The sequence below is a fragment of the Hyla sarda genome, chromosome 6, assembly GCF_029499605.1.
Source record: "Hyla sarda isolate aHylSar1 chromosome 6, aHylSar1.hap1, whole genome shotgun sequence".
NCBI classification, from domain to species: Eukaryota; Metazoa; Chordata; class Amphibia; order Anura; family Hylidae; genus Hyla; species Hyla sarda.
The window spans coordinates 220456475-220528563 of NC_079194.1; the positions used below are offsets into that span (position 1 = coordinate 220456475).

General features: G+C 45.3%; 2 protein-coding genes across 3 annotated transcripts in view; one reads left to right on the forward strand and one right to left on the reverse strand.

Moving 5' to 3' along the window:
• Positions 1–36697: 36697 nt before the first annotated feature.
• On the forward strand, positions 36698–50195 carry PTPMT1 (protein tyrosine phosphatase mitochondrial 1). Its single transcript, XM_056528416.1, has 4 exons — positions 36698–36919; positions 47381–47461; positions 49357–49548; positions 49852–50195. The coding sequence occupies exons 1-4, from the start codon at positions 36767–36769 to the stop codon at positions 49993–49995; spliced, it is 570 nt and encodes a 189-aa protein (XP_056384391.1). The 5' UTR covers positions 36698–36766; the 3' UTR covers positions 49996–50195.
• Positions 50196–69819: 19624 nt separating this feature from the next.
• KBTBD4 (kelch repeat and BTB domain containing 4) overlaps positions 69820–72089 on the reverse strand; it is a 24989-nt gene continuing 22719 nt past the window's right edge. For both annotated transcript variants that reach the window (XM_056526555.1, XM_056526556.1), the window contains exon 4: positions 69820–72089. This exon is cut by the window's right edge and continues 1858 nt beyond it. The gene's annotated coding sequence lies outside the window, so the exon portion shown is untranslated.

The window sequence follows — 72089 nt, forward strand, 5'->3', positions numbered from 1 at the left end:
ATAGATCTGGCCGGGAGAAAAGCGGCCACCCGCATCTATACATTATACAAGAGGATCACAGCGGGTGTCAGGAGTGGCACTCGCTGCAATCTGTCTATTAATGCAAGTACTACAGCTCCCAGCATGGGGCAGAGTGTGCTCCATGTTGGGAGCAGTAGAACCTGCAGTTAAAGGGGTATTTCAGGAAAAACTTTTTATATATATATATATATATATATATATATATATATATATATATATCAACTGGCTCCAGAAAGTTAAACAGATTTGTAAATTACTTCTATTAAAAAATCTTAATCCTTTCAGTACTTATGAGCTTCTGAAGTTAAGGTTGTTCTTTTCTGTCTAAGTGCTCTCTGATGACACCTGTCTCGGGAAACGCCCTGTTTAGAAGAGGTTTGCTATGGGGATTTGCTTCTAAACTGGGCGTTTCCCGAGACAGGTGTCATCAGAGAGGACTAAGACAGAAAAGAACAACCTTAACTTCAGAAGCTCATAAGTACTGAAAGGATTACGATTTTTTAATAGAAGTAATTTACCAATCTGTTTAACTTTCTGGAGCCAGTTGATATATATAAAAAAGTTTTTTCCTGGAATACCCCTTTATGGACTGATCACAGCGGGTGTCACTCCTGACACCAGCTGCAATCATCCTTCATCCCTGAGCTGCGGAGCGGATTTCTCCTGCTCTCGCATCTCTGTTCTGTACTCTGGCCACTCACTCATTCATATTTCCCTCTGAGAACAGTGATTGGCTGCAACCATCCGGCCAATCACCACTCTGGGCGGAAAATATGAATGAGTGATGTGAATTTCTATTCACATCACTGGCCAGACGGAGTATAGTGCAGAGATGCGAGTGCTGTATAGAGCCGCTCCGCATCTCTGCTATATTATGGACGATTGCATCGGGTGTCAGGAGTGACACTGGGACGGTCTATTAGTACAGGAACTACTACTCACATCATGGAACAGTGTGTTCCATGCTGGGAGTAGTAGTACTACCGGGGGGGAAAAAAGTGAAAAAAAACACTTACTACATTTTTATTATTGTCGGCTACATTTTTAGTGCCCTGTTAGTGCCCTGTCTGATCACTGTTTAAAAATGTATTAAAATGTAGTTATAATAAATATACATTTTGTCCAATAAATTTTTTCCATCACTACTGCATCCTTTTTTTTTTTTAACAAGAAATAAAAAATGCCAAAGGGGCCAAAAAATGCAATTTTCACTCAAATGCAAAAATGCCAGAAAAAACGTCAGACGCAAGAAATTGCACTGGCGTTTTTTCACACATAAAAAACGCAGGAAACAAAACCAAGGGGAAACTTAGCCTAAAGGGGTACTATGGATGAAAAAGAAAGCTTTTAAATCAACTGGTGCCAGACAATTTTACAGATTTACAAATCTTAAGCCTACTAGTGCTTGTCAGCTGCTGTATGCTCCAGAAAAAGTTGTGTAGTTCTTTCCATTCTGACCACAGTGCTCTCTGACACCTCTATCTGTTCCAAAAACTGTCTAAGGCTGGGTTCACATCACGTTTTTGCCATACTGTTTTCAATCCGTTTTTCTAAAGAAAACCGTGTGGCAAAAAAACGGATGGAACAGTATGGGAAAAAGTAAACCGTATGCATTTTAAACCGTATACTGTTTTTAAAATTGCATACGGTCCCGTCCGTTTTTAATTTAAAAAAAACATACGTTTCAGAAAATGTTGTCCATTTTTCATGGGAGGGGTCTTTAGTGGGGACTTTAGGATGCAAATGTGCATGTGCAAAGTAAAAACTGTATGCGGTTTCCCATATGGAACCTTATACATGTGCGTTTCCCATTGACGTCGATGTTAAAAAAAAAAAACGTATGCGGTTGCAGTACAGTTTTTAAACCGAAGACAAAACCGTGGTCAACAACGGTTTTGAGTACGGGAGAAAACCGTATTGCAAGCAAACCGTACGCAACCGGATGCATACGGTTTTCAATTATTTGTCTATGTATACGGTTTTCAATACGGTTCCATACGTTTTCAATAATGAAAGCGTATACGGGAAACATACTTGAAAAACATGGTGTGAACCCACCCTAAAAGCAGGAGCAAATCCCCATAGCAAACCTCTTATGCTCTGTAACACTGACAGGTGTACTGCACTGCAGTACTGATGTACTGTAGTATAGTTGAGCAGATATCAGAAGATCGCAGGTTCAAGTCTCCTAAGGGGACAAAAAATACAATGTTTTAGAAAAATTAAAATAAATAAGGTGTAAAAAATTTTTTTTTTTTTAAAAACACCCTTTCCCAATAAAGCTCAATATTAGTAAAAAAATTGAAATATATAAAAAAAAAATACATATTAGGTATCGCCGCGTCCATCACAACTATACTATAAAACTATTTTGTTATTTATACTGTATCGTAAAAAGAAGAAATCAAGCCAGAATTTCTGAATCACTTAGATAAATTAAAGCACCCCAAAGTTATCAGCACTTAAATTGAGACATGTCAAATTAAGGGGTTAATTACAATTAATTCTGTTGGTAATATTTGACTTTGTAGAGTGCAATATATATGATTTTTTTTCTACATTTAAGAAGTGTTGTCCGCCATGTACTCAAAACAGACACAGGGGCGGATCCAGAGTGGAGTCTCGGGAGGGGCACTATTAGAGTATTTTGTGTTGGCGGACAGAAAATAAGATGTTGCTCACGGAACTTACAATATTATTAAATGTATCATACAGTCCTAACCTTGTTTAAGACTTTTTGGCCATGCTCACATGTCAGAATAATAATCAAATATACCAATTGCCACAGAATGGGAAAGCGCTAAAGAGGTTTTTACCATTTAAAACTACAGCTTCCAGTATGACCTAAGCAGTGGTGAGGGGATGCTGGGAGTTGTTGTTTCACCCATCATAACTGCAGAACTTACAAGTGACTCCAGCTCTGAAGGGACATAGTGAGGAGAATACAGAATGATATCAGTGATTACAGGTGAAGTCTTCTCTATAGTGAGGAGAATACACAATGATATCAGTGACTACAGGTGACGTCTTCTCTATAGTGAAGAGAATACAGAATATCAGTGACTACAGGTGACGTCTTCTCTATAGTCTTTCCTTATCTAATTCAGATGTACAGACCACCGGGACTTGTTCCAGCTAAATCTCCACTCAGCAGAACTTGATTCCCAGATAGCTCCTCACTATGTCAGCGGATTCAGATCCTCTATATGAAAACAATAATTATTATAATACTGCCAAACACTGTATTCTTCGAATATATTACTGGCACACACCCTCTGAATATAATTCTGACACACTGTACCTCCTGAATATACAACACACTGTACCCTCTGAATATAATACCGCCACACACCGTACCCTCTGAATATAATACTACCACACACTGTGCCCTCTAAATATAATACTACCACACACTGTGCCCTCTGTATATAATACTACCACACACTGTGCCCTCTGAATATAATACCAGCACACACTGTGGCCTCTAAATTTAATACTACCAAACACTGCACTCTCTGAATATAATACTATCACACATATTATATATGAGAGGCGCATGATGGGGGTATTATATGTGAGGGGCACAGCACAGGGGGCATTATATGTGTGGGGCACAGCACAGGGGGCATTATATGTGTGGGGCACAGCACAGGGGGCATTATAGGTGTGGGGCACAGCACAGAGGGCATTATATGTGTGGGGCACAGCACAGGGGACATTATATCATATAATGCCTCCTGTGCTGTGCCCCACACCTATAATGCCCCCTGTGCTGTGCCCCACACATATAATGCCCCCTGTGCTGTGCCCCCCACACATATAATTTATATGTGTTGGGCATAGCACAGGGGGCATTATATGTGAGGGGCACAGCACAGGGGGCATTATATGTGAGGGGCACAGCACAGGGGGCCCCCCTGTCTTGTGCTCTTCACATATAATGCCCCCAGTGCTTTGCCCTGCAGCACCCTCACATTAAAAATTCCCCTTTCTCTTCCCCCTCCCCCTCCTCCTGTACGATATAGTGCCCTTAACAGTGGCACATATTCTGTCCCCCTAATCCCCTGGGCCCTTAGCATACTCTTTAGTACTTACAGTATGCGGGCCGCGGGGACGGGATCTCCGGGCGCCGACGCGATGAAATGACGTCATTGCGCCGGCCTGCAGTGGATCGAGTCCCCGGAGCTCACACGAAGGTTAGTGAATGGTGGAGCGGGAGCTTACAGCTTCAGCTCCACCATGCTAGGGGGCGGGGGGCAGCAATCTCGGGGGGGCAATTGGTCGACCACGTTTTTGCCTGCAGTTGGGAAACCGCATACGGTCGAAAAAGCAGTCGACCGGAGGCTGCGGTTCACTCTGGTCGGCTCATAGACATACATTAACTACGGTTCCCGAATACGGCTGAGTGCTGGCGCCGCGATTAAGCCCCGCCCACCCCTCCTCCCAGCCGTATACGGGAACCGTAGTTCAAATCGTAGTGTGAACCCAGCCTAATAAATCTCACATATCAATACTGAAGATATTTGCGTTGGTGCTCGGAATACAGGTAAAACAGTCTATGAATATACACACTGGACATACTGCACTCACTGCATTAGAGCTTTCCATATATCCATGAGAATTAAAGGGGTACTCCGGTGGAAAACATTTTTATTTATTTTTTTAAATCAACTTGTGCCAGAAAGTTAAACAGATTTGTAAATGACTTCTATTTAAAAATATTAATCCTTTACTTGTTCCAGTTCTTATCTGCTGCTGTATACTACAGAGGAAATTCTTTTCTTTTTGAATTTCTTTTCGGTCTGACCACAGTGCTCTCTGCTGACACCTCTGTCCATGTCAGGAACTTTCCAGAGCAGGAAAGGTTTGCTATGGGGATTTGCTCCTGCTCTGGACAGTTCCAGACATGGACAGAGGTGTCAGCAGAGAGCACTGTGTTCAGACAGAAAAGAAATTCAAAAAGAAAGGAACTTCCTGTGGAGCATACAGCAGCTGATAAGTACTGGAAGGACTAAGATTTTTAAACAGAAGTAATTTACAAATCTGTATAACTTTCTGGCACCAATTGATTTAAAAAATAAAATGTTTTTCACTGGAGTACCCCTTTTAACCGATACACAGCTGGAAACTACGGATGGTGTGGCGCTCAGAAGGCAATAGTCAGTGGTCTTCTCAAGCAGTCGCCTTCTCAACACCACACTGTCCGTAGTCACCAGCTGTATACCTATTTAAAGGGGTACTCCGCCCCTGGCATCTTATCCCTTATCCAAAGGATAGGGGATAAGATGTTAGATCGCCGCGGTCCCGCTGCTGGGGACCCAGGGGGTCGCCGCTGTGGCACCCCGCCATCATTACTGCACAGAGCGAGTTCGCTCTGTGCGTAATGACGGGCGATACAGGGGCCGGAGCAGCGTGACGTCATGGCTCCGCCCCTCATGACATCACGGCCCGTCCCCTTAATGCAAGTCTATGGCAGGGGGCGTGACGAACGCCACGCCCCCTCCCATACACTTGTATTGACGGGGCGGGCCGTGACGTCACGAGGGGCGGAGCCGTGACGTAACGATGCTCCGGCCCCTGTATTGCCCGTCATTACGTGCAGAGCAATCTCGCTCTGCGCAGTAATGATAGCGGGGTGCTGCAGCAGCGATCCCCGGGGTCCCCAGCAGCGGGACCCCGGTGATCTGACATCTTATTCCCTATCCTTTGGATAGGGGATAAGATGTCTAGGGGCGGAGTACCCCTTTAATTCTCGTTGATTTATGGAGAGTTCTAATGCGGTGACATTTGACAGTTTCTTTTTACCCTTTTTTTTTACTTTGGTTTTCGTGAACATGCACCAAATTTATCATTTGGTGCAAGTTGTTAGTAATTTTGGCTCAAATGTTGAAATCAGCTGTTCCCAGCGCCTTTTACACAGAAGTTACCACCACAGAGGACGCGTATTTTACCCTGTAGAGCAGCCATTTTGGAGTCCCTCCTGCAGTATTTCAGCAAGCGACGTGAGTTATTTTCTTTTGTGGGGTTTATAGCCACCATGTGAAATGGATTTTATTTTCAACTTGGGTAGTTTTTTTTGTTACTTTAGTGCAGTGGTCTTCAACCTGCGGACCTCCAGATGTTGCAAAACTACAATTCCCAGCATGCCCGGACAGCCGTTGGCTGTCCGGGCATGCTGGGAGTTGTAGTTTTGCAACATCTGGATGTCCACAGGTTGGAGACCACTGCTTTAGTGCTTACCTTTCCTGAACCTGTGTGGCCATTTCCAATGCTGGCTCAACGGAGGGTGAAGGTTCCTCAGAGACAACTATGTCGCAGCCCTGCGCAGTATTGCGCAGCCCTGGAGGCGTCGCTGCTTTCACAAATTTTTTTTTTTTATGTATTTTGACGCCTTTACATTTTCTGACATTGGTAAGTGTGCTTTCCATGTGCAAAATTTCTTGGCAATTTGGGAGTTGTGCCAAAAAAAACGTGATTTGCGCCAAAATGATGAATTATGAATTACTGACTAAAGTTGAAATCACACACAGGACCGTGTGATTTTGAGAAAGTTGTAAAAATGACAGTGGAGAAGATGCGCCAAACTTTGGCGCAAAAAGACACTGCGCCAAAGTATTGCGCCAAAGTTACGTGGAAAAAAAAACACAAATCCTTTGATAAATACCCCCCTATATCTTTATAACGGAAGGCGGGCAGTACTCTCTTTGCGTCCAGAAACGTAGCATGTGTAGGATGTGATATGGGGGGATGTGATCTTCCTACCACCCACCAGAGTTATTTTAATGCTGTTTACGGTACACATGCAATCTCATCATCAGACCGGTACGGATGCGTTTTTTTTTCCTTACATTACACCTCAGACCTTTGTGTCTTTTCTTCTGCACTTGCTGCATTTTGTAGGTAAATCATATTGCTGTCTCTGGCTGTGCACATAATAATCTGCCAGAGAATGGAGCTTTGTCATTGAATCCGTGAATAGAGCTTCAGATGTACAAATTCTCCTGTTGCCATGGAAACCCGAGAGCTGAAAACTAAAATGGCTACTTAATATAGAGAAGCAATTTAGCTTTCAAACTACTTTAGTAGAAAACCACGCAGATCGCTCTAGCTCTTCTTCTGTCAGAGTTTACTAGATGTGCTCAGGAGTATTCTCTCACAGCGACCTTAAGTGCCTTTTAAGCTTTATTGATCGGAGGTGTTTTTATTATTTTTTGTTTTTGTTTGCTATTACGTCTAGTGCCAGCAATGATGATTAGAATGATCCATGTATAACAAATCATATTTTAGAAAATTACACCATTACGTAGGAAAATATGATGTTTTATCTGTGTGCCATATATGACACCACGCCATTTTTTATTTTTTTCTAATAAGCATTACCAACTCTGAGGGATTGTGGGTGGAAAGTTGCAATAAGGCAACATGTTTAATAATTCTATTTTTTCTATTTTTAAAAATATTAAAGTGTACCTGCCAGATCCAACAAAAAAAAAAAACCATGTAACTCAAGACCTAATTCTGACCATGTGCATCTAATTTTTATGCCTCTATCACCTATATTTATTATAATAATACCTCTGATGCTGCTGCAGGACTGGTTGGTGTCCCAGTAGGTATGGGGACCCCTAGTGGGTCGTTATTCAGGGGCTGTTTACTTTATTAATGTTAGGATTCGGCTAGCTGGATGTGGATCCTCTGTGTCAGCGAGGGATAGGCGTGGACCGTGTCGGTGGACCGGTTCTAGGGTTGCTACTGGTTTTCACCAGAGCCCGCCGCAAAGCGGGATGGTCTTGTTGCGGCGGTAGCAACCAGGTCGTATCCACCGGCAACGGCTCAAGCTCGCTGACTGCTGAGAAGGCGTGGGACAGAAGGACTAAGCAGAGGCGAGGTCAGACGTAGCAGAAGGTCGGGGCAGGCGGCAAGGTTCGTAGTCAATGAGGATAGCAGAAGATCTGGAACACAGGCTTTGGACAACACTAACGCTTTTTCTGGCACAAGGCAACAAGATCCGGCAAAGAAGTGCTGGGGAAGTGAGTTAATATGGACAGGGAGCAGGTGGAAGCTAATTAGACTGATTGGGCCAGGCACCAATCACTGGTGCACTGGCCCTTTAAATGTTAGAGAGCTGGCGCGCGCGCGCCCTAGAGAGCGGAGCCGCGCGCGCCAGAACATGACAGCCGGGGACCGGGACGGGTAAGTGGCTTGGGATGCGATTCGCGAGCGGGTGCGTCCCACTATGCGAATCGCATCCACATCGCGAATGTCAGTGCAGTGCTCCCGGTCAGCGGGTCTGACCGGGGTGCTGCAGAGAAGGAGAACGCCGCGAGCGCTCCTGGGAGGAGCAAGGACCCGGAGTGCTCGGCGTAACAATTAAATATCTATATAAAAAAAAAAAATAATTAAACAACCATACTACAAAAGGTCTTTAATTTTCATTAGTAACAACATATAAAATGTTTTTGGATCTGACAGTGCCCATTTAATCTTTTTTTGAGCAGAGTAGTTTTTTGTTTTGTTAATGATTTCTATCACCTGTTTATATTGTTTAGTGTTTTGTGAGTGAATGAATGAATGAATGAGGTAGAGATAAGAAGACAGTATTATCTGTTCCGACATCATGAACAGGGAGAGACAGGGACTCAGTACTATCTGTGCCAACTTAATTTACTCTTAGACAAGAAGACCGCAGAATCTCTCTACAAATCATTAATGATGTCGAACGAACTTACAGTAAATGCGGCCGAACCCCAACCTGACGGTTTGACCATTGATTGCTTCAGTCTGCACTGTTTTCAAAGTGCTCTTGTTGCCTGGAAAAATCCAGGATGACAGTCTGAGGTCTCCTAGGACTGTATCCATCTTTTCCAGGCACCCAGAGCACTAGAAAGCAGCAGACTAAAACAATTTATGGGCGAACCACCAGGCTCAGGTTTGGCCACATTTACTGTAAGTATGCATGTGAGTACAGCATCCGGGCATCTCGGGCGCTCCCAGAGACAGTGCATGGAGCGCATGTGAACCCCACTGCTCCATGCCTGGGGGAGAATTGGGGCACTGTTCTGGAGATGGCGGGGGATCCCAGAAGTCAGGCCCCACAATCAGACACATCCCCTATCCAGGTTTTTAAGAACTGGAATAGTCCTTTAGGGCAGGTCACACAGGGTGCATCTACAGTGTATTTCAAGCTGCAGATGCACCAATGGCAGACACAGAGGGACTGCAGAGTAAGCTCTCGATCACAGCTCTGTGTGTGTCCACTCATTGTAGCAGATTTCACACTGTAGAAATCAGCCGTTACAAGCAGACACACAGAGCTACCTGGCCACTGCCGGGAGGTCGCTCTGCAGTCCACTGCCATCGGTGCAACCCCAGCGTGGTTGTGCCCCGTGTGACTCTGCCATTAGGGTCTATTCACACGTACAGTATCCTGCCTATATTTGATTAGAAGGAGGCAGCGGGCCTAAATGACAGCATTGACTTGGATATGTTTTTCTGAAATTGCTTAGTTGTTTTTTTAAATGTATGTGTATTTTGTATTATGTACCTGTTGTTACCTGTGTTGGATCCTGTCCCGCTATACCTCCCCTTCGGCTAAGGTCCGGGTGAATGGCATCCTCTCTTCGGACTTTCCCATAAGTAATGGCACGTATCAGGGGTGCCCACTATCACCTCTTATTTTCATCCTCACTTTAGTACCGTTACGCTGCCTGATCAGAGCGAATGTGGGTATTACGGGCATTTCACTCCGGGGGATAACACATGAAGTTGCGGCTTATGCTGATGATCTGCTTTTTTTTCTTTGCCAACCCTTCCGTCTCCCTCCCTGGTTGCTGCAGGAATTTGAGCAGTTTTCTCGCCTTTCCAACTTTAAGATTAATCTTTCGAAGTCGGAGGCACTGAATATTTCACTCCCGTGGTCCTCTCGTGCGAATCCTCTTTTTGATTTAGCTGGTTGCCTCACTCGCTGAAATAGATGGGAGTCCTGCTGTAGGCCGACTTGTCCCAACTATTCAGGTTGAACTTCTCCCCATTGCTTACTTTACTTCAGACCCGCTGCACAACATGGTCTCGTAGCACGCTCACCTGGTTCAGCAGATGTGCGATTTTCAAGATGATGTTCCTCCCACAACTACCTTTTTCAATGCCTCCCTGTCTGGATTCCCAGAGCTACCCTGTGTCGCCCGAAGTCAGAGGGGGGAGTTGGGCTTCCTGACCTCAAGCTTTATTATATATTTGCTATGCTCAGAGTGGTTGATTGGTGCCATCATGCCTCTTTGAAACCCTGGGTGAGCATCGAGCAGTCCTCCACCCCCTACTTTCTCTTGGGCCTCCCATGGTGCTCTCCAAATGGGATCCCAGCATTACGTACACACCCCACTATTGGTCCAACCATCTCCAGATACAGTTGCATGTTATCTCCAAGTGTTCCTCCATGACCCCTGTCCTGGGTAACCTGGCTTTTGCTCAGTGTAGAGGATCCAGTGTTCTGTGCCTCGATTAGATCTGGGTTGTTCAGGGTGTCCACGTTCCGCTCCTCTCAGGGATAGCTGTTGCACTCTGATTTATTAGCTGTCGGATCCGTGATCCCTAGCTGGAGGACCGCCGAGCTTGGCCACTACCTTTCTTCCCTCCCTGCGGCTACCTCCTTTGTGGCTGACAGATCGCCATTTGAATAGATTTGTACAGCTATAGGGTCCTTATGGCACCTGCTGTCCTTGACATATTTTTATTTTTTAAACATATTTTTATTGATTTTCAAGTAACTGAAAGTAACTTCGCCCAGCGAAGAGGGGAATCCCACACAGGAGAACACCACACAAGGACAACACCATAAACAATTCCATTCACACACACATAACCAGCCATACCTCACGAGCTCCTCAGCACCCATATAGCCACATTAAGTCGGGGAGGCACCCCGAGCAGGAGGATCCGCAGAGACATCTAGCAACATCCAGTCAAATTTTTTCGGACATTTCCTACTGACATAAAGAGAGTGATATAATGGGACATATTTATTTACCAGAGCTATCCATCGAGCCAGAGGGGGTAAGGACACATACTTCCAGGCCATCACCACAACTTTGCAAGCACAAAACAAGAGGAAGCGGACCAATATACGTCTATAGGAGCCCTTCTCCAACACATTGATAACCCCCAGCAGGCACACCTCTGGCGTAAAAACAAAGGGGAAGACTAAGTGATCCGATAAGAAAGTCATCACCTCCCTCCAGAATGGCGTAACACAAGAGCAAGTCCAAACCGCACGTAAAAAGGTCCCTCTCTCTCTCCCACATCTAAAACAGACCTCCGACCCAGAGACCCCCATCCGATGCAGTCTAACAGGGGTATAGTACAAACGAAGGATAAACCTGGATTGAATGAGCATATCCCGGGTGCTAACCACCGTAGGGTGATACGCTTTGGCAACCTCCCTCCACATATCCTCAGACATATAGGAATATTCTCAACCCATTTCACCTGTGCCACAGCAAACGGATCCGGACCTACTGATTACAAGAGGGGATAACTCTGTGTAAAGTGGCTTAGCCAAGTCGGCGGTCCCCAGGAGCAACTCCAGATCAGTAAAAACAGGGGTGACCTCCAGGGAGCCAAACTGCACAGAGACCGCATGTCGCAACTAAAGATAATGGAAATGGGCATCCTGAGGAACATTGAAACGTTCTCTAAGCTCAGCAAAGGAAGGAAAGACACAGTCATCACCAAACAAGTGCATGGCAAATTTGACTCCCCGGGAGCTCCAAAATCCAGCTGCCTCCAACCCCTGTAGGTGTTCCAAATGTGGATTACCCCACAGGGGTGCCCTTGGAGAGACAACCGGCTGAGGAAAGCGACTGGTAACCACCGACCAGACCGCAGCCACCGTCTTAATAGGGGCGGCAAAGATAGAGAGGGAACATACCTGTATAAAGTATTTGTCAGCATCTCATATGAACCCAGGAGAGCCCCCGCCAAAGCCGTACAAGTATTAGAAAGGTCCAGGTTGAGCCACCAGGCTGCTTACACCAGCTGTGAAGCTACAAATTAGTTATGCATATTAGGGGCAGCCAGTCGTTCCCCCCCCCCCCCCCCAGCTGCTTAGGCGCCTGGAGAAGAGCTTGCCCCAACCTCAGAGGTTCATTCTGCCAGTAGAAGGATCTCAGAGCCCGGTTAAGTTTAACAAAAAAACTCTTGGGAGGAATAATAGGGGATAAATTAAACAGATAAAGAAACTTGGGGAGATAGATCATCTTGAATATATTAATCCTACCAGCCAAGGACAAAGGCAAGGAGTCCCACGCCTGTAAGCGAGTGAGTGTAGTGTCGAGAAGGGGATCTAAATTAAGGGCCATAAACTCATAGTTGCTAGGGGACACCTCCACCCCCAAATAACGAAAGCGGGTCACCGCCTGTAACCCATTAGGAAGGACAGAGGGCAAAATCCCTTTACAGGACAAGGGCATTAGAGACGACTTAGCCCAATCAAGCCGCAGACCCGAGACCTCCCCAAATCTCTCCAACAGGCAGAACAGAGCGCTCAATGAGTCCCCAGTGTCATCTAAGTATACTAAGGTGTCATCATCATATAGAGATACCTTCTCAGTCAGGGAACCCCTAGTGACCCCCCCCAATCATAGCAGAGGAGCGAACAGACGCAGCCAGGGGCTCCATAGCTAAAGCAAACAAAAAAGGTGACAGGGGGCACCCTTGCCTAGTGCCCCTACCCAAGGGGAACGGCTTGGAGATCTCCAAATTAGTACGCACTCGGGCCCTGGGGGAATCATACAACAGAGGAACCCATTTCCCCAAAACAGGTCCGAAGCGGAGAATATGCTTCAGGCCCCAAATATAGTGCCACTCAATGGAATCAAAGGCCTTATAGATATCAAGGCTAACCACATAACCAGGGGAGACACTCTCCTCCGCTGTGGAGATGTTGAGCTGAAGCCTTTTAACATTTACATCAGTCACCCTCCCCGGCATGAACCCAGTCTGGTCAGGGTGAACTATAGAAGAAATGACTCCCGGAGTCTGTTTGCTAGGACCTTTGCTAAAAATTTTATATCCACATTAAGGAGTGAAATAGGGTGATAAGAGTCAGATCAGATCTTTCCCGGCTTAGGCAGCACCACAGTCAGAGCCTCCCTCATAGAGTCAGGCAAGGCCCCAGACTCAAAGGCCCCGTATACAAATTAAGGAGGATGGGGATGAGCTTCTCCTCATTCAGCCTATACCAGACCCCCACCAAGCCATCTAGTCCCGGAGTCTTCCCAGAGGGCAAGTCTTTAAAAACCCTGGAGATTTATTCAGCTGTAAGTGGGTCGTACAGTCCCGAGGACTGAAGTGAGGTCAGCGGGACAAGGGGAAGCCCTCTCAGAAAGGACAGGATCATCTCAGGGGTCAAAGAGCTATAGAAGGAAAGAAATACCCCATTATTGACTGAGGGGTCAGAGCTAAGGGACCCGTCTCCAGCACGAACACAGGGTATGGAAGCCACAGGGCGGCCTTCCCGAGACAGATAAGCCAGGGGTCTACCATTTTTATCCCCAGATTCAAATATAGCTGCCTCCCTCGCCGCCAATTTCAAGTGGACCCTATCCTTCTGGACAATTAAAAGCGACCTTTGTGCCCTAGCCCACTCCCTCTCAGCCTCCGGAGTAGGGTCCCTCACCACCGCTGCCTCAAGAACCCCTATTTCTGACTGTAGCGCCCGCTCCTGGGCCCCCAATAGCGCCCTCCTGCCTACAACCCCTGCCATAAATGCACCCCTAACCGTGGCTTTATAGGTGTCCCACTGGATGACAACATCCGGATGGGAGGCATTATGGACCCAGTAGTCAGAGTGAGCAGTCTCCAAGGCAGAAGAGATTTCATCCTCCTGAAGCCACCCAGGATGCATTCTCCACAAACGAGAGGAAGGCTTAGGACCTAGGGACAAGGAGACTATTAGGGCGGAGTGATCTGAGATCCCTCTACTAGTATAGCACACCTCACTCACCGCCTGCAACAGGTCAGCCGAAGCAAGGGGGAGATCGATTCGGGAGAAGGTCCTATGCACCGAGAAGTAATAGGAGAAGACGGAGTCATCCGGGTATTTCCATCTCCAGAGGTCAGTATGATCCAACCCCAGACACCAAGAAGCTAGTGCAGAGGATCCGGGGTCCGCAGCACCGGTGCGATCGCGCCGGGGATCAGGAACTACATTGAAGTCTCCTATAAAAAGAACAGGGTCAGCAGGGAAGGAAGTCAACTTATCTACAATCAATTCTAAGAGGGTCACATGAAAGGGAGGAGACACATACAATGAGACTAAGGTAAAACAAAAGGAGGACAACTCACAATGCAAGATCACATACCTACCAAAGTGGTCAAAGGAAACCTGAGAGATTAGTAAAGGGAGGGACTTAGAGACAAGGACGGAAACCCCTCTAGCCAGAGACGAATAGGACGAGTGATAACCCTTCGCAACCCACGCCCTCTTCAGAGCCAGGACCTTTTGACCCGTGAGGTGAGTTTCCTGCAAACAGACTATATGCGGGGAATGTCGCTTGACAAAGTCTAAGCACAACGGACTCTTAAACTTGGAATTGAGGCCATGGACACTCCAGCTTAAAATCTTAAGGGACCCCATCATTAAGCCGGAAAAAAACACTAACTAGGCCTACCCTAGCAGACAAGGATCCAGCAACTAGAGGAGCTCCCACGCACACCACAGACACCCAGACAACACAGACAGACAAGACAGACAGTACACAACCAAACAGCAAAAACAGATGAAAACAGGAGAACATCCCCAAAAAATTAAAAATAAAAACAATCCCTGTCTAACACTAACTAAACCAGTGCAGACCTGTACCCCAAACTAGAAATACGTAGCAGGTGAGTGCAAAAGCTCCACGCAATCCACCAACCACCTCCTCCCGCCCACCCCAGTAACAACTAACAGAACCCCCTGATCCACTATCCAGTGAATTCCTAAAGAGAAGCACGAACCTCAGACAACTACCACTCACACCCTAGCTGCTAGCTTAACTAACTAAAAGGGTCAGCAGTCCATCAGGAACATCAGTCCGGCAGCTGAGGACATATTTCTTGTTGATTTCCGCCCCTGGCGAACCACCTTCCGCCGTCCTGACTAAGTGGGAATCTGATTTGCAGCTCTCCTGGACCCCTGAGCAATGGTCCCATATTTTCTATTTAGTTCACCACTCCTCCATCAGCTCACCTTTTCAGGAAGCCAGTTACAAAATATCATCCAGATGGTATAGAGTACCTGCCCGGCTTCATGCTATCTGTCCACAAGCGGACCCCATGTGCTAGCGATGTGGCTCCTCAGAGGGTACGTTTCTTCAAACCTTCTTGTCCTGCCCATCTCTTTCCTCCTTCTGGGATGGCGTGTCTTCAACTATCTGTCAGGTCACGGGATTGACATTGACCATGACTCCTGCTCTCTTACTCCTGCATCACTGCCATATAACCACAAAAGTTTATAAACGGTTCTTGCTCCGGTTCCTGGTCATGGCTGCCAGGGCCTGTATACCTCTCTTCTGGAAACATACTGACCCACCCGTCTTTATCTCTTTGGGTGTCCAAAGTGAACAATCTAATGCAAATAGAAGACATTACTTAGTCTCTGGCCACCTCTTCGGGCAGGTTCAGATGCACGTGGTTCCCCTGGATGCAATTTCAGGAAACCACTACCTATGCAGCACTCCTTCGTCCCCATCCCCTTCGTGACTGCAGTCACCCCATGGTTGGGAATGCCAGATGACTCTGCATCCTCTGGAATATTGCACCTGACCTGACCCCCCCCCCCCTCCTCCTCCTATTTCCCTACCCCTGCTTTTGCTTCCTCCCACCTCCCCCCCATCCTGCCCCCCTCTCCGTCGTGTTCCTTACCCTCCTTCCTCTCTCCTTCTGTCTTCGTCTGCGTTTCCCCATGTTAATCTCTCTGTTTTTTTTTATTTATTTCTTTTGTGTGTGTTCTTTTGGTATTTTTCTGTTTGAAAAGTGCCGTGGTGGGAGTCGACACTGAAGGCCTGTGCCTTCTTCATTGTTCTTTGGAAGTTGTGCCACATTACCTTTTACTGCTTTACTGTTAACTACGGTTTTACATCACTTTATTCGCCTTCTGTACCTGTTTGTAGTTTGTTACTATTTATCTGCACTTCCTATGATGTACCTGTATTATGTCTGTATGTTGAGGAGCTGGGCTCTAGTTATTGGCTCCCTCCAGGGTTTTTCACATAAATAAAGAAAAATTACTAATAAAAAAAAAAAAAAAAGAAGTGTTGTATTTAGTGGGAGAGTCTACTTGGATATGGGAGGATCTGTTGAAGCGCTAAGCAGCGTGAAACAATTGTTACCTATCAAGCTGAGCAAACTGGTGTCGGAGCACGATGCTGTATGTTTATCTGCACTGAGAAAAAAAAACTGTGAGAAAGAGACTGTGGTGAGTGCCATTTATGTCTTTTCTACTTGAAGTTTGGATTATCATTGAACTGTACCTCTGGAAATTGAGCACCTTAAAGGGGTACTCAGGTGGAAAACTTTTTTTTTTTTTAAATCAACTTGTGCCAGAAATCCTTACAGTACTTATTAGCTGCTGAAAACTACATAGGAAATTATTTTCTTTTTGGAACACAGAGCTGTCTGCTGATATCATGACCACAGTGTTCTCTGCTGACATCACGAGCACAGTGCTCTCTGCTGACATCTCTATCCATTTTAGGAACTGTCCAGAGCAGCATATGTTTGCTATGGGGATTTTCTCCTACTCTGGACAGTTCTTAAAATGGACAGAGATGTCAGCAGAGAGCGCTGTGGTCATGATGTCAGCAGAGAGCTCTGTGTTTCAAAAAGAAATACATTTCCACTGTAGTATTCAGCAGCTAATGAGTACTGGAAGGATTAAGATTTCTTAATAGAAGTAATTTACAAATCTGTTTAACTTTCTGGCACCAGTTGATTAAAAAAAAAAAAAGTTTTCCACCGGAGTACCCCTTTGACTCTCACTCTAGCAGCCTTTACGAACAGTAGGAGCCGCCGAGGTAGTGAAACCACAAGGTGGGCAGTGCCAACCAGCTGAGTCTTAATCGGTGTTCACCATTTGATTAGAAGGACTTGAAGCTGCAGACTTCAATGTAAACTACCCCTTAATTCCCTGGTTGAACTTGATGGACATATGTCTTTTTTCGACCGTACTAACTATGTAACTATGTAACTATGTATGACTGAACACCGCTTCAAATCTGCAGCTTCAAATCCTGCGCATCAAACATGCACAGGATACTGTATGTGTGAATAGACCCATAAAGTCTACGAAAAAGCAAATGTCAGTGGACACAGTTATTCTGGTGTTGGAAATACTACAGTTTTTTTTACACATATATATTTTTATTCCACAGCCTCTAATGGAACACCCTATTAGATAAAAAATAAAATAAAAAAAAGTACAATGTGTACTTATTTACAATATTTCTATTATTGGATATACTGTGTTGTTGCTCTGTTACTAATCCTAGAAATTAAAAAAACTGAACTGACAACTGCATGTTACCATTTCCCTTGTCAATAAGGCTGCTTTCACACTACAAAATACATCAGTTTTAACCCCTTAAGGACATAAGGCGTATCCATACGCCCCCGTTTCCAAGTCCTTAAGGACCGAGGGCGTATGGATACGCCCTGAGCATTTCCGGCCCCCACCGCTAGCCGGAGGGGAGCCAGAGCCGGATGCCTGCTGAAATCGTTATGCAGGCATCCCGGCATATCGCCCAGGGGGGTCATTATGTCCCCCCATGTCGGCGATTGCCGCAGATCGCTGGACAATTCAGTCCAGCGATCTGCGGCGGATTCCGGGTCAATCGGGTCTCCAGTGACCCGATGACCCGGAATTACTGGCTGAACAGCCAGAGCCTGCAGGAGTGAGGTGGCACTGGTGCCACCTCACGATCGCCCTGATTCGTCGGCCGGATTACCGGCCGACCAATCAGGGCGCCTGCTGCGGGTGTCACTCCCGCAACCCGCTCCGCCCCTCTTCCAGAGGACGTGAGCGGGTGCGGGAAGACGACCCCGGGTGCTGGGGACCCCGATCCCCGGCGACCCTGTTGGGATCGGGGCCCCAGGAGCGACGGCGGCGGCGGCGAGGGACAGTCCTGTGTGGATCGTTGGAGGTGAGTGACAGCCTCCTGCTGTTGCTTAGCAACAGCTCCCAGCATGCAACAAGGGCATGCTGGGAGCTGTAGTTATGCAACAGCAGGAGGCAGACCACCACAACTCCCAGCATGCCCTTATGGGCATGCTGGGACTTGTAGTTTTGCAACAGCTGGAGGCACATTCTTTCTATGAAAAAGTGTACCTTCAGCTGTTGTGTAACTACAACTCCCAGCTTGCACAAACAGCTCAAGTGCATGCTGGGAGTTGTAGTGGTGCATCTGGTGGTTGCATAACTACAACTCCCAGCATGCCCGTTGGCTGTCGGTGACTGCTGAGAGTTGTAGTTTTGCAACAGCTGAAGGCACACTGAGTTAAGTAGTAAACCAGTGTGTCTCCAGCTGTTGCATAACTACAATCCCCAGCATCCCCAGCCAATGTAGTATGCCTCCGGCTGTTGCATAACTACAAGACCCAGCATGCCCTTCCGCTGTCCGTACATGCTGGGGGTTGTAGCTTTTGCAACAGCTGAAGGCACACTGGTTGCAAAACACTGAGTTTGTTACCAAACTCGGTGTTTCACAACCTGTGTGTCTCCAGCTGTTGCAAAACTACATCTCCCAGCATGCACTGATAGACCGTCCATGCTGGGAGTTGTAGTTTTGCAACAGCTGGATGTTCCCCCCCCCCCAATGTGAATGTACAGGGTACGCTCACATGGGCGGAGGATTACAGTAAGTATCCGGCTGCAAGTTTGAGCTGCAGCAAATTTTCTGCCGCTGCTCAAACTGCCAACGAGAAACTACTGTGAACCCCCGCCCGTGCGACTGTACCCTAAAAACACTACACTACCACAAAATAAAATAAAAAGTAAAAAACACTACATATACACATACCCCTACACAGCCCCCCTCCCCTCCCCAATAAAAATGAAAAACGTCTGGTACGCCACTGTTTCCAGAACGGAGCCTCCAGCTGTTGCAAAACAACTACTCCCAGTATTGCCAGATAGCCACTGACTGTCCAGGCATGCTGGGAGTTTTACAACAGCTGGAGGCACCCTGTTTGGGAATCACTGGCGTAGAATACCTCTATGTCCACCCCTATGCAAGTACCTAATTTTGGCCTCAAATGCGCATGGCGCTCTCACTTTGGAGCCCTGTCGTATTTCAAGGCAACAGTTTAGGGACACATATGGGGTATCGCCGTACTCGGGAGAAATTGGGCTTCAAATTTTGGGGGGTATTTTCTGCTATTACCCTTTTAAAAAATGTAAAATTTTTGAGAAACCAAACATTTTAGGTAAAAAAAATAAAAAAATTTTTTACATATGCAAAAGTCGTGAAACACCTGTGGGGTATTAAGGTTCACTTTACCCCTTGTTACGTTCCCTGAGGGGTCTAGTTTCTAAAATGGTATGCCATGTGTGTATTTTTGCTGTCCTGGCACCATAGGGGCTTCCTAAATGCGGCATGCCCCCAGAGCAAAATTTGCTTTCAAAAAGCCAAATGTGACTCCTTCTCTTCTGAGACCTGTAGTGCGCCAGCAGAGCAATTTTCACCCCCATATGGGGTGTTTTCTGAATCGGGAGAAATGGGGCTTCAAATTTTGGGGGGTATTTTCTGCTATTACACTTTTTAAAAATGTAACATTTTTGGGAAATCAAGCATTTTAGGTAAAAAAATATATATTTTTTTTACATATGCAAAAGTCGTGAAACACCTGTGGGGTATTAAGGTTCACTTTACCCCTTGTTACGTTCCCTGAGGGGTCTAGTTTCCAAAATGGTATGCCATATGTGTTTTTTTTGCTGTCCTGGCACCATAGGGGCTTCCTAAAGGTGACATGCCCCCCAAAAACCATTTGTCGCTCCTTCCCTTCTGAGCCCTCTACTGCGCCCGCCGAACAATTAACATAGACATATGAGGTATGTGCTTACTCGAGAGAAATTGGGTTTCAAATACAAGTAAAAATTTTCTCCTTTTTATCCCTTGCAAAAATGCAAAAATTGGGTCTACAAGAACATGCGAGTGTAAAAAATGAAGATTTTGAATTTTCTCCTTCACTTTGCTGCTTTTCCTGTGAAACACCTAAAGGGTTAATACACTTACTGAATGTCATTTTGAATACTTTGGGGGGTGTAGTTTTTATAATGGGGTCTTTTATGGGGTATTTCTAATATGAAGACCCTTCAAATCCACTTCAAACCTGAACTGGTCCATGAAAAATAGCGAGTTTGAAAATTTTGGGAAAAATTTCAAAATTGCTGCTGAACTTTGAAGCCCTCTGGTGTCTTCCAAAAGTAAAAACTCATAAATTTTATGATGCAAACATAAAGTAGACATATTGTATATGTGAACCCAAAAAAAAATTATTTTGAATATCCATTTTCCTTACAAGCAGAGAGCTTCAAAGTTAGAAAAATGCAAAATTTTCATTTTTTTCATCAAATTTGGGGATTTTTTCCCCAAGAAAGAATGCAAGTTACCATAAAATTTTACCACTAAGTTAAAGTAGAATATGTCACGAAAAAACAATCTCGGAATCAGAATGATAACTAAAAGCATTCCAGAGTTATTAATGTTTAAAGTGACAGTGGTCAGAATTGCAAAAAACGCTCCGGTCCTTAAGGTGAAAAAGGGCTCGGTCCTTAAGGGGTTAAAGATCCGTTTGATGTTCCGTAATGGCTTACCCTGCTTGCTCATCTTGCTGCCAGTTTCCTCTGTGTACATCATATACAGGGTGGGCCATTTCTATGGCTACACCTTAATAAAATGGGAATGGTTGGTGATATTTACTTCCTGTTTGTGGCACATTAGTATATGTGAGGGGGGAAACTTTTCAAGATGGGTGGTGACCATGGTGGCCATTTTGAAGTCTGCCATTCTGAATCCAAGTTTAGTTTTTTCAATAGGAAGAGGCTCATGTGACACATCAAATTTATTAATAATTTCACAAGAAAAACACTGGTGTGCTTGGTTTTAACGTAACTTTATTCTTTCATGAGTTATTAACAAGTTTCTCTTTGTTTACAGCCATTGAAATGTCGTCGAGGTTAATACATGAGGAGCAGATAGAAATTGTGTTGATGTCTGGTGAACGCAGTAACTGGGTCATTGCAGCAGATTTCAATGCAAGACACCATACGAGACCACCCATCTCCCATGATACAGTTAGCAAACTGCTTGCTAAGTTTCGTGAAACTGGTTCAGTGTTGGATTTGCCAAAATGTGGGCGCATGAAATCTGTCACTAATGAAGAAACATCCGTGGCTCTCCTAGCTTCATTCAGCAAGAGCCCATAGCGTAGCACTCGCCGCATGTCACTGGAGAGTGGCATTAGTCGAACATCCCTTCGGCGGATATTAGCTACTCACAAATGGCACCCTTACAAACTCCAGCTACTGCAGCATCTCAACGAGGATGACCCAGATCCGCGCACTGAATTTGCAGAATGGGCAAAACAAAAATTGGAGCAGGACCCTCAGTTTACGCAGAAGATTTTGTTCACTAATGAGGAAAACTTTTATGTGAATGGTGAAGTTAACAAACAAAACCACCGCTATTGGTCTGACACTAACCCACATTGGATAGATCCCTCCAAGACTGTTGGGACACAAACATTTATGGTATGGTGTGGTATATGGGGTATAAAGATAGCGTGGCCATTCTTCATCAATGGAAACCTCAAGGCCGCTGGATATGCAAAATTGCTACATGATGATGTGTTTCCCTCTTTATGCACTGAAGCTGGCACGTTCCCTGAGTCTTTCCAGCAAGATGGTGCACCACCACATTATGGGTGTCAGGTCCGAGCATTCCTAGATCATCAGTTTCCTGGAAAGTGGATTGGTCGTCATGGACTAGTTGAATGGCCCCCAAGGTCTCCCGATCTGACCCCCTTAGACTTTTATCTTTGGGGTCATCTGTAGTGTTGCTCGCAAATATTCGCAATGCGAATTTTATTCGCAAATATCGCGAATTCCCGAATATAGCACCATATATTCGCAATTACAAATATTCGTTTTTTGTTTATTTTTTTGTTTTTTTTCACAGTACACATCACAGTGATCATCCCTCTCTGCTTCCAGCTTGTGTGGTGTAAAGAAGGCTCTAATACTACTGTGTGAGACTGGCGTACTAATTTTCGCATATGTGCAAATTTGCATATGCAAATTTTTGCATATGCGAATTTTTGCTGATGCCGATTTTCGCATATGCAAAAATATTACGCAAATATTACGAATATGCGAATTTAGCGAATATATGACAAATATTCGTCCCTATATTCGCGAAATATCGCGAATTCGAATATGGCCTATGCCACTCAACACTAGTCATCTGAAGGCAATTGTCTATGCTGTGAAGATACGAGATGTGCAGCACCTGAAACTACGGATACTGGAAGCCTGTGCTAGCATTTCTCCTGCGGTGTTGCTATCAGTGTGTGAAGAGTGGGAGAAGAGGGTTACATTGACAATCCAACACAATGGGCAGCACATTGAACACATTTTATAAGTGGTCAGAAACTTGTAAATAACTCATGAAAGAATAAAGTTACGTTAAAACCAAGCACATCATTGTTTTTCTTGTGAAATTCCCAATAAGTTTGATGTGTCACATGACCATCTTCCTATTGAAAAAACAAAAGTTGGATTCAAAATGGCCTACTTCAAAATGGCCGCCATGGTCACCACCCATCTTGAAAAGTTCCCCCCTCACATATACTAATGTGCCACAAACAGGAAGTTAATATCACCAATCATTCCCACTTTATTAAGGTGTATCCATATAAATGGCCCACCGTGTACTTATTTTTAGTCTGTTTAGACATGTGATTTTCTAATAAAGTATCATTTTTAATTTTCTATAAATGACTCCAGTGGCTCTTATTTTTCATGATATATATTGGGAGACCATTTTAGTGCATGTATCACTAATGGGATTATAGTTTGTGACACCAATTGTGGTAGTACTATATATTATTTATACACATCCCTATTTTTGCTTGTGGCTTTGCTCTATTTATGCTAAAGTACTATTTAGGAACGGCAAAACGATCGCACAGAATAGGGCCTTATTTTCTCACAAGAATACGATTCAAAGAGAACTTTGTAACTTGTACGATTTCATCAAAAACTGTATTAATTTGTATAGTTAGGTGGGTCAGATTTTTTTATGTATGCATTTATTTTTAATTGTCTGTGTCGCATCTGCTGCATGGACCCTGCAAATGATGTTTGATTTGCATATATTTTAATAAATTAGTTATATTTAAACCGATTCTCACTTGGTCCCCCCTCTTGCTTTTACCTTTTAAATATACTTTGTGCCCATTGCCTATAATAGGACTGCTATTCGTATTTGTTTCTACTAGTCCAAATTGGGCACATAGGGTAGTGTGCATCGCAGTATCCTCGGTATTGGGTTTATAGATCTTCGTTGAGCTCCCAACCCTTGTTTTGTAATTTAACTTTTGTAAAAGTTGTTTATGAGGTTCTGAATTCTTGCAGGCAGTATAGCTGCCCATTTGTCTTTTGGTCATCTTGCATGAACCGCATATTTTAGATCTTTCCAGAGTGGTTCAATTATATTAAGGTCAGGAAACTGTTATGGCCACTCCAGAACCTTCATCTTTTTCTGCTGTAACCACTGGAAGGTCAACCTGCCCATGTGCATAGGGTTATTGTCACGCTAGAAAGTCCAAGAGCAGCCCATGGACAGCTTTTGTGAAGAAGAATGCAAACAGCCTTCCGGTATTTTCTGATAACATGTTGCATTCATTGTGCCATCAATTTTCACTAGTTCCCATGCCTATAGAGAGCCCCCCCCCCCCAAAAAAAACCAATCAGTTAGCCACCACCATGCTTCAAAATGGGGATTGTATTATTTTCACTATAGGCCTTGTTAACCCCACTCCAAACATAGTGCCTATGGTTGTGATTAGAGATGAGCGAACTTACAGTAAATTCGATTTGTCATGAACTTCTTGGCTCGGCAGTTGATGACTTATCCTGCATAAATTAGTTCAGCTTTCAGGTGCTCCCGTGGGCTGGAAAAGGTGGATACAGTCCTAGGAGACTCTTTCCTATGACTGTATCCATCTTTTCCAGCACACCGGAGCACCTGAAAGCCAAACTAATTTATGCAGGATAAGCCATCAACTGCCGAGCCGAGAAGTTTGTGACGAATCAAATTTACTGTGAGTTTTCTCACCTCTAGTTGTGACCATAAAGCTCTATTTTAGTCTTGTCACTTCAAATTACAGTGTGTCATAAACTGTGAGGCTTGTCAAGGTGTTGTCAGGCATATTGTTACTGGGCTTTTTTGAGGCATTGGCTCAGTAAAAGCTTCTTTTTGGCAACTCAACAATGCAGCAAATTTTGGTTTAAGTATCCTTGTATTGTGCTCCTTGAAACAATCACATCATCCTTTTCCAGAGAAACCTGGGTTTCCCAAACAATTCTTCTGGCATTTGTGGCTGAAATCTTCTTTGGTCTACATGACCATGGCTTGGTATCAAGAGATCCCCAAATTTTTACTTTTTTAGTAAATAAATAGTATTGAATGACAATTCCAAGGCTTGGGGTATCTTTTTATATACATTTCCATCTTTATAGAGTCCTATCACCTTGTTAAGCAGGTCTTTTCTGCTCTCCATGGCTCAGTATATAGCCTGCATACTGCATTCATGCAGGGGCATTGGTAGGTCTTCAAAAAACCCGTGGCTAGAGTCCATAACCCCAGCCAAGCTCCTCCTTTAATATTCTCACTAATACCAACGGGGTCTTATTTACATTGTTCATTATTTTTTGGTTATGTTTTTCACAATTTTTTTTTTATTCCCACAGGGCACTATTTATCACTTGCAATATTTCAATTGCACACACTAAAAAATGCTGTTTTAGCACAGCATTTATCAGTGTTATCAGTGCTTTACTTGTACATGCAGCTGAGGCTGCCTGCACAGTTGGAGTGCTGATCCGACGGGATGGAGCACTGTCCATCCTCTTAGGCTCATTGGGAGCCCTGGGATTTCTCCAGGGTGGTCCCTCTCAGCTTCCCTGAGCTAACCGGCAACTGATTTTAATACTTTTAGATGCTGCAATCAACATTGATTGCAGCGCCTAAATGGTTTATGCCAAACATCAGCCTGTTCGATGATGTCTGGCATGAGTGCGCTTCATACACTGGGAGTGGGCGCAGGGCATCCTTTAGGGGTTAAGTAGGTATTTCCCCCCTGTATTTTAACCTTGGGATCCAGGGCAAGTGTCCTGGTTTCCTTATTAGCGTTTGAGCCTGAGCCAGACCCGAAGTGATGGGTGCCAGATCTGGGGCCTAAGCCCCCTAAGCCCTTCCTCTAGTGATGCCCCTGTATCCATGTAAGAGTGAACAAATTCAGCAGAGAAAATTTACCAGTGCAGAGGAAAAGTGGGGCAGTTGCCCATAGCAAGCAATCAGATTGCTTATTTTATTATTCACAGGCCTTTTTAAAAATGAAAGAAGCAATCTTGGTTGATAGTCCCATGGGAACCCTACATCCATACCCCAGATGATCCATTGGGTGATGGCACTCCACAGATATGTACCCCAGCTCCAAGGTGGCGGAGGCTCAGGATCAGTAACAAGGGTAAGGGACCACAGGGATATAGGTGGACACCCCCAAAGCCCTGTCACAAATATATTGCTTTAAAAATGAATTCCCTAATGTAGAGCTATAAACTGAACAGTTCGCATTAGTGGACAATAACCTGCTATGGCACTGGTTTGAAAATACTGTGCTAGGGGGTAAAGATTTCCAGAAGATTTCCAGATTAAACAAAAGAATGTATTATCCAGCAGCCTATAAATGAGAACATACTTGCCGCTTTGTTTGATCGTAGATATCGAATGATGCAACCCCTTTGAAATGTAGTAAAACTATGGAAAGTCCAATTACTGCCTGGTGTAATGCATACATTACTCTGTGGGGAAAAGATTGAATCTGCAGTGACATCTGGTGGTCAGAATTGGTACTGCACTATTTACAAATAAGGAGTTCATCATGTGAAATCTTACTGATTTAAAGTAGCCACGGATACAGGCTGTCTGTTCAAGATCAACAGCTCGGGTCACGGCCACTTTAAAACCGTGATCGGCGGCCACTGCTGCTAATGTGGGACCGGACAGCACCTAGTGTGTCGCGGCACGCAGTTTGGAAAGCCCTGCTGTAACCCCTTGCTGGGCTCAGGGCTATGTGCTGGCCTAGCAAGGATAGAATTAACTAGCGCTGCAGAGAAGTGCTAGTTAACTCCTTGGGAGGGGGTTTACAGCCCCCGCTCCTGCTTTGGTGTCTTCTTGTGTAGCCCTGCCTGTAATGATGACTAGAGACAGAGCTACAACAGAAGTTAACAGACAGGAAGTAAGTATGGGTCTATTCACATTTTGTGTTTTTAGCATGCCTTTTTGTTTTAAAAAGACATGCTAAAATGTATCAAGCCTCAAGCTGCTCCTAACCTTCACTCCCATCATTCCAAGACAGCCAAAGTCTGTCTGTCTGGGTATGATAGAGGTTGTAGTTTAGCAACAGCTGGAAGCTCCCTGTTTGGGAATACACTGCTTTTTGGGCACTTGCCTTAGGGTTGACTGCCCAAAATGTACTAACCCATTTTTTGTGTTGTTCTTTCCTTTTCAGATACATATATACTAAGGACTATTTCGGATTCAGTAGACTACGTCGATGACCAGCACTTTCTTTTTTTTTTTTTTTTTTTTATCAAATGATTAACAAGGAAGGTGGAAAGTTTTTTTTTTTCAAATATTGTTTTTTCATTTTTAGTAGAGAAAACAGTCATATAGACAGAGACCATTAATAAGCTGGGGCTTAGCCTCAAAAGCAGCTAGGGATATCCCCCAATTATTACCACAGTACCCAACGCCACAGGGTTATAAGGAAGAGCCGGTTCCAATAGGCTTTGAACATCAAAAATGGCACTTTTGGGCCTAGGTGGTAACAGGCTGACTTCATAAGGGCCAATAACAATGGTCCTCATCCACCCCGGTAACAGCAGGCTGTTGCTGTTTGGTTGGTTTCTGGCTGAGAATTAAAATATGGGTACCCTAAATAAATAAAAATGTGTGGGATTCCCTGTATTATAATTCTCAGCCAGATACCAACCAAGCAGCAACAGCCCAACTGTAATGACCTGGTTTTATCCAAAGGGTTAACTTTTCTGTTTTTTGGCTTAAGCATCATGCACTGCTGGGACAACGTCTGGTCCTATCAAAACATGGCGGTTACGCTAAGGGTGCACTATTCTCTGCCCTACAATTGGCCTTACCCAGCCTAAATAACGTCAACCTAACAAGTGTAAGTTCAGGAGCACCATTTTTTATGTTCCCCTGTGGCGGTGGGTACTGGGTTAATAATTGGGGCTAACACCTTGCCCCCGCTTAGTAATGGACTCCACAACTAAGCCTGAAATTTCAAATCAAAAACACAACATGTAAAAAAAATATTCCTCCACAGACCTGGTTAACCATTTTATTAAAAAAAATTATAAAATAAAAAAAAAGGAAAGCACTGGTCATCAACATAGTACAACTAATCTGAAGTAATTCTCAGCATACATGTATCTGAAACAAGAAGAAAAGAAAAACACTAAAAATTGGTTAGTACATTTTCAGCACTCTTCACTGGGCACAATGCACATAAAGTGGTGTGTTCCCAAAAAGGGAGCCTCCAGTTGTTACTAAACTACAGCCTCCACCTTTCCCAGACGGCCGCAGACTGTCTGGGAAAGACAGCAGTTATACACCCTGTTCGAAATTATTATGCAAATTATATTTTTTCATTTACCTAAATAATTGATGTAAATAACAGTCAGCATAATTCTCATGTTATACACTATTAAGACTACAATTCAAATTTTATCGAACAAACCTCCTAATAATAACAGTATTTTTTTTTAAACATAAACGCACAATGCACTGTTCCAAATTATTAAGCACAGTAAGTTTCAAAACATTTTGTAGGTTGTAAAGAACTGAAAATTGTCATTTGTTGTGTTTGCAGCATATTTACTGAAATCAAAAGCTATTTCAATCAAACTTTTAAACAAAATTTTACTTTTTAAAGATTTTAACAGGTCACGTTACATTTAAACATAGGACCCTTTATTTGGTAGAAGCTTCACAAGTCTTGCATGCCTTAAACTTGTGAGTTTTTGGACAGTTCCTGCTTAAATTTGTTTGCAAGATGTCCGAATAGCCTCCCAGAGCTGCTGTTTGGTTGTAAACTGCCTCCCACCCTCATAGATCTTTAGCTTGAGGATGCTCCAAAGGTTCTCAATAGGATTGAGGTCAGGGGAGGATGGAGGCCACACCATGACTTTCTCTCCTTTTAAATAGCAGCCATTGATCCAGAGGTATTTTTTGCAGCGTGAGATGGTGCATTGTCATGCATGAAGATTATTTTATTACAGAAAGCATAGTTCTTCCTTCTGTATCAGGAAAGTGGTCAGTCAGAAACTCCACATACTTTGCAGAGGTCATCTTTACATGTATTTTTCTGCCCAATGCAGCCATTTCTGCTTGTGAGCATTGGTTAGTGGTGGCTGAATAGAAGGTTTATGCACAGTTGCAAGACTCTGGAGGATTCTACACCTTGATTTCCATGGGACTCCAGAGGCACCAGCAGCTACAAACACAGTCGCGCCCCCTTCCCATAGACTTTCGTTGAGGGGGCGGGCGTGACGTCACGAGGGGGCGGCCTCAAACACGGAAGCCCGCTTACAGCGTTCGAAGTAATAAACTTCTGGACGCTGCGAGCGGAGCTCCGGAAGGCAGAGCAGTGGAGAACCCCTTTAAGAGATTTGTGGCTGATTCAGAGCACAGATGGGTTTGTGCAGATAAAGGTACATTGAGTAAGATTTCTGCCAGATCCATGCATTGGATCAAGAGAGCAGCTGCTAAAATACCATTACATAGCAGCAAACAGATACAGTCATGGCCATTAATGTTGACAACCCTGAAATTTTTCAAGAAAATTAAGTATTTCTCACAGAAAAGGATTGCAGTAGCACATGTTTTGCTTTACAAATATTTATTCCCTTTGTGTGTATTGTAACTAAACCAAAAAAAGAGAGGAAAAAAAGCAAAATGGACATAATGTCACACCAAACTCCAAAAATGGGCTGGACAAAATTATTGGTACCTTTAACTTATTTGGTTGCACACCCTTTGGAAAAAATGACTGAAATCAGTCGCTTCCTATAACCACCAATAAGCTTCTTACTAGGGATCGACCGATATGGTTTTTTTTAGGGCCAATACCGATAATCGGTGGAGGTTAGGGCCAATAGCCGATAACTTATACCGGAATATCGGTATAAGTTATCGGCTATTTATCCCCCCGCGACAACGCTGCAGATCATTGATTTAAAGCAGGCACTTTAAATCAATGAACTGCAGTGGCTTTTGCAGTGCCATAGACCGCCGCCGCCACCCGCTTCTCTCCCCCTGCCTGTCCGGGGGTCCTGAGTCCTATCACCGCCTCACAGATCTGGACTCATTGCTGGCCACTTCAGAACTCTCCAATGCTTTGTTGCCATCCATTTCTGGGTGATTTCTGACGTTTGTTTTGGGTCATTGTCCTGCTGGAAGACCCAAGATCACGGATGCAAACCCAGCTTTCTGACACTGGGCTGTACAGTGCAATCCAAAATCCATTGGTAATCCTCAGATTTCATGATGCCTTGCACACATTCAAGGCACCCAGTGCCAGAGGCAGCAAAACAACTTGAAAGCATCATTGTACCTCCACCATATTTTACTGTAGGTACTGTGTTCTTTTCCTTGTAGGCCTCATTCCGTTTTTGGTAAACAGTAGAATGATGTGTTTTACCAAAAAGCTCTATCTTGGTTTCATCTGTCCACAAGAAGTTTTCCCAGAAAGGTTTTTACTCAAGTTCATTTTGGAAAAATGTAGTCTTGCTTTCTTATGTCTCTGTGTCAGCAGTGGGGTCCTCTTGGGTCTCTTGCCATAGCGTTTCATTTCACTTAAATGTCGACGGATAGTTTGCGCTGATACTGATGCTCCCTGAGCCTGCAGGACAGCCAAATATCATTGGAACTTGTTTGGGGCTGCTTATCCACCATCTGGGCTACCTTGCGTTGACACCTTTCATCAATTTTTCTCTTCCGTCCACACCCAGGGAGATTAGCTACAGTGCCATGGGTTGAAAACTTCTTGATAATGTTGCGCACTGTGGACAAAGGCAAATCTAGATCTCTGGAGATGGACTTGTAACCTTGAGATTGTTGATATTTTTCCACAATTTTGGTTCTCAGGTCTTCAGACAGTTCTCTTCTCTTTCTGCTGTCCATGCTTAGTGTGGCACACACAGACACAATGCAAAGACTAAATGAACTTCTCTCCTTTTTATCTGCTTTCAGGTGTGATTTTTATATTGCCCACACCTGTTACTTGCCCCAGGTGAGTTTAAAGGAACATCACATGCTTGAAACAATCTTATTTTTCCACAATTTTGAAAGGGTGCCAATAATTTTGTCCAGACCATTTTTGGAGTTTGGTGTGACATTATGTCCAATTAGTTTTTTTTCCCTCCCTTTTTTTGTTTAGTTCCAATACACAAAAAGGGAATAAACATGTGTATAGCAAAACATGTGTTACTGCAATCCTTTTCTGTGAGAAATACTTCATTTTCTAGAAAAAAAATCAGGGGTGCCAACATTTACGGCCATGACTGTATCTGTTTGCTGCTATGTAATGGTATTTTAGCAGCTGCTCTCTTGATCCAATGCATGGATCTGGCAGAAATCTTACTCAATGTGCCTTTATCTGCACAAACCCATCTGTGCTCTGAATCAGCCACAAATCTCTTAAAGGGGTTATCCACTGCCCTGCCTTCCGGAGCTCCGCTCGCAGCGTCCAGAAGTTTATTACTCCGAACGCTGTAAGCGGGCTTCCATGTTCGAGGCCGCCCTCTCGTGACATCACGCCAACCCCCTCGTGACGTCACGCCCGCCCCCTCAACGAAAGTCTATGGGAAGGGGGCGCGACTGTGTTTGTAGCTGCTGGTGCCTCTGGAGTCCCATGGAAATCAAGGTGTAGAATCCTCCAGAGTCTTGCAACTGTGCATAAACCTTCTATTCAGCCACCACTAACCAATGCTCACAAGCAGAAATGGCTGCATTGGGCAGAAAAATACATGAAGACAAACAGTCCTCTTCACTGATGAGTGCTTTACAACCCTGGATGGTCTAGATGGATGGAGTAGTGGATGGATGGTGGACGGCCAACCTGTTCCAACAAGGCTGCGATGTCAGCAAGGTGGTGGTGGAGTCATGTTTTGGGCCGGAATCATGGGAAGAGAGCTGGTTGGCCCCTTTAGGGTCCCCGGAGGTGTGAAGATGACCTCTGCAAAGTATGTGGAGTTTCTGACTGACCACTTTCTTTCCTGATACAGAAGGAAGAACTATGCTTTCTGTAATAAAATAATCTTCATGCATGACAATGCACCATCTCACGCTGCAAAAAATACCTCTGCATCAATGGCTGCTATTTAAAAGGAGAGAAAGTCATGGTGTGGCCTCCATCCTCCCCTGACCTCAATCCTATTGAGAACCTTTGGAGCATCCTCAAGCTAAAGATCTATGAGGGTGGGAGGCAGTTTACAACCAAACAGCAGCTCTGGGAGGCTATTCGGACATCTTGCAAACAAATTTAAGCAGGAACTGTCCAAAAACTCACAAGTTCAATGCATGCAAGACTTGTGAAGCTTCTACCAAATAAAGGGTCCTATGTTAAAATGTAACGCTGTCACACCCCCTTCCCATAGACTTTCGTTGAGGGGGCGGGCATGACGTCACAAGGGGGCGGGCATGACGTCACGAGGGGGCGGCCTCTAACACAGAAGCCCGCACACAGTGTTCGGAGTAATGAACTTCCGGACGCTGCGAGCGGAGCTCCGGAAGGCAGGGCAGTGGAGAACCCCTTTTAATAGTGCAATGATCACGCTTAAGTTTTCGTGAAATAAGTAATGTTTTCATACCTCGTCCAAGGCATTGAACTATTTCACTTTTTTCGGCAGCAGAGAGATCCTTTTTCTTCCCCATATTGCTTGAAACTGGTGGTTGCTCTGCTTAATAATGTGGAACACCCACCTTTAGTAGTTTTTCCTTAAATTGGGCTCACCTGGCAATCTAATTATCACAGGTGTCTGAGATTGTTTTCAGTGATTAAAAGAGCCCTGAGATACAATGCCATCCATGAGTTAAACTTAAAAACAAAGGGGGAAATTTATCAAAAACTTTGCGGAAGAGTAGTGCAGTTGCCCATGGCAACCAATCAGATTGCTTCTTTCATTTTTAAAGAGGTAAAAGGGGCATTCCAGCCTTATACATCTTATCCCCTATACAAAGGTTAGGGGATAAGATGTCTGATCGCAGGGGTCCTGCCGCTGGGACCCCTGCGATCTCGGTAGAGCCCCCGGCATTCTGTGACATGACGAGGGGGCGTGGTTGTGACGTCACGTCTCTGAGACAGCACCCAGCACGGAATGCCGGGGGCTGCACCAAGATCATGGGGGTCCCAGCGGCGGGACTCCTGAGATCAGACATCTTATTCCCTATCCTTTGGATTGGGCTAAGATGTATAAGGCCGGAATACCCCTTTAACTAGTGCTGCTCAGCAGATCACTGCCTTATTCTGCCCAGCATGAGCTGTACCCATGGAATGGTACCCTACAGGCAGTGTAAAATTGCCACAGGGTGAAAAATTGGCATTTCCACGTACTGGAAAAAATGCCAGAAAAAAACGCAAAAATGCTGGAAATAAAATGTTTTTTCCACATGAAAACAGCCAAGTGGAAACTTAGCCTTAGTGTATAATGGTGTCGTAGTGTCAGCACTAGGTTTGTTTGGCTTTTTAAAGGGGTTTGACAGGAATAGAAAAACATGGCTTCTTTCTGAGCCATGCCTGGACTCCTTTAACCCCTAGAGGACGCAGGGCATACAGGTACACCCTGGGCGCATGGGACTTAGTGCACCAGCACGTACCTGTACGGCCTGAGTCTCGCCGTGCAAGAGCTGTGCTCGCATCATAGAACGCGGGTCCGTCTGCTATGAGCAGCCAGAGAGCCGCCGGTATTGGCATACATCAGCGATCATGTCATCTGCGGCTATGCAGCAACTCCGGTGGCTGATCTGATCGCCTCCGGCACGGCCGTGGAGATCAAATCAGCAAAGATGGCAACCTTAACTGCCTTAAAGGGGTACTCTGGTGCTTACACATCTTATTCTCCTGTCTCCGCCGCAATCCACTTCCTGGTTGCCGGTGGTCGGATGAATCAGCCAATCACCAGCTGCAGCGCAGTTCGACTCGGCCGGCGATAGGCTGAGCGGCAGTGTGATGTTTTCGGTCCCGGCCGCAGGTGCCGGTGTAGTGAAGCATTTTGTGTCCTGAAGTGTTTTCACACTGCTGCTCAGCCTATCGCCGGCCGAGTCGGACTGCGCTGCGGCTGGTGATTGGCTGATTCACCCGACCACCGGCAACCAGGAAGTGGATTGCGGCAGAGACCGGAGCCGGTTACCGGAGGCCCCGGGGGAGCGGAGGAAGGTATGTACATCTTTATTTTTTTACTGCCGGCAGTATGGGCCACAATTTTTATATTCTGGAGTTCTCCTTTAAAGGGGTACTCCGGTGCTTACACCGCAGCTGGGGATGCCCAGGATCATACACGCGGCACCCCGTTTGTAATCAGTCCCCGGAGCGTGTTCGCTCCGGGTCTGATTACGGTCGACCGCAGGGCTATCACGCCCCCTCCTGTAGGCTTGCATTGAGGGGCGGAGCGTGACGTCTCATGGGGGCGGGGGCGTGACGTCACACGCCGCCGACCCTGCGGTCGACTGTAATCAGACCCGGAGCGAACACGCTCCGGGGACTGATTACAAACGGGGTGCTACGTGGATGATCCCGGGTGTTCCCAGCTGCGGGACTCCTGCGATCAGGCATCTTATCCCCTATCCTTTGGATAGGGGATAAGATGTGTAAGCAACGGAGAACCCCTTTAAAGGAGAACTCCGGAATATAAAAATTGTGGCCCATACTGCCGGCAGTAAAAAAATAAAGATGTACATACCTTCCTCCGCTCCCCCGGGGCCTCCGGTAACCGGCTCCGGTCTCCACCGCAATCCACTTCCTGGTTGCCGGTGGTCGGATGAATCAGCCAATCACCAGCCGCAGCGCAGTCTGACCCGGTCGGCGATAGGTTGAGCGGCAGTGTGAAAACGCTTCAGGACACAAAATGCTTCACTACACCGGCACCTGCGGCCGGGGCCGAAAATGTCACACTGCCGCTCAGCCTACCGTCGGCCGAGTTGGACTGCGCTGCAGCTGGTGATTGGCTGATTCATCCGACCACCGGCAACCAGGAAGAGGATCGCGGCGGAGACAGGAGACGGTTACCGGAGGCCCCGGGGGAGCGGAGGAAGGTATGTACATCTTTATTTTTTTACTGCCGGCACTATGGGGGACAATTTTTATGTTCTGGAGTTCTCCTTTAGCTGCCTCCTGCTGCCACCATGGGGTCTTCTTCTCTGGTCTGCCGTCGAGCAAACCAGAGAAGTAGATCACAGATAACACTGATCAGTATCTGCAATCTAAAGATTGCAATATATAGTCCCCAGTGGGGACTATGAAAGTGTAAAAAAAGTAAAAATATAACTTTTAATAAAAGTGAATAAGCCCCTTCCCAATAAAAAAAAAAAAATTCTCTTTTCCTATAAAAAAAAAAAAATACATAAAAGTCTGAACTATTAAAATATCATGTAAATGACCTGTATGGTGAACAGCATAAATGTTACAAAATACCAGTCCAAAAATATAGATTTTTAATCACAGCATACATTAGAAAAAAGTTTATAAAAAGTGATAAAAAGAAACAATGGTACAATGGTACCGATAAAAACTACAGATAACAGCGCACAAAATGAGCCCCCATACATCCCTTTATACTGAAAACTAAAAAAGTTATAGGGGGCAGAAGATGACAATTTTAAATATACAGATTTTGTTCAATAAAGTTTGACTTCTTATTAAAGTAGTACAGTAATAGAAAATTTGGTATATTTTTAATCTCTTTAAGCTACAGAATAAAGAGAACATATCATTTTTGCCATAAAGTGCACTGTGTAGAAAGAAAAAACCCAAAAGTTGCAATATTGCTGTTTTCTCTTCAATTCCCCCCACAAATAATACTTTTTTTGGTTTGGCCGTACATTTTATGGTAAAATGAAAGGTGGCATTACAAAGTACAATTGGTCACCCAAACAACAAGCCCTCGTATGGGTCTGTAGGGGAGAAAATAATAAAGTTATGGCTCTTAGAATGTGGGGAGGAAAAAGTGAAAACGCAAAAATGAAAATTTCCTGTGTCCTCAAGGCCAAAATAGTCCTTAAGGGGTTAAAGGGAGCGAAAATAAGTTGCAAACCCCATACTACCTGTGAACAGGTTTGGTTATAGGAAAAAACTTCATCCTGGACAACCCTTTTAAAGGGGTTGTGCGCTGCCCTGCCTTCTGGAGCTCTGCACGCAGCCTCTGGAAGTTCATTACTCCGAACGCTGTGTGCGGGCTTCCATGTTCGTGGCCGCCGGGCGTGACGTCATGCCCGGCCCAACGTGACATAACGCCGTTGGCTGTCCGGGCATGCTGGGAGTTGTAGTTTTGCAACATCTGGAGGTCCGCAGGTTGGAGACCACTGCTCTAAGCAGTGGAAATCCCACTACCGGTGGAGTCCCCTACCCTAGCTGGTGTACTAACATCTGTAAGGCACATCTGCACTGTAGTTGTAAGGCCACCTCGCATATTCACTGTCGCAGACGGATGATCTGGCGAAAGCCCAAACGTGTTTCTCATGTTTCTCATTTAGATTTGCCCCAGCTGTTTAGTTCCCTTTATTACCTGACTTTTCATTGTGTGTATTTACATCTCTTATGACTGTTCACCACCAAGTCACTCCAATTATATATATGTAACTATGTACTCTTTTTGATCACTGTTTTTGTTCTTATATTCATATATTCTGTTTGTCCTTCATTTGTCCTCTTTTCAATGAAAATTCAATACAACATATGTTCAAATTAACAAACGCCATTGATGGGGTGTGTCTGGCATTGCAGCTCTGCCCCAATTCAAGTAGATGCCACTCTGCAATACCAGAAGCAGTCGTTATACAGTGGTGGCACTGTATTTGGAATAATCTGTATTTGGACACATTTTTAAGACTTCTGCTTTAGGTCAGTATATAACAACAGTGTTCTCCAACTAGGATCCCTCCAGCTGTTTCGCAACATCTGAGTACATAAGTACAGGACATGAGTATAACCGCCAATTGAAGAGATTTATGTGTCAAATATTGCAGATTACTCATGTGAGAAAGTAGCCAAATAACACTGCCCCTACACAATATGGCGGCATCCTACTTCCGCTCCCAATGAAAGGCAAAGCCCTCCTTAAGGCGGAAGTGCCAATAACAAACATGGCGACTGCAGTTTTGTCCGGTTGGAACTGACGTGCTCTGCCAGAATCATGGCTTTGCAGTCAGCGGCAACCCGCGTTTTATTTTACCCTACCCTGCTGTATAACGTTATCATGGAGAAACTATCCAGCCGGAAGTGGTATGACAGGATCGATGACACGGTCATCCTTGGAGCGTTGCCCTTTCGTGGAATGAGTGATAGGGTAAATGCGCATGCGCGGTCGATTTCATCCTTTGCTCAAAGTATTAGTAGAACTCGCATTATCGTCAATCGTCAGACACTGTTGTGCTAGTTCCACAGTTGCTGGTGTCCCTTCCATAAATGCTCCATGAACAGGCTCAGTCATAGGCATCCTCCCCCCTTAAGAACCTTAGTCACAGGTGTCATCCCCCCCCCCCATGTCATCCCCATACCCTCAGTCACAGACCTCCTCCTCCCCCATAAGAACCTCAGTCACAGACCTCCTCCCCCATAAGAACCTCAGTCACAGACCCCCTCCCTCCTCCCCCACAAGAACCTCAGTCACAGACCTCCTCCTCCCCCATAAGAACCTCAGTCACAGACCTCCTCCCCCATAAGAACCTCAGTCACAGACCCCCTCCCTCCTCCCCCACAAGAACCTCAGTCACAGACCTCCTCCTCCCCCATAAGAACCTCAGTCACAGACCTCCTCCCCCATAAGAACCTCAGTCACAGACCCCCTCCCTCCTCCCCCACAAGAACCTCAGTCACAGACCTCCTCCTCCCCCATAAGAACCTCAGTCACAGACCTCCTCCCCCATAAGAACCTCAGTCACAGACCCCCCTCCCTCCTCCCCCACAAGAACCTCAGTCACAGACCTCCTCCCCCCTCCCCCACAAGAACCTCAGTCACAGACCTCCTCCCCCCTCCCCCACAAGAACCTCAGTCACAGACCTCCTCCCCCACAAGAACCTCAGTCACAGACCTCCTCCCCCACAAGAACCTCAGTCACAGACCTCCTCCCTCCTCCCCCACAAGAACCTCAGTCACAGACCCCCCTCCCTCCTCCCCCACAAGAACCTCAGTCACAGACCTCCTCCCCCCTCCCCCACAAGAACCTCAGTCACAGACCTCCTCCCCCCTCCCCCACAAGAACCTCAGTCACAGACCTCCTCCCCCACAAGAACCTCAGTCACAGACCTCCTCCCTCCTCCCCCACAAGAACCTCAGTCACAGACCTCCTCCCCCCTCCCCCACAAGAACCTCAGTCACAGACCTCCTCCCCCACAAGAACCTCAGTCACAGACCTCCTCCCCCACAAGAACCTCAGTCACAGACCTCCTCCCCCACAAGAACCTCAGTCACAGACCTCCTCCCCCACAAGAACCTCAGTCACAGACCTCCTCCCTCCTCCCCCACAAGAACCTCAGTCACAGACCTCCTCCCTCCTCCCCCACAAGAACCTCAGTCACAGACCTCCTCCCTCCTCCCCCACAAGAACCTCAGTCACAGACCTCCTCCCCCCCCCCCCCACAAGAACCTCAGTCACAGACCTCCTCCTCCCCCACAAGAACCTCAGTCACAGATCTCCTCCTCCCCCACAAGAACCTCAGTCACAGATCTCCTCCTCCCCCACAAGAACCTCAGTCACAGACCTCCTCCTCCCTCATAAGAACCTCAGTCACAGACCTCCTCCTCCCTCATAAGAACCTCAGTCACAGATCTTCTCCTCCCTCATAAGAACCTCAGTCACAGGCCTCCAACCCCCATAAGAAACTCAGTCACAGACCTCCTCCCCCACAAGAACCTCACTCACAGACCTCCTCAGTCACAGACCTGCTCCCCCACAAGAACCTCAGTCACTGACCTCCTCCCTCATAAGAACCTCAGTCACAGATCTCCTCCTCCCTCATAAGAACCTCAGTCACAGACCTCCTCCTCCCTCATAAGAACCTCAGTCACAGACCTCCTCCTCCCTCATAAGAACCTCAGTCACAGATCTCCTCCTCCCTCATAAGAACCTCAGTCACAGACCTCCTCCTCCCTCATAAGATCCTCAGTCACAGACCTCCTCCTCCCTCATAAGATCCTCAGTCACAGACCTTCTCCTCCCTCATAAGAACCTCAGTCACAGGCCTCCAACCCCCATAAGAACCTCAGTCACAGACCTCCTCCCCCACAAGAACCTCACTCACAGACCTCCTCAGTCACAGACCTGCTCCCCCACAAGAACCTCAGTCCTGACCTCCTCCCTCATAAGAACCTCAGTCACAGATCTCCTCCTCCCTCATAAGAACCTCAGTCACAGATCTCCTCCTCCCTCATAAGAACCTCAGTCACAGATCTCCTCCTCCCTCATAAGAACCTCAGTCACAGATCTCCTCCTCCCTCATAAGAACCTCAGTCACAGATCTCCTCCTCCCTCATAAGATCCTCAGTCACAGATCTCCTCCTCCCTCATAAGATCCTCAGTCACAGATCTCCTCCTCCCTCATAAGATCCTCAGTCACAGACCTCCTCCTCCCTCATAAGAACCTCAGTCACAGATCTTCTCCTCCCTCATAAGAACCTCAGTCACAGGCCTCCAACCCCCATAAGAACCTCAGTCACAGACCTCCTCCCCCACAAGAACCTCACTCACAGACCTCCTCAGTCACAGACCTGCTCCCCCACAAGAACCTCAGTCCTGACCTCCTCCCTCATAAGAACCTCAGTCACAGATCTCCTCCTCCCTCATAAGAACCTCAGTCACAGATCTCCTCCCCCCTCATAAGAACCTCAGTCACAGATCTCCTCCTCCCTCATAAGAACCTCAGTCACAGATCTCCTCCTCCCTCATAAGATCCTCAGTCACAGATCTCCTCCTCCCTCATAAGATCCTCAGTCACAGACCTCCTCCTCCCTCATAAGATCCTCAGTCACAGACCTTCTCCTCCCTCATAAGAACCTCAGTCACAGGCCTCCAACCCCCATAAGAACCTCAGTCACTGACCTCTTCCCCCACAAGAACCTCAGTCACAGACCTCCTCCTCCATAAGAGCCCCACTGATGTGCCACCTCATAAGTTTCACAGTTGCTAGTGTCCTCTCCCCCATAAATGCCATAAGTTGCCAATGTCACCCCTATGAACGCCTCAGTCACAGATTCCCCTGCTTCGAAAATGCTGCATGCACAGGTGTCCTCCCTCCATAATTGTCTCAGTCATGGGCATCATTACCATAGGTGCCTTAGTCGCCAATGTCACCCCTATAAGTGGTAAGTGCCTCATGCATGGGTGTCTTTCCCCATATGTGTCTCATGCACAGGGGTCCTCCCCATATCAGCCTTTGCTGTGCCTCTGGTGTGCCACTTCCCATTTACATGGCAGTATGTTAGCTCCATTTGGTAAATAGAGCTCCCATAAATTTCTGCTGTAACTGAATTTGCCTCCAAATTTATATACAGTTTGGGGGTATTCATGAAAAGTGGTGTAGGTGCACATCCAAATTTATCACGGTGCTGATCACATTTCTTACTTCAGTACTCCACTGATTGATGCTTTCTGTGCGACTTTTCAACACGCGTGACAAATGTGCAAATTTTAAAGGGGTACTCCGCTGCTCAGTGTTTGGAACAAACTGTTCCGAACGCTGGAGCTGGCGCCGGGAGATCGTGACGTAATAGCCCCACCTCATCATGATGTCACGCCCCGCCCCTTCGATCTAAGTAATAGACTTGCATTGAGGGGGCGGGGCTATGACGTCATGAGCTCCCGGCGCCGACTCCAGCAGTTTGTTCCAAATGCTGAGCAGCAGAGTACCCCTTTAATGCTGTCCACTAGGGCTGCAACAAATGTTTAATTGCACAATCGATTCATTGCTGATAAATTAGGGTGCATTAACACCATGGTTTGTTAACTCCTTAAGGACCCTTGACGTACACGTACGTCATGACACCCTGGTACTTAAGGACCCATGACGTACGCATACGTCATGGAGAATTCCGGCCCCCGCCGCGCATCAGACCCCCCCCCCCCATGTCGGTGATCGCGGCAAATCGCAAGTGAATTCACACTTGCGATTTGCGTGATTACGGGTCTATAGTGACCCGGAATAGAAGGGGGATCGCTGTTGTCTAAGACACCCACGATCCCCCTGAAGGCATAGGAGTGAGCTGGCACGGGTCTAGACGCGACCACCAATATCAGATCGGGGGCGAACTTTCGTTTTCCCCATCCTGCCCACCCAATAGGCGGGGCAGGACGGGGAAACGATGGGGACCGGCGCCGAAGATCCACTTACCGATCCGGGTGGGCAATGGAGATCGGCGGGCGGTGATGACGTGCGGCTGGATCCGACGGAAGCCGGTGAGTTGCCTAGCAACATCTGGAGGGTACAGTTTGAGACCATTATACAGTGGTCTCTAACTGTAGCCCTCCAGGTGTTGCAAAACTACAACTCCCAGCATGCCCAGACAGCTGTTTGGGCATGCTGGGAGTTGTAGTTTTGCAACAGCTGGAGGGCTATAGTTTGAGACCACTATATAGTGGTCCCTAAACTGTAGCCCTCCAGATCTTGCAAAACTACAACTCCTAGCATGCCCAAACAACTGTTTGCTGTCAGGGCATGCTGGAATTTGTAGTTTTGCAACAGCTGGAGGACCACAATTTGGAGATCACCTTGCAGTGTTCTCTAAAACTGTAGCCCTCCAGATGTTGCAAAACTGCAAATCCCAGCATGCCCAGACAGCAAACAGCTGTCTCGGCATGCTGGGAGTTGTAATTGCGTACCTCCAGCTGTTGCATAACTACATCTCCCAGCATGCCCTTCAGCGATCAGTACAATGCTGGGAGTTGTAGTTTTGCAACAGCTGGAGGCACACTGGTTGGAAAATACTGTTTGGGAATCACTGGCGTAGAATACCCCTATGTCCACCCCTATGCAATCCCTAATTTAGTCCTCAAATGCGCATGGCTCTCTCTCACTTCGGAGCCCTGTTGTATTTCAAGGAAACAGTTTAGGGCCACATATGGGGTATTTCCGTACTCGGGAGAAATTGCACTACAAATCTTGGGGGCTTTTTCTCCTTTTACCCCTTATGAAAAGGAAAAGTTGGGGCTACAGCAGCCTGTTAGTGTAAAAAAATTTACACAAACATGCTGGTGTTGCCCCATACTTTTTATTTTCACAAGCGTTAAAAGGAAAAAAAAAAAAAAACACAAAATTTGTAACGCAATTTCTCCTGAGTACGGAAATATCCCATATGTGGGCGTAAAATGCTCTGCGGGCGCACAACAATGCTCAGGAGTGAGAGAGCACTATGTACATTTGAGATCTAAATTGGTGATTTGCACAGGGGTGGCCGATTTTACAGTGGTTCTGACATAAACGCAAAAAAATAAATACCCACATGTGACCCCATTTTGGAAACTACACCCCTCACGTAATGTAATAAGGGGTACAGTGAGCATTTATGCCCCACAGGGGTCTGGCAGATGTTTGGAACAGTCGTCCGTGAAAATGAAAAATGTAATTTTTCATTTGCACAGCCCACTGTTCCAAAGACTGTCAAACGCCAGTGGGGTGTAAATACTCACTGCACCCCTTATTAAATTCTGTGAGGGGTGTAGTTTCCAAAATGGGGTCACATGTGGGGGGGGGTCCACTGTTCTGGCACCACGGGGGGCTTTGTAAACGCACATGGCCCCTGACTTCCATTCCAAACAATTTTTTTCCCAAAAGCTCAATGGCGCTCCTTCTCTTCTGAGCATTGTAGTTTGCCCGCAAAGCATTTTACGTCCTAACATGGGGTATTTCCATACTCAGAAGAGATGGGGTTACAAATTTTGGGGGTCATTTTGTCCTATTATCCCTTGTAAAAATGTTACATTTGAGGGAAAACAGCATTTTAGTGAAAAAAATATAATAATTTTCACATCCAACTTTAACGAAAAGTCGTCAAACACCTGTGGGGTGTTAAGGCTCACTGGACCCCTTGTTACGTGCCTTGAGGGGTGTAGTTTCCAAAATAGTATGCCATGTGTTTTTTTTTTTTGCTGTTCTGGCACCATATGGGCTTCCTAAATGCGTCATGCCCCCCAAAAACCATTTCAGAAAAACTTACTCTCCAAAATCCCACTGTCGCTCCTTCCCTTTTGAGCCCTCTACTGCGCCCGCCGAACACTTGACATACACATATGAGGTATTTCCTTACTCGAGAGAAATTGGGTTACACATTTTAGGAAGATTTCTCTCCTTTTACCCCTTGTAAAAATTCAATAACTGGGTCTACAAGAACATGCGGGTGTAAAAAATGAAGATTTTGAATTTTCTCCTTCAATTTGCTGCTATTCCTGTGAAACACCTAAAGGGTTAACAAACCTTTTGAATGTCATTTTGAATACTTTGAGAGGTGCAGTTTTTATAATGGGGTCATGTGTGGGGTATTTCTAATAAGAAGGCCCTTCAAATCCACTTCAAACCTGAACTGGTCCCTGAAAAATTTTGATTTTGAAAATTTTGTGAAAATTGGAAAATTGCTGCTATACTTTGAAGCCCTCTGATGTCTTCCAAAAGTAAAAACATGTCAACTTTATGATGCAAACATAAAGTAGACATATTGTATATGTGAATCAATATATAATTTATTTGGAATATTCATTTTCCTTATAAGTAGAGAGCTTCAAAGTTAAAAAAATGCAAAATTTTAAATTTTTTCATAACATTTTGGAATTTTTCACCAAGAAATGATACAAGTATCGACAAAATTTTACCACTAACATAAAGTAGAATATGTCACGAAAAAACATTCTCGGAATCAGAATGAAATGTAAAAGCATCCCAGAGTTATTAATGCTTGAAGTGACAGTGGTCAGATGTTCCAAAAATGGCCGTGTCCTACAGTGAAAATTGTCTGGGTCCTTAAGGGGTTAATATGGTATGGTTTTGTGACGGTACTTAAAACCGTGGTATACTCCAGTTTTAAGTCTGGTCACAAAACCGGATACAGGGCAAAAATGAGCCGACCGGATTCACTATCTGACTCTAGTTGGCTCATTCAAATGAATGAGATGTGGGCCGGATGCAGGCACTTCCTGTGGTATGTGGTATGAATGCACTCTTAATTGGGGAAAAAATGACAAAAATTTGTTTTTTGGGGCTTTACTTGAACAGTTTAATATGTGCAGTCTTTTTATGTTACTCCCCCTCCCCCCCCCCCCCCCCCTCGTTCCCCTATTATTACTTGGAGTTTCTTCTAATCAGGGCACCTCCAGCAGTTGCAAAACTACAACCACCAGCATGCCGGGACAGCCTTTGGCTCTCCACTCCATTGTTGGCGTACATGTCACAAAACAAAAAAGCTTGTTAAAAAAAAACAGAAGCAGAATGACCCTGTGTGATCATTTGTACCTGAAGAGTCTACTATTTTGCTGGACCTACTCAGGAATGGGGGTGTGAGCTTACTCAGGAATGGGGGTGTGAGCTTACTCAGGAATGGGGTGTGAGCTTACTCAGGAATGGGGGTGTGAGCTTACTCAGGAATGGGGGTGTGAGCTTACTCAGGAATGGGGGTGTGAGCTTACTCAGGAATGGGGGTGTGAGCTTACTCAGGAATGGGGGTGTGAGCTTACTCAGGAATGGGGGTGTGAGCTTACTCAGGAATGGGGGTGTGAGCTTGCTCAGGAATGGGGGTGTGAGCTTGCTCAGGAATGGGGGTGTGAGCTTACTCAGGAATGGGGGTGTGAGCTTACTCAGGAATGGGGGTGTGAGCTTGCTCAGGAATGGGGGTGTGAGCTTGCTCAGGAATGGGGGTGTGAGCTTGCTCAGGAATGGGGGTGTGAGCTTGCTCAGGAATGGGGGTGTGAGCTTGCTCAGGAATGGGGGTGTGAGCTTACTCAGGAATGGGGGTGTGAGCTTACTCAGGAATGGGGGTGTGAGCTTACTCAGGAATGGGGGTGTGAGCTTACTCAGGAATGGGGGTGTGAGCTTACTCAGGAATGGGGGTGTGAGCTTACTCAGGAATGGGGGTGTGAGCTTGCTCAGGAATGGGGGTGTGAGCTTACTCAGGAATGGGGGTGTGAGCTTACTCAGGAATGGGGGTGTGAGCTTACTCAGGAATGGGGGTGTGAGCTTGCTCAGGAATGGGGGTGTGAGCTTGCTCAGGAATGGGGGTGTGAGCTTGCTCAGGAATGGGGGTGTGAGCTTACTCAGGAATGGGGGTGTGAGCTTACTCAGGAATGGGGGTGTGAGCTTACTCAGGAATGGGGGTGTGAGCTTACTCAGGAATGGGGGTGTGAGCTTGCGCTTGCACAGTTCCAGTACCAGCTGACAATGGGTGATGTGAGTCCAGCTTTCTAATGTGTCCACAATGACACAACACCAGACTTTTTTTGCAGCAGCAGTTATTTGCTCAAAAAAACTTTATAAATACTTAAAAAAACTTGAACTTGTTGTTTGTTTTGCTTAATTGTGCACCTACCTTGACAATTTTGCTCAGAAACTTAAAAAGGGGGCATGTTGGGAGATTTATCAAAACCTGTACAGAGGAAAAATTTCCCAGTTGCCCATAGAAACCAATCAGATTGCTTCTTTAATTTTTAAATCACTGAGAGCTGTGAATGGGGAGGGCACACTGGCGTAATAGACTGGTAATAGACACGAGACTAGATGACGATAGCTTAACCCCTTAATGACGCAGGACGTATATTTACATCCGCGCCGCGATCCCGCATCATATCGCGTCGGCCCCGGCGCTAATCAACGGCCGGGACCCGCGGCTAATACCACACATCGCCGATCGCTGCGATTTGCGGTATTAACCCTTTAGAAGCGGCGGTCAAAGCTGACCGCCGCTTCTAAAGTGAAACTGAAAGTGACCCGGCTGCTCAGTCGGGCTGTTCGGGACCGCCGCGGTGAAATCGCGGCGTCCCGAACAGCTGATCGGACACCGGGAGGGCCCTTACCTGCCTCCCCGGTGTCCGATCGGCGAATGACTGCTCCGTGCCTGAGATCCAGGCAGGAGCAGTCAAGCGCCAATAATGCTGATCACAGGCGTGTTAATACACGCCAGTGATCAGCATAGAAGATCAGTGTGTGCAGTGTTATAGGTCCCTATGGGACCTATAACACTGCAAAAAAAAAGTAAAAAAAAAGTGTTAATAAAGGTCATTTAACCCCTTCCCTAATAAAAGTTTGAATCACCCCCCTTTTCCCATAAAAAAAATAAGTGTAAAAAAAAAAAATAAATAAACATATGTGGTATCGCCGCGTGCGTAAATGTCCGAACTATAAAAATATATCATTAATTAAACCGCACGGTCAATGGCGTACGCGCAAAAAAATTCCAAAGTCCAAAAAAGCATATTTTGGTCACTTTTTATACCATTAAAAAATGAATAAAAAGTGATCAAAAAGTCCGATCAAAACAAAAATCATACCGATAAAAACTTCAGATCACGGCGCAAAAAATGAGTCCTCATACCGCCCCGTACGTGGAAAAATAAAAAAGTTATAGGGGTCAGAAGAGGACATTTATAAACGTATACATTTTCCTGCATGTAGTTATGATTTTTTCCAGAAGTGCGACAAAATCAAACCTATATAAGTAGGGGATCATTTTAACCGTATGGACCTACAGAATAATGATAAGGTGTAATTTTTACCGAAATATGCACTGCGTAGAAACGGAAGCCCCCAAAAGTTACAAAGTGGCGTTTTTTTTTCTCGATTTTGTCGCACAATGATTTTTTTTTACGTTTCGCTGTGCATTTTTGGGTAAAATGACTAATGTCACTGGAAAGTAGAATTGGCGACGCAAAAAATAAGCCATAATATGGATTTTTAGGTGGAAAATTGAAAGGGTTATGATTTTTAAAAGGTAAGGAGGAAAAAACGAAAGTGCAAAAACGGAAAAACCCTGAGTCCTTAAGGGGTTAAGCAATCGAGCAGGGATGAACGGGTCCTCGTAGATATGACAGCCTGCGGGGTGCATACAAAGCTGAACAGTATCATATAGAAACAAGGAAAGAAACGCAGTACGCACTCACCGCTACCGTGGCTGTATCCAATCCGGGGGTCCGGGGTTCAAGGTCTCACTTGCTGCATGCGAGAACGCTCGGAGGCAACGCCGACCGTGTCGTACGTCAGATGCGTACTTCTTCCGGCCTCCAAGAAGTACGGAAGAAGTACGCATCTGACGTACAAAACGGTCGGCGTTGCCTCCGAGCGTTCTCGCATGCAGCTCGTGAGACCTTGAGCCCCGGACCCTTGGATTGGATACAGCCACGGTAGCGTTGAGTGCGTACTGCGTTTCTTTCCTTGTTTCTTTAATTTTTAAAAAGGCCTCTGAAAAGGGAAAAAAGCGATCTGATTGGTTGCTATGGGCAACTTGTCAACTCTTTCTCTGTGCAGGTTTTGATAAATCTCCCGCATCAACTTTAAACTTGTGTTTTGCATTGTGATGTGATTGGTGCAGTTTGGCGCACGTAGGTGCACAGAGTCACATGTGAGTAAATCTTAGTAAATCTGGGCCAATGTGCGCAGTGATAGCTGTTTTTCCATTGAGTTTGCTTAAACTTGGTAACAGGAAGACAGCCATTTTTTGCATGTCTTTTGAGCCGTAAGATGGCCCAAAAAAAATGCCTATCTTTATGACAAGATGGTTAAAAAAAAAAAAAAACGATGTGTGAACTTAAATTTGAGCTCATGCCAATGTCTCTTACAGCTGATTAAAGAAGAGAATGTCCATGGAGTCATCACTATGAATGAAGAATATGAAACAAGACTGCTGTGCCACTCATCTCAGGTGGGGCGTCCTACTTCATTTTCCATGGATTTTACTATAGAAAATCTGATCTGTTTGCCAGCATGGAGGACTTTCTATAATATCAGATGCCGGAGCAAAAGAATTCACAGTATATATTTTTGTGTGGGGATTGGCAGAGTTAAAGGAAAACGGTCACCCGTTCACCTGCACTGTAACCTTATACACTAGGTTATAGTGCGGGTGAACAGGACTGCTATACCTACCTGCAGTCCGGAGCCCCGATCCTCCAAAGGTCCCCCTCTTCCAGTGTTGACTTGCGCTTTGAGGCGGGCCCGCCGGCTAGATTTAAATATTTATAAGCGCCGGTCACGTGAGCGCTCAGTAGGCAGGAGCGCTCACGTGACCAGCACTTATGAATATTTAAATCCAGCCAGCAGGCCCGCCTCAAAGCGCAAGTCAATACTGGAAGAGGGGGACCTTTGGAGGATCGGGGCTTCGAACTGCAGGTAGGTATAGCAGTCCAAGACCCTGCATTGGTCTCCTGTTCACCCTCACTATAACCCGATGTATCGGTTTATAGTGCGGGTGAACGGGTGACAGTTTTCCTTTAAAGGGATATTTCAGGGAAAAACTTTTTTTTATATCAACTGGCTCCAGAAAGTTAAACAGATTTGTAAATTACTTCTATTAACAAATTTTAATCCTTCCAGTAGTTATCAGCTGCTGAAGTTGAATTGTTCTTTTCTGTCTGACAACAGAGCTCTCTGCTGACACCTCTGTTTGTCTCAGGAACTGTCCAGAATAGGAGAAAATGCCCATAGCAAACCTCTAATGCTTTGGACAGTTCCTGAGACAAGCAGAGGTGTCAGCAAAGAGCTCTGTTGTCAGACAGAAAAGAACAACTCAACTTCAGCAGCTGATAACTACTGGAAGGATTAACATTTGTTAATAGAAGTAATTTACAAATCTGTTTAACTTTCTGAAGCCAGTTGATATAAAAAAAAGTTTTTTCCTGAAATATCCCTTTATTTTAAAGAGGTTATCCAGGATAAAGAAAATGAGATGCAATACTACACACAAACTGAGGACAAGAGTGGTGCTGCTTTATAGAAAACAGCAGCTATTTTTTAATCCTAGAAAACCCTTTCATGTTAACTGTTAGTGTAAATGAAAGATTTAAAGAAAGGGTCCTGCTCCAATTAGTCAAAGGGGAGGAATGATGCAAGAGTGACTTTCACACTAGTCAGACCACACATGGAATACTGTGTACAGTACTGGGCACCAGTGTACAAGAAAGATATAGTGGAGCTGGAGAGGGTTCAAAGACGGGCAACCAGGGTAATACGGGGAATGGGAGGACTACAGTACCCAGAAAGATTATCAGAATTAGGGTTATTTGGGACGACCTAATTAATATGTATATCAGGGGACAGTACAGAGATCTCTCCCATTATCTATTTATACCCAGGACTGTATCTATAACAAGGGGGCATCCTCTACATCTAGAGGAAAGAAGGTTTCTACACCAGCACAGATCAGGGTTCTTTACTGTAAAAGCATGACTCTTCTGAAAGTGGTCATGGTAAAAGAGTTCAAAAGGGGTCTGGATGCATTTTTGGAGAATAATAACATTACTGGTTATGTATACTAGATTTATAGGGACAGAACTTTGATCCAGGGATTTATTCTGAGGCCATATTTGGAGTCGGGAAGGAATTTTTTACCCGTAGTATAAGTTTTTTTTTTGCTTTCCTCTGAATCAACTCAGTTGGGACACAATGTTACACTGGATACTGTATTACATGGTCATCCACTCATTTTTACTCCTTGTGTTACAAGGTCACTAACTCATTTCTATCCCTTGTATTACATTTGCCTATTAATTTTCTCTCCATGAAATACATAGCTGCTTATTCTTTTTTTCTTCTTTACAGGAGTGGAACAATTTAGGTGTGGAGCAGCTGAGACTTAGCACTGTTGACTTCACAGGGGTGCCCACCCTTGAGCACTTACAGCAAGGGGTTGAGTTTGTTCACAAGCATCGGAAAATGGGCAATAGTGTTTACATCCACTGTAAGGCTGGTCGCTCCCGAAGTGCGACAATGGTAGCTGCCTATTTAATAGAGGTAACATCTAAAAGGAATCACTACAACCCTCATTCACGCTGTAGGGCCCTCATGGTGCTCTTCATTACCATTTACTTACTGAGGTTGCTTACAGTTGATATGAACATCAATGGTAAAATAAATGTACAAAATTCTCTTTATTCTCTGAATACATATTTTCTCCAGAAAAGCATTGTATATCAATCATAATACAAAATATTACTAGCATTACTTTTAAAATTACGTATAAGAATCAAGCTATATTCAACATGCATTTTGACAAAATGGGGATGTATAATAGAACAAACATTTTTCTTCTTGTAGAGACACAAATGGAAACCCGAGGTTGCCAGTGCTTTTATAGCAGAAATCCGCCCACATATCCTGATCCACAACAGACAGCGCCAAATGCTGGAGAAATTCTATCATTTAGTGACTAACTTAGATGCTCCAGGAAATGGAGGATGAAATGAAGCAACATTTAATCAGTCTGGTTAACCCTTAAATCTCCAAGGCTAACTCGTTCAGGCCCAAGGTGGTCTGCTGCTGTTTTATCGCCACCTGATGATGAGGGGCCTGGTCTGTTCAGACCAATGTATGATTTACTCTTTATTAGAGGCTCTTCTCTAAATAAAACGGAATATGGGCCTATCTGTATGTTTCTATTACTTGTATTATTTACTTCTCAAAATCTAAATTATAATCTGGGCTGCTTTATCTCTCACTTTATTGTATGATTGGCAACGGTGTACACCCACTGTGTAAATACATGGTGACTGACCAAAACCACTCTGTAAGATCCTGCCACAGCCATGTGAATAGAGTTTTAGTCAGGTAGTATATTTGACTTGACGTTGTTATGTGCAACACATTCCTGGTACATTTTCATGCATGTATCACATGGCAGATCTTACGAATATGTATATATGACCCCCCCTAATTATCAAGGGCATCACCTTTGGTATTCAGTGGCATAGCTATAGGGTGAAGAGGGTACAAAACCACTCCAATGCTATGGGGCAAGAGGCTGAAAGTAAAATATCATGTATTATGAATGAATATTAGGATTTTATATAATATGATAACTGCACATTAATAGTGGTTATAAATAATAGAGATGCACTGCCTCTCCTGACCTGTCTCTTTTAGTACACACACGTTTTCCCCATAAAATACCAATTTCTTCTGTTAGAGCCATTCCAGTCAGCCAGCAAAGTGTATATTTCCTAGCCCTGCTAATGCTAGGCATCCCCACACCAAGGCCACATTTCTTATACCTAGGTCTACAATCAAGTCACTGGGAGAGATTTATCAAAACTTGTGCAGAGAAAGAGTGGTGCAGTTGCCCATAGCAACCAATCAGATTGCTTCTTTAATTTTTAAAGAAGCCTTTGAAAAATGAAACAAGCCATCTGAACTTTTTCTTTGCCATAGAAGAGAATGCTGAACAAGGGCCTCTCTGAATCACACTGATTTCTTCATCGGCCTACAGTTGGGTCAGTGCTGCCTGTGTGCAACGTCAGGAAGACTTCCCTGGGTGTGCTTTCCGGGTGTCATGTCACAAAAGCCACTGCAGAGTAAGTTAAGTGAAGTCTACGTTGTGCACTTTGCACCCAGGGCTGTCCCAAAACATTGTGCTGCCGAAGTCCTAGACTTCGCGATAAATTGTTCGACTTATTATCAAAAGTCTCGCAAAATTCATTCAGAAAAACAAACTTGATTTTGACATACCTACACAATCATGAGAAAATCGTCTACTTGAAGAGTCACAAAAAGTAATTACAACAAATTTAGGGACAAATGTAGGGCAAAAATATATCTACATACAATGATAACTCCCCCAGTGACCAAATATCCATTCTTCTGACTCCAAATCTGTATCCTGCAAAGCTGTATTCAAGCATCTGTAGTACCTTCGATTTGCACATAGAGCTCAGTAAAGTTTAAAAGTTGTTTCACGGCATCGTAGTGTCCATAGGTCTTATTAATGCACTTTGGATATGGGAAAAGCTTTATTGGCACAGATGAACATTGGGTTAGTTACCACTCTGCCATGTAGCGTATACTCCAGTTGCTACCACAAAGCTTTTCTCTGGTGTCACAAAGAGGATTAAGGCTGGTCGCTATTCCAAAAAGAATGTGCTCAAAGATCCCCTCATTTGTGGCTAAAACTGCTGTTTATTTCAAGAGTTATTTCTGTTTGTATGCTTTCGATTGACACAAGGAGCCGCCGGAGCAGCACTTCAGGGGTTAAAGGGGTAGTCCACTGGAAAACATTTTTTTTTAATCAACTGGTGCCAGAAAGTTAAAAAGAGGAAGTTCTTTTCTTTTTGCATTTCCTTTCTGTCTAACCACAGTTCTGTCTGCTGACACCCAGGAAGCAACACTGATTGACAATCAATTTCACATGCTGTTGTGGAAATGGAACAGACAATAGATGGAAATTATAGGCAATTAGCAAAACACCCCCAATAAAGTAGTGGTTCTGCAGGTGGTGACCACAGACCACTTCTCAGTTCCTATGCTTCCTGGCTGAGGTTTTGGTCACTTTTGAATGCTGGCGGTGCTTTCACTCTAGTGGTAGCATGAGACGGAGTCTACAACCCACACAAGTGGCTCAGGTAGTGCAGCTCATCCATGGTGGCACATCAATGCGAGCTGTGGCAAGAAAGTTTGCTGTGTCTGTCAGCGTAGTGTCCAGAGCTTGGAGGCGCTATCGGTAGACAGCCCAGTTCATCAGCAAACGTGGAGGAGGCCGTAGGAGGGGAACAACCCAGCAGCAGGACCGCTACCTCCGCCTTGAGCAAGGAGGAGCAGAAGGAGCACTGCCAGAGCCATGAAAAATAACCTTGAGCAGGCCACAAATGTGCATCTGTCCACTCAAACCATCAGAAACAGACTCTATGAGGGTGGTATGAGTGCCCGACACCATGCAGGACGTTTGGCATTTGCCAGAGAACACCAAGATTGGCAAATTCTCCACTGGCGCCCTGTGCTCTTCACAGATGAAAGCAGGTTCACACTGAGCACATGTGACAGAGTCTGGAGACGCCGTGGAGAATGTTCTGCTGCCTGCAAAATCCTCCAGCATGACCGATTTGGCGGTGGGTCAGTAATGGTGTGGGGTGGCATTTCTTTGGGGGGCTGCACTGCCCTCCATGTGCTTGCCAAAGGTAGCCTGACTTCCATTAGGTACCGAAATGAGATCCTCAGACCCCTTGTGAGACCATATGCTGGAGCAGTTGGCCCTGGGTTCCTCCTAATGCAGGACAATGCTAGAACTCATGTGGCTGGAGTGTGTCAGCAGTTCCTGAAAGAGGAATGCATTGCTGCTATGGACTGGCCCGCCTGTTCCCCAGACCTGAATCCGATTGAGCACATCTGGGACATCATGTCTCACTCCATCCACCAACGCCACGTTGCACCACAGACTGCCCAGGAGTTGGCGGATGCTTTAGTCCAGGTCTGGGAGGACATCCCTCAGGAGACCATCCGCCACCTCATCAGGAGCATGCCCAGGCATTGTAGGGAGGTCATACGGGCATGTGGAGGCCACACACACTACTGAGCCTCATTTTGACTTGTTTTAAGGACATTACATCTCAGTTGGATCAGCCTGTAGTGTGGTTTTCCACTTTGATTTTGACTATGACTCCATATCCAGACCTCTATGGGTTGATAAATTTGATTTCCATTGATAATTTTTGTGTGCTTTTGTTGTCAGCACATTCAACTATGTAAAGACGAAAGTATTTAATACGATTAGTTCATTCATTCAGATCTAGGATGTGTTATCTTAGTGTTCCCTTTTTGAGCAGTGTATTAAGGCTTTTAGGTGTCTGTTTAAACCAAGAGTAGTAGTGAGTGCAGAAAGAATACTACCAAACCAATAAAAGGTTGCTACTGAGACATAGTAAAGCTAGGTGCCCTAGAACAAAGATGGGCTTTAAGATTTGAGAACTATCACATCATTATCAAGTACAGCTATGGCAAGACCAATGTTGTTCGCTACAGGGACCATGTCTTGCACAACCAGACATTTGTGGTGACTGGGGTGTTACCGTATGTAGCAGGGTCTGGTGGTATAAACCCTGGGGGCAAGATGTTGTTAACCCCTTAGTGTTTGTGACGCCAGGATGTGGTTATTCCGGTATAGTAACCGCCATCAACCAACCTAAAAACGGTTTGTAATAAAGGAATGTCCACAGCAAGAATTCTGAATAAACTGGAACTTTTACTTGAAATGTTTAGGGAACAGTCTTTACAGTTATGCAGTTCCTTCAGAGGCAAGGACACATAATTCCTCGCAGGCTTGCTTGGACTTGTAGTTATTGAGATATTTAGGCAGGCCACTGTGCTACTAATATATTCCTTAGCTGAGTAGTAGTCACTGGATTTGTAGAGAGAATTGTAACTTACTTTTTAGAAGTGGCTGCGTTTCTTTAGGCTTTGGCCTAGATGAGATGAATTTGCAGTATACAGGACTTTGTGCTTTCTTTAGGTCCAGGTCTCAAGAGAGCTGAGAGACTACAGCCCCTTATATACTAGGGGGCTGGACTAAAGCCCATTGGTTAATAATGCCTGGAGTTCCTGTGCCGATTGGAACTCTGGGTATATCACATGACAGTAGGTCACATGACCAAGGAAGGTCCTATACATTTTATACAAGCTGTACAACTTTATACACAAGAACAATATGTACACAATATAGATATAGAGTGCATTTAGATAAGACAGTGAAAAGTGAGCAAGGGTTGAGCCCTGCAGGAGAGCCCTATGGACTCAAGGGACTCTTCCTGAGGGGACTTAGGGAGGGTAAAGGACTAGGTCCTGTACTGGGATACCACACATTGAACTTACACGTTTATGCCTATGGAAACAAAGAAAGCACCTCTTTATCCAAAAAGGTATGATCTTGTGGACATCCATTGATCCAGTCTCTGACAAGGAGCTCCTTCAGATCCTCCTCTCAAGGCGAGATGTAAACATTGTGTTACCACGATCAATCAGGACATTTTGGAGTTCACAAGATGCTTTTAATGGGTCAGAATCAGAGAAAACATCAAGAGACGATGTAACGAATGATCCGCCTGCAGGAGTTAGTCTATGTCACCCACTGCTAGTTGGGAATATGTTCCCCCCCTGGTAAAAGATAAAACATTAAGCCAGTGGGTCTGTGGTGTTTTGAGGACTAGAATCCCACCCTAAGAGAGTGTTCCTCTCCCTTCCCATGAATAAATGTTTTCATAATATTATGGAGTAGTCCTATAAAGACAACTCCTGCCCGTATGCTCTATTGGATCCCCTTCTACATACTTGTAAGTCCTCCTGTTATGGCCAACTGAAGCTGTCCTTGTATTACATGGACGACCAATCATGCAAATGGCCTCCATGTGATACCACATTTACCCTTTAACAACCACTGAAATTCTTGGGTGGCATTGGCTTCCCCCAGTTAGGAGACAACCCCTTTAAAATATGCTGTTATACGTTGTTTCTATGTATTCATTTTATGTATATCCTTTATTATGTTCTAAAGAATTTTATCTTTTTTAAATATTTTTGATAGTTCTGTTTTCACACCAGCATTACGGACCTTCGTTGCACATGCTGATAACAGGGCTGTACAGAGGTTGTGACACCGGACATCAAAGGATCCCGACAGGTCCCATTCACTTTGAATGGGGTTCATTGGGGTTCTGTTAGATGCCCACTATTTTGCATGATTTTAGTGGACAAAAAAACATGCATGCAGGATTTTTTTTTTCTTTTTTCAGAGGAATCAGCGAACGGCGCTCCTCACACTGATGTGAACATATCCTTAGGCATATCATTGGAACTGATCATCTGTTGTTGAGCAGACAGCCATTTTATATCAATGACATCTGGTGGGAAGAGGGTGATAGTGACAAACGTCTGAATTCCATAAAGTATGGTGCACAGGTCCTGCTCTAAGGAATGAGACACATGTTGACAATGAATGGCAACCAACAACAAGCCTTTTAATTCCTCAAATTTATGACAACTCTATTAATAGACATTTTTTATTTCATTATATATTGATTTGGGTTATTAGTATCAAATTAACTCTAATAAAGGATGTGGCTGGCATGTCTCCTTCCTTTCACAGTTTTAATTATCTTAGTTGCTGTTATGTACAACCTACATTACCTACATCTGGAAAAAACGGAGGCCGTTTTTGCACCTTGTTTATTTTTTTAAAATCATATGTCCCTTTCCATATGAAAATGTTCAGTTAATATGAGAGGCACAATGTCACAAAGATCTACCTGTGTACTGTATGTAGCATTTGTGTTACTTTCTAATGTCTGGCAACAGCTTATCTCTCTACCGCTACTGGTGTGGGCAGTCAAAAGAGATGGTGTATGTGTTTAAAGGAGAAGCAGATATGTAAAAAAAACAAGGATTGGGCCGGTTAGACTTTCATTTGTCCTGAATAAATACATATTGGCGGGGGCATTAATCATTGTTTGCCTTGGTAAGCAAGTTATGAAGGCAATGTTTTTTCAGCATACTCTCACACAGGCCCGTCACTAAAGGACAGGCAAACCAAGCAATTGCTTGGGGCCACAAGCTAGCCCGGGGCCCGAAGCAGAGCCGGTGCTTGTTGTGCTTCCTATAAGGCTGCAGCCGCCTGAGCGCTCTATAGAGAGCCTCAGGCGGCTGCAGCACACCTGGTCGCCTCCCAAGTTCCTCCCCTTCCCAGTAGCGTGGCCGAGCTTCTCTTCCTCCTGGCTGTCAGTCCGGCCGGGTACCGCGTGGTACCGGAACAGGAGATTCAGTTTCCTGTTCCCGGCCGAACTGACAGGAAATGTACACTTCCTTTCAGTGAGTGACAGATAAGGACACAGGGAGGAGGAGGGTGGAGTAAGAAGGACACGGGGAGGGGAATAAGAAGGGCACAGGGAGGGGGGAGTAAGAAGTAAGGAGTAAGAACTGTGTGGTTCCTGTAGGCTTTACGTGCGTAAGGTGGGGAGGGGATGGAGCCTCCATGTCTATTTTGCTTGGGGCCCCCAAATTCCTTCAAACGGCACTGCTCTCACAGAGGGTAGGCATATACACACTGATTTAGCAGCACACTGTCAATTATAAGACTAGATGCATGGCCATATGAGTATTGTATCAAACATGACAGACTTAGATACACCGGCTCAATAGACCGTAACACACATTATAGGCTTAGATACACCTTCTTACAAACTGTATCACATGACAGTCTTACATATGTACATTTCCTAAATATAGGCTTAGATACACATATTTACTAATACAGCATCAAACAGGACAGTTTGACTTATGTGTCATATTTAAGTCGATCATGTTTGATACTGTGTTAGTAGGCCAATGTATCTAAGCCCCTCATTTTGTGATATTTCTGCACAGCTGGTGTATCTAAGCCTATACTGTATCGTACAGTGTGCTGCTTAGCAGGTGTATATAATTTTGATGCTGTGCTGCTGAGCCAAGGCCAGGGCTGGACTACGACTAAAAAGAAGCCCTGCACACAGACCCACCAGCCTACATACTATATTACCTGTTGGGGTGGTTTGTGGCAGCATGTAATTTTTTTTTTTTTTACACACACACGCACACGCACGCACGCACGCACACACACACACACACACACTTCTTTCTTCATGCAGTGTAAACAAAAGTCCTTTTGTCCAGCTCGCCTCCTACCATATCGACTTGCCCGGATCCAGCACACAGCCTTCACGGACCTGCCGGAATATAAGGAGCTCATGGAGAAAGTAGATGAGCGCATTGTGAAAGTGGAACAGCAAATAATGAAAAATAAAAAAAATTTACCTACAAAGAGACATTCATGACTATGAGGCCAAACAGGTGTACGAATGGGGCCGATGGGAGTCCAATGATATTGTTTCAAGATCCATCCTAAAAGTAAAAAAATGAAAATAAAAGAAGAAAACGCAGCCAGCCACACAAAGGGACCTTCAGCTCGTCTGAACCTGACACGGACGCTGATAGTGATAGTACGGAGCCTGACAATCCGTCTGCGGTACAGTCTCCAGCTGCTTTCTACCGTCAGCAGCCAAAAATGCCAAGTGCAGAGGAAAGCCACCGGTGGTGGGGAGGGGGGGGGGGGGGGGATGGGAGTCAGGTGAACAAGTAAAAGTCTATGTTAAACATTTCTTTTTAGGACTTTATCTCACGAACAATTGACTACCTTTTTCACACTCTAATGAGTTCAGTGTTTTTTTGGCACTTTGTGTGAAATAAACAAGTTTATACGCAACTTAACGGTCAAAATACATTTCTTTAGTGAAGAGGATGGTGCCACAGCACCCAATGGGGGAGCGTACCTTTGATTATATCAATAATGAATTTCAGCAACTGGCTCTCATTTCTCTTTCATCAGAGTTGGCTGATCCTGATTCTGTTGAGTCTAATTTAGTCAACACCAATGTTGCTCACAGAAACGTCAATCCATTTTTCTATCCCCTACAGTCTAGGACAGGGGGGATGGATGCATTTCCAAACGCTGTTTTCTTTCGGAACACTGGGACGCCTCTGTTAAGTCCCTGCGCCCCCGCGTTTACTTTAAAAACGCGAGGACCGCCGGGAGCTAGCGCATGCAGGGACGTCACTGACGTCCCATGCGTGCGCCCATGGCAACGGAGTGTGGAGAAGCCTGGTCCTGCCATGGCCGGAGCGGTGGTCGGAACACTGAAGTGGGGCAGTACACAGGCATACAGCCTCCAGCCATACTGTATCACTGGAGGCTGTATGCCTGTGGGGGAACATACTGCCAGCCTAATGTGGGGGGACTATATTGCACCTAATGTGGGGGAACATACTGCCAATGTAATGTGGGGGAACATACTGCCAGCCTAATGTGGGGGACTATATTGCACTTAATGTGGGGGGACTATACTGCCAGCCTAATGTGGGGGAACATACCGCCAGCCTAATGTGGGGGACTATATTGCACCTAATGTGGGGGGACTATACTACACCTAATGTGGGGGACTATATTGCACCTAATGTGGGGGAACATAATGCCAACGTAATGTGGGGGACTATACTGCCAGCCTAATGTGGGGGAACATACTGCCAGCCTAATGTGGGAGACTATATTGCACCTAATGTGGGGGAACTATACTGCCATTGTAATGTGGGGGACTATACTGCCAGCCTAATGTGGGGGAACATACTGCCAGCCTAATGTGGGGGACTATATTGCACCTAATGTGGGGGGACTATACTGCCAACATAATGTGGGGGAACATACTGCCAGCCTAATGTGGGGGACTATATTGCACCTAATGTGGGGAACATACTGCCAGCCTAATGTGGGGGACTATATTGCACCTAATGTGGGGGAACTATACTGCCATCGTAATGTGAGGGACTATACTGCCAGCCTAATGTGGGGGAACATACTGCCAGCCTAACGTGGGGGACTATATTGCACCTAATGTGTGGGGACTATACTGCCAACGTAATGTGGGGGACTATATTGCACCTAATGTGGGGGGATTATACTGCACCTAATGTGGGGGACTATACTGCCAGCCTAATGTGTGGGAACATACTGCCAGCCTAATGTGGGGGACTATATTGCACCTAATGTGGGGGACTATACTGCACCTAATGTGGGGGACTATATTGCACCTAATGTTGGGGACTATACTGCACCTAATGTGGGGAAACATAATGCCAACGTGATGTGGGGGACTATATTGCACCTAATGTGGGGGAACTATACTGCCATCGTAATGTAGGGGACTATACTGCCAGCCTAATGTGGGGGAACATACTGCCATCCTAATGTGGGGGACTATATTGCACCTAATGTGGGGGGACTATACTGCCAACGTAATGTGGGGGAACATACTGCCAGCCTAATGTGGGGGAACATACTGCCAGCCTAATGTGGGGGAACATACTGCCAGCCTAATGTGGGGGGACTATACTGCACCTAATGTGGGGGAACATAATGCCAACGTGATGTGGGGGACTATATTGCACCTAATGTGGGAGAACTATACTGCCATCGTAATGTGGGGGAACATACTGCCAGCCTAATGTGGGGGACTATATCGCACGTAATGTGGGGGAACATACTGCCAGCCTAATGTGGGGGACTATATTGCACCTAATGTGGGGGAACATACTGCCAGCCTAATGTGGGTGACTATATTGCACCTAATGAGGGGGGGCTATACTGCCAACCTAATGTGGGGAACTACAACCTAATGTGGGGGGAACTATACTGCCAACCTAATGTGGGGGAACTACAACCTAATGTGGGGGAACTATACTGCCAACCTAATGTGGGGGAAACTGTACTGCCAACCTAATGTGGGGGGACTTTTACTGCCAACCTAATGTGGGAAGGGGGGGAACTATACTGCCAGCCTAATGTGGGGGAACTATACTGCCGACCTAATGTGTGTGTGTGGGGGGGGGGGGGGACTATACTGCCAACCTAATGTGTGGGGAACTATACTGCCAACCTAATGTGGGGGAACTACAACCCAATGTGGGGGGAACTATACTGCCAACCTAATGTGGGGGAGACTGTACTGCCAACCTAATGTGGGGGGACTTATACTGCCAACCTAATGTGGGGGGGGGGAAACTATACTGCCAGCCTAATGTGGGGGAACTACACTGCCAACCCTAATGTGGGGGAACTACAAACTAATGTGGGGGATCTATACTGCCAACCTAATGTGGGGGAGCTGTGCTGCGTACTTAAAGGGGTAGCCCACTAATAAGATATATAAGTGTGCATAGGAATTTGTTCATATTTTTTTTTTTTTTTTTACTATAGTCCGCCCCTACAACGGTCTGAGGGACCGTGAACTGGCCCCCTGTTTAAAAAGTTTGAGGACCCCTGCTATACACATTGCTGGCTCACTTAACCCCTTGCTGAGCTGTGCACTATGCGCCAGCCTGGCAAGGAAAAAGTTAACTCACACTGCTGGACAGTGTAGGTTAACCCTTTGGGCGGTGTACAATATATACAGCTATCTATACAGTAGATAGCTGTATATAGTGTATACAGAAGATGAAGAAGTCCCCTTACCTCCCTCCATCCCCTAGTGATGACATCATTAGGAGGTGGAGCTTCAGACGGGAACCCGGCTGGTAAATCTGAGGCTCTGTTCACATTGTCCGTTTTGTATAATGTGAACAGACCCTTCTGGCAGTGTCCTCCCAGACAGGGAGACTCAAGCTGTTGCTAAACTACAGCTCCCAGCATGCCCAGACAGCCAAATGTCCTAACCAATTTTTTGTGTTTTTTTTCTTCTTCTTGTTACAGGTCCGTGTATGTAGAGGATTACGGTGGATTAGATGGATTACGGCGGATTAATTGGATTTTTTTCCCTTTTAATAAAATGGCTAACAAGAGCTGTGGGGGAGTGTTTTTTAAATAAAATAATTTTTCCAATGTGTCTTTTTTTTTAAATTAAATTTTCAGGCTTAGAAGTGGAAGCCATTTTATAGAATCCATTACTAAGCCGGAGATTAGGCCCAAAAACAGCTAGCGTGAACCCCCAATTATTACCCCGGTACCCACCGCAACAGGCCCGGAGCATCAAAAATGGCACTCCTGGGCCTAGGTGGTAACAGGCTGGCGTTATTAAGGCTGGGGAGGGCCAGTAACAATGGTCCTCGCCCACCCTGGTAAAGTCAGGCTATAGCTGCTTGGTTGGAATCTGGCTGTGAATAAAAATACGGGGAACCCTATGCGTTTTTTAAATTTGTTTATGGAAAAAAAAATATAGGGTTCCCCGTATTTTTTTTTCAGCCAGCGACCAACCAAGCAGCAACAGCCTGACATTACCAGGGTGGGTGAGGACCATTGTTACTGGCTGTTCCTAGCCTAAATAACGCCAGACTGTTTCTGCCTAGGCCCAGAGCACCATTTTTGACACTCCAGACCTGTTGGTACCGGCTCTTCCCGACACCTCTGTGGCGGTGGGTACTGGGGTAATAATAGGGGGGATAGCGCTAGTTGTTTTTGGGGCTAACGCTAAGCCACAGCTTAGTAATGGATTCTGTCAATAACACTGCTTCCTATACTAAGCCTGAAAATTCAATTTAAAAAAAACACGACACATTGGAAAAATTATTTTATTTAAAAAACACTCCCCCACAGCCCTCTTTAGTCATTTTATAAAAAAAAAAAAATCCAGTTCATCCATCGTAATCCATCGAATCCGCCATAATCCTCTGCATCTGAAATGAGAAGAAAAAAGAAAGCACAAAAAATTGGTTAGGACATTTTTGACGCTCTCCACTGGGGAGAGCGCTCATAATGCAATGTCTTCCCAAACAGGGAGCCTCCAATTGGTGCAAAACTACAACTCCCAGCATGCCCAGACTGCCTTTGGCTGTCTGGGCATGCTGGGAGTTGTAGTTTAGTAACAGCTGGATTATCCCTGTCTGGGAGGACACTGATAGAAGGGTCTGTTCATATTATACAAAACGGACAATGTGAACAGAGCCTCAGACTTACCAGCCTGGCTCCCTTCTGTAGCTCCACCCCTAATGATGTCATCACTAGGGGCGGAGCTACACGGACTCGGCGGGGACAGGAAGCGAGGGAGGTAAGTGGACCATCTTCTGTATACATTATATACGGCTATCTATAGATATCTGTATATAGTGTATACCACCCAAAGGGGCTATAGGAGCAGACTGACAGGATTCCCGGCTCCTGTATAATATACATGGATACACTATGCCCCGCTGTATATTATACGGCCGGGGGGAAGCGAGTAGTAATGCTATAGATTACTCCTAGAGATGAGCGAAGTAACAGAAATTTGATTCTTCAGGAACCTCGTGGCTCAGCGTTTGCTGACAAAAAGCCTGCATAAATTAGTTCAGTTTTCAGGTGCTCCGGTGGGCTGGAGACTCTCTCCTAGGACTGTATCCACCTTTTCCAGCCCACCGGAGCACCTGAAAGCTGAACTAATTTATGCAGGCTAAAGTCAGCAACTGCCGAGCCACGAGGTTCGTGACAAATCGAATCACTGTAAGTTCGCTCATCTCTAATCACTCCTCATCTTACACTCTGTGGACCGACGCTCAGCATCCGACCCACAGAGTGCTACCCTGAATGCAGTGAGAAAACTGCCACAGGGGACAAAATAATGTTTCCGCACACCAGGAAAAATGCCAGAAAAACTGGGAAGGGTAATCAGTGACAGGCGTCACTTGCTGGTTTTTGCTGGTTGGAAAAAACCTCAGTGGAATCCTAGCTTCATGCTGAAAGACCCGCTATATTTCATCTTCAATGCCCTTGCTAATGGAAGGAGGTTTTCACTCAAAATCTCACAATACATGGCCCCATTCCTTCTTTCCTTTACACGGATCAGTCGTCCTGGTCCTTTAGCAGAAAAACAGCACCAAAGCATGATGTTTCCACCCCCATGCTTCACAGTAGGTATGGTGTTCTTTGGATGCAACTCAGCATTCTTTCTCCTCCAAATACGACGAGTTGAGTTTTTACCTAAAAGTTCCACATTGGTTTCCTCTGGCCATATGACATTCTCCCAATACTCTTCTGGATCATCCAAATGCTCTCTAGCAAACTTCCGATGGGCCAAGACGTGTACTGGTTTAACCACTTAGGGACCAAGGGGGAGATTTATAATTCGTTGTTTGTAGACACAGATCTACCCCTTTACACTGCTGTCTAATTTACAAACTTGCTCAAGATGCATTGCACAGAGAGGTGGCATTTTCCCGCGGTACACTGCTCACATAGCTAGAAGTACTGGAGCATCAGTGTGTGCCGAACAAATCTCCGCACAATAGTAAAATCATAAATCTTTATAAAGAACACAGAGGGGGAGATTCTCAAAGAATTTTGTGCCCAAAAAAATAAATCTAATTTAGCGTGAAAAGTATCGACCACATTTTCAAAGAGCTTTGTGCCGCGGTTTACACTGTTCACATCAGTTTTGTAAAAGTGGGCGTGTCCACGTATATTGTCTGCTTTACATGATATTTTCAAAGGGGCGAGAGTCCAGTTTACATAAAAAAAAAATGTCACACCAGCTTTTTGATGTAGAAATAACAGAAAGGCTAAGTTTCCACTTGTTTTTTTTTTCTGGCAGTTTTTGGAAAACTGCCACTGCAGTTTTTGGAAAACTGCCACTGCAGTTTTTGAGCCAAAGTCAGAAGTGGATCCATAAGGAAGGAGTATAAGTCCTTCCTTTATATGTCCTATTCCTTTTGAATACATGCCTGGCTCTGGCTCAAAAACTGCAGTGGCAGTTTTCCAAAAACTGCCAGAAAAAAACCCAAATGGTTGTAGTTTTATTGTTTTTGTTTTCTTCTCATTTTAGATACGTGAATGCGGAGGACTATGTCAGATTCGGCATATTGCGATGATGAACAGCGTTTTTTTAATGTCAATAAAAGGGTTAACAAGGGCTGTGGGGGAGCGTTTTCTTTTTTTAATAAAAGATTTTTTTCAATGTGTTGTGTTTTTTATAATTGAATTTTCAGGCTTAGTAGTGGAAGCCGTGTTCTAGTCCCAAAATCAGCTAGCGCTAACCCCCAGTTATTGCTCCCCGGTACCCACTGCCACAGAGCCGGTACCAACAGGCCTGGATCGTCAAAAATGGTGCTCCTGGGCCTAGGCTGTAACAGGCTGGCGTGGGCAAATAACAATGGTCCTCTCCCACCCAGGTAATGTCAGGCTGTTGTTGCTTGGTTGGTATCTGGCTGATAGTGAAAAAAATGGGGGAACCACACATGTTTTTTTTTTCTATTTAAAAAAAAAAAAACATAGGGTTCCCCCTATTTTCAGTATCAACCGGATACCAACGAAGCAGCAACAGCCTGACGATAGGAGGGTGGGAAAGGACCATTGTTACTGGCCCACACCAGCTTGTTACCACCTAGGCCCAGGAGCGCCATTTTTGATGCTCTGGTACCTGTTGGTGCTCTTCCCAGCACCCCTGTGGCGTTGGGTACTGGGGTAATAATTGGAGGTTAGCGTTAGCTGATTTTGGGGCCCCGGCTTAGAAATGGATTCCGTCTATAAGACAGCTCCCACTACTAAGCCTGAAAATTCAATTATAAAAAAAAAAAAAAAAAAAAAAAAAACACATTGAAAATGTTTTTTTTATTTAAAAAATAAACACTCACCCACAGCTCTCGTTAACCATTTTATTGAATTTAAAAAAAAAGCTTTCAACGTCGCAGTCCACCAAATCTGACGTAGTCCTCTGCATTCAGGTATCTGAAATGAGAAGAAGAAAAGAAAAACAAGAAACATGGGGTAGTACATTTTTTGTGCTCTCCTTTGGGGAGAGCACACATAATGCAGCGTGTTTATAAACAAGGAGCCTCCAATTCTTGCTAAACTACAACTTCCATCATGGGGGCTGTAGTTAAGCAACCGCTGGAGTCTCCCTGTTTAGGAACACACTGCCAGAAAGGCTCTGTTCCCATTATGCAAAACGCATAATGAGAACAGAGTCAGGCCTGGACTGTGTAGCTCGATCTGTCCCTCTGCCCTTAGACTACTACTCCCATCATGGGAGAGTCTGTCCCATGATGGGAGTAGTTGTAGTACCGCAGCTCTGAGGGATGGCACTTGCACATCCCCCGGTTGCGGGACTTTTAGGACTACTACTCCCATCATGGACAGAATCCATCCATGATGGAGGTTATAGTCCAGGGGCTGAGGTTCAGATCGCAGTAGGTCATTCTGCTGAGACCCACTGCGATCCGCATTTATTAAGTTAACAAGCTGAGGGCACATAAGGCTACACTTCCCTCCCCGCAGATTCCTGTATACATCTCTCACAATTTATAATCACTGCCGCCGGGAGACAGGAGCTCTGATTGGTGAAAAGCTATTCTCCAATCAGAGCTCCCGTCTCCCGGGCGGGGATTTTGAAATGTGCCGCTGGCTTCTACAGTTAATAAAGGCGGATCGCAACGGGTCTCTGGATAATGACCTGGTGCGATCTGCCCCTCAGCCCCTGGACTATAACTCCCCTCATGGGCAGAGTCTGTCCGTGATGGGAGTAGTAGTCCTAACTGTCCCAAAATAGATGGTGTATTTTTGCGTTAAAAAAACCCGCAAATGATAAATTAGTATACGTAGAATGCATTCCACAATACACAAAAAAAAGAGTACTTGCCTCTTGCTCTATCAAAAAAGACACAGAAAAAAGACACAATGAAAGTCACTGTGCAAATTTTTGCACAAAAAGATACACACGAAAAAGGGGTAAACTCAGTGATAAATCTCCCCCCTAGGGCGTACAGGTAAGCCCTGGTACATAAGGGAATTTCAGTTTCCGCTACGCGCCAGGCGGGGACCGGAGCAGGATGCCGGCTGAAATCATTCAGCTGGCATCCCGTGCAAATGCCTGGGGGGGAGGGGGGGGGGGGGGGGGGGGGAGTCCTGAGACCCCTCCATGTCAGCGATCGCCACAAATCGCCGATCAATTCAGATCAGCGATTTGCTGCGATTCCGGGCTGATCGGAACTCTGTTGCTCGATCGGCCGGAAAATAGGGATGATCCAAGCTATCAGAGACAGCTCTGACCATCCTGAAGGATAGGAGAGAGGTGGCAGGGGTGCCACCTCCTCCTATCCCCTTCAATTGGCCGGTCAGGACTGACCGGCAAATCGCAGGGCAGGTGCGGGGGGTGACAGTTCATTTCCCCTGCTCTGCCTGCCCCTGGAAGTCCGGGCAGAGCAGGGAAGATGGCGGCTACGGCTGTGGGGCCAAAGGCAGAGGCGGACCGGCGGCAAGCAAGTGGATGCAGTGGCGGCGGTAGTGTCAGATGCAGCAGTAAAGATCGCCGTAAAGTGATCTTCACTGCTGCTTCTAGGTGTTTCAAATCTACAACTCCAAGAAGTGGTCTCCAAGCTGTGCCCTTCTAGATGTTGCAAAACTACAACTCTCCGCATGCCCAGACAGTCCAGGCATACTGGCAGTTGTAGTTCTGTAACTTGTGGCCCTTCAGATGTTGCAGAACAACAACTACCAGCATGCCTGGACATTTGGAGGGCTACAGTTTAGAGACTACTATACAGTGGTGTCCAAACTGTAGCCCTCCAGATGTTGCAAAACTACAATGCAAAGCATGCCGAGACTGTCCAGGCATGCTGTGAGTTGTAGTTCGGCAACATCTGGCCCTTCAGATGTTGCCGAACTACAACTCCCCGCATTCCTGGGCAGTCTGGGAATGCTTGGAGTTGAAGTTTTACAACATCTGGAGGGCTACAATTTGGACACCAATACAAAGTGGTCTCCAAACTGTTCTCCTCCAGTTGTTGCATAACTACAACTCCCAACATGCCCTGGTTGCGAAACACTGAGTTAAGTAACAAACTGTGTTTTGCAACCAGTATTCCTCCAGCTGTTGCATAACTACAACCTACAACCCCCAGCATGCACGGACAGCCAATGGGCATACTGGGAGTTGTAATTCTGCGACAGGGTACATTCACACGGGTCGGGGTTTATGCGACAGCTGGAGGTTCCCCCCCCCTCCCCGATGTGTATGTACAGGGTACATTCACACGGGTCGGGGTTTATAGTGAATTTCTCGCTGCAAGTTTGAGCTGTGGCAAATTTTCCGCTGCTGCTCAAACTCGTCCATGTGAATGTACCCTAATAACACTACACTAACACAAATTAAAAAGTAAAACACTACTTATACATCTACCCCTACACAGCCAGCACCCCCCCCCCCCCCCTCCAAATAAAAATTTAAAACTTATGGTACGGCACGGTTTCCAAAACGGAGCCTCCAGCTGTTGCAAAACAACAGCTCCCAGTATAGCCGGACAGCCATTGACTGGGAGGCATGCTGGGAGTTTTGCAACAGCTGAAGGCACCCTGTTTGGGAGACACTGCTTACCTTTGGCTGTCCAGGCATGCTGGGAGTTGTAGTTTTGCAACAGCTGGAGGCACCCTAGTTGGTCCTGATCTATACAGTAATGTTATGCACATTAAACTATCACAAATCTACATATACATGAGTACAAAACAAAACTCACAAACTTACCCACAGAAATCCATACATACAGTCGCACAGCAGACACACACACTACACCACATTAATGATATACACTATACCTACCTGGATCCCTGTTGTATCTTGTGAGATAAGCCAGCAGGGGGGGGGGAGCTGCCATTTCTCCTGCAGGACCAGCAATGGATGACCAAAGACTTCTCCAAAGGTCATGAACTCCTCAAGAACGGGACCTGTGTATGGCAGCATGTCACGTACAGATAATTGCTGCCATCAGAACCCACACAGCTCCGTCCTGCTCATAGCCCTCCTGTGCGGAGTCTCTGCATCTATCCTCCCCCCACTGCTGCCCAATGTAATGGTAGCTGTAAAGTGCATTGCCTTCTCTGGCTCCTAGTGCACAGATACTGCTTCTTACATAAGCCACCAGCCGGCCGCCATCCCAAGCTAACCAGCAGGCACTAGAATCTGCTTCTGCCCTGCAAAGCAGCGCAAAGCCTTGTGGGGCTTTGCTGCTAGGCATGCTGGGAACGTCCTAAGGGTGGATGCACACCACGTTTTTTCTATACAGTTCCCGTATATGGTTTCAAGTTAAAAACCATATGGAACGGTATAGAAAACCATATGCATTGACTTAACATTGTAAATTGCATGTCAAACAACATCATCCGGTTTAGTCCATTTTGCGTCTTATACGGTTTTGTTAGATTTTTTACCTGTACCCAAAACCGTAGTCTACCACGTTTTTTCGTCCGGGTGAAAAACCGTATTAAACCGTATACTTTTTTTTAAACATAGGTGTCAATAGGATCCGTACAGAACTGTATGTGCGTACGGTACGGTTTCCATCAGGTTTTCACCATACGGTTTTTGACTTTGTACAGTTTTTTTTCTTGGAATTTCAAACAAGTGAAACTTTATTTAAAATGGAGTGAAAAGTTAAAAACTTACATTTTTTTTTCTTAAAAAACAGATGCAACAGGACATGTACACACGTTTTGATACAGTTTAGTCAGGTTTTGAGGAATCCGTTTTTCATCAAAAACCTGATACGGGAACTGTATTGCAAAAACGTGGTGTGAATGGACCCTAAGGCTGTCTCATGCCAACTCTTTAGAAAGTGCCAGCGCGTGACATGGAGGTAACTAAAGACAGGTACATTTTTTTTACATTACTTTTTTATATATTATATTTTTTTTTAGCTTTGGCTCCACAATGTAAATAAATAATTAACTTATTACTCATTTCCAGGTGATTAGTTATGTTTTAACTCCTTCCTAATATTAACACTTACATCAAATGTCGGGTCAGGGTGTATGAAGTGGATTTAGTAGCTAAGCCCACTCCATACAATTTGGGGGCTACCTATATCTGACACACAGTCAGCAGCTGGGAGTTGTAGTTTTGCAAGATCTGGAGAGCCACAGGTTGGTGAACACTGTGTTATATCATAAATTGAATAATTCCACTAAAAAGTACAAATTATCCTGCAATAAAATAAGCCCCTCAATCCAATAGGTTGTTATGGCGACTTTTATAATGTATAGTATGTACTAGAAATGAAATGACCCACATGCCATTTTATGTTTTTTAATGAAAATTCTTCCTTTTGAGGTTTTATTTGTCAGATCTGAATGATACATCAGAGAGTACACATAAGCATCAACCTGTTTCTTTGACAGAAAAAACCTTTGCAATAGTTTCATTAGAAAATTGAATGCATAGTTCTGATACTATTCTGCCATGATGCGGTCTACGATTTTGTTTGCTATAAGAAGTTTGGTTCTTTTTCAGTGCTCTGTATCCTATGGCTTTTAGGGCATGCTGGGAGTTGTGAATATACAGCCACGAGGGAGCAAAAGGGAGCAAATCACTGCTATATATAGATGTCTAAGAAAAAGAAACTTTTCATGAAATCATACACCAGTATACATGAATGGTCTCTATTAGAGATGAGCGAAGTTACAGTGATTCGATTAGTTACGAACCTCACGGCTCAGCGGTTGCTGACATAAAGGGGTACTCCGCCCCTAGACATCTTATCCCCTATCCAAAGGCAAGCAGCACCCACCTGTAACTGCTTCCGGAAGCGCTGGAGGTTCTCTGGCTAATTCCTCCCGACCACGGAAGACCGTGATGTCACGACTCCGCCCCGTGTGATGTCACGCCCCGCCCCCTCAGTGTAAGTCTAGGGGAGGGGGCGTGACGGTAGTCACACCCCCTCCCATAGACTTGCATTGAGAGGGCGTTGCGTGACGTCACACAGGGGCGGAGTCATGACATCACGAACTTCCACCCCCGTGGTCGGGAGGAATTAGCCAGAGAACCTCCAGCGCTTCCGGAAGTAGTTACAGGTGGGTGCCGACTGCTATATTGTGGGGGTCCCCAGCAGCAGGACCCCGGCGATCTGACATCTTTTCTCCCATCCTTTGGATAGGGGATAAGATGTCTAGGGGCGGAGTACCCCTTTAAGCCTGCATAAATGAGTTCAGCTTTCAGGTGCTCCGGTGGGCTGGATACTCTTTCCTAGGACTGTATCCACCTTTTCCAGCCCACTGGAGCACCTGAAAGCTGAACTAATTTATGCAGGAAAAGTAATCAACTGCTGAGCCGAGAAGTTCGTGACGAATCTAGTCACTGTAACTTCGCTCATCTCTAGTCTCTATAAAAGGTAGATACATTTCAGTAAGCAGGGCAAACAGCTGGATCTGAGAAGATAAAACAGTTCCTCGTCAATGTACATGATACTGGCAATGGCAAGAGCACGCAGCCAGGGTTAGACTTAGGTTGGGTTAGACAGATTCACTGCAAATTCAGCATATGAAATCTATATAAAAAAAACTGAGTTACTGAATCAGCTAAGGGAAAAGCTATAGGTTGTAGTGTTTTCCACACAGAAGCATAAAATAGCAAAAGAAATACATTCAAAATGTACCCTCAAAGCAACATAGTTCTTGCAACAGTATTATAACAGACTCAATGTGCAACCAGAGTGATCTGATTGGTCAAGCAAAGCCTAATAGCCCAGCTACTGAGAGGGACCCTATAAAGCAATCCAAAACCCAGCCTAAAGTTCTTGTTGGTGCTGCAGCATTTAGTCCCAGCCAGGGGGTCAGGGTACTCTCAGTCCGATGAGCAACCGATACTAGCCAATAAAAAAACATTGTGTGTGCAATGTATGGTCCAATTATAAAGCCAATATGACCATGAGGCCAAATTCTGGGTCCTGAAGCAGTTGATATCCAACACTTCTAATGATCATTTTCATACATAATGACAATTTTCCCAATCCTTTACTTTTCTTAGAGAAGGAATGGATCTGCACCATCGATGGCCCATAAAGTATCAACCTGAGTGGTAAAGTGTTGTCAATGACCCATCTTACAGACTTGAAACGGGTCTCCAAATTTAAAGGCCTTTTCTGTGTTGTAAATTTAGGAGTGAGTTATTTGTACAGGATCCATCCATGGGTAAACGCCTATGTCTAGGCACGAGAAACAAGGACGTTTTAAAAGGGTCATGGGGAGCAGATATATTCCTGCCATTTAGGCAGACCATACTATGTCCCTGGTATGGGTCCATGGAAGTAGGCTGTGCCACTTTACTATAGGTTCCTTGATCGGAACCCCAGAGAAAAAGCATCCCTCCTACAAGCAAGAACTGGAATGGCTGGACACTCCTTAGCCCCATTACTGGAAGTGGTTTGAGTCTAGGAAACTAGATTCTGGTGTCTTCTGTTCATATGGGTTATTCTATCAGAGACAATCCCTTTCAGAATGAGTCCCTGAGGGCAATCATCTGCACTACTCCTGGCACCCCAGGAAAAAACAGCTAATAAACACCACAATAAACTAAGAATCGGGAATGAACATGACTAGTTGTCCATGTAATAAGAGGGGGGCTTAAAAGGGGTACTCCGGCCTTGAGACATCTTATCTCCTATCCAAAGGATATTGGATAAGATGTCTCACCGCGGGGGTCCCTCCGCTGGGGACCCCTGCAATCTTGTATTCGCCACCCACCCACCTGACGGCCGTCACGCCCCCTCCCATAGACTTGCATAGCGGGGGTGACGCCACAAGGGGGCGGAGTCGTGACGTCACAATACTCCGGCCCCGTGGTCGCCACCCAGTTGTTTGTGAGCTGGCAAAGCAACATGCAGCTCAAACAGGTAGGTGGCGAATACAAGATTGCGGGGGTCCCCAGCGGCGAGACACCTTATCCCCTATCCTTTGGATAGGGGATAAGATGTTGCAGGGCCGGAGTACCCCTTTAAGTTTGCTAGGATTGTAGACGCTTGTACAAAGCAGGGGGACCCCCCTTTATAATATCCCTATGCCTCCTATATTTATTACCTCATCTGGTGAGCAGCCTATGGATCCGGGGATCTTTTGGTTTGTCAGGAGCACAAGTTGTCATTGTGTTATCCCTATGTAATGGACCTAGGTGTGTAACTGTTTAAGGCATTTTTCTCTCAAAACACCCTCTACATAACTAGAGAATAAAAACATGAAAAAACAGAACACCTTTAAAAAGGTTGTCTCAGCA

Excerpts from the sequence above, each read along its gene's own strand:
- PTPMT1 (XM_056528416.1), top strand. The coding sequence starts at position 36,767 with ATGGCTTTGCAGTCAGCGGCAACCCGCGTTTTATTTTACCCTACCCTG. Across the intron at positions 47,462-49,356 it reads TGCTGTGCCACTCATCTCAG|GAGTGGAACAATTTAGGTGT; the intron begins GTGGGGCGTCCT and ends TCTTCTTTACAG. Across the intron at positions 49,549-49,851 it reads TAGCTGCCTATTTAATAGAG|AGACACAAATGGAAACCCGA; the intron begins GTAACATCTAAA and ends TTCTTCTTGTAG.